This window comes from Pseudorca crassidens, chromosome 17 (assembly GCF_039906515.1).
Source record: "Pseudorca crassidens isolate mPseCra1 chromosome 17, mPseCra1.hap1, whole genome shotgun sequence".
Classification (NCBI taxonomy): Eukaryota; Metazoa; Chordata; class Mammalia; order Artiodactyla; family Delphinidae; genus Pseudorca; species Pseudorca crassidens.
In genome coordinates, this window is record NC_090312.1 from 36468604 (window position 1) to 36540692 (window position 72089).

Genomic DNA, 72089 nt, shown 5'->3' on the forward strand with positions numbered 1-72089 from the left:
TGTTAACTTTCATGAGAGAGGACTTGCTTTGACCCTACCCAGAACCCTGTACAAGCCCACATTCACTGTGCTTCCTGATCTCTCTGTCCCGTTAAAGGCTTGTCCATGAGCTGCTCCTTTTCATACTTCACCCTTCTGATACTAAGGATGGTGAAGATGAGTTAGGATAGGTATACTAGTGGGTGGAGATAAAACGCTTACCAGACTCTCAGGGAGAGCTCCAATTGGTCAAAAACAGAAATAAATTAGCATATTCCCTGCCTTGGGTTTGCTTCTGGGCGCTTCCCCGCTTCCCTCCTCCCTACTCCTGCCAGTTCTCTGAGCCTCATCAGAGTTAGTTTGTTTCTCCCACCATGGCTTTGGATCTGTCTACTAATCCATTCTCTTCTACCTTTTTCTCTTGGTGTTTCTTCCTTGTTTCCTTTCATTGCCTTTTCTTGTCTCCTTTTCTGACACTGGCATTCTTTCTTGACTTCTAATTTCTCATTTCTCGTGTCTTCCATAAAAGGAATAACCTTCATCGTTGCTGACCAAGTCTGTCTATTTTTTGTTCTCTGTGGGCTTATGCTGAAGCTCAGTTCAAAACTGCCAATGTACACTGGGCCCCGATAAAACCATAGAAAGTGGAGAACCCACCCCAAAGATAAACAGTCACTTCCTTCTTGGAAGGGCCATTCGTAGTCCAACCAATACTTCTTTCACCAAAAGCTGCGAAAGGCAAACTATTTCCATACCAAATGAGCTCCATGAAACTGGCCCCTCCCGTATTCAATCAACAAATATTTCTTGAGCCTCACAGGGTCAGGCCGTGTGAAAGGTGAGAACTCAAGACTGGCTTGATTTCTGCCTTTGAGAAGTCACTGGAGTAAACAAATAATAAAAGACCCACCAATGCCATCCCTTCTACCATCACCCCGCCCTCTTCCCTGCGTTATTTTTCTCCGTATCACTTGTCGCCATCTGACATGCCCTGTATTTTACCATTTTACCATCAGTTTACCCCTGACTAGAATGCAAGCTCCGTGAGGGAGGGATTTTGTGTCGGGATGCGTGGCTGAATCCCTAGTACCTGAACATGGCCGAGCATGTGAAGGACTCAAACATATAAGCTGAATGAATGAAACACAACGTTATGTGTGCAATATCAGAAATGTGGACAAAGAGCTGCGGAATTACGGGGATCCCCATGGAACTAAGGGTCAGTGTGTGTGTGTGTGTGTGTGTGTGCATAAAAGTCAGATTCAAAGAGGAATTTGATGCTTTTGGAATGATGTAGGTAAAATACCAAAGCATTCAGAAGAGGCTTGGTCATCTGGTGCTGGGTTGGAGAGCTACAAAGGAGGGAGAAATGTGACATATTCCACCCTTAAAACTTATTGAAGTGTTTGTTGCTTCGTCGAGTTGTATTGGAAATGCTTCTATTTCATTTGGAAGGAGAGGGAACGGAAAGCATTCTCAGTGCCTCCTTAGAACACAAAAAGGAAAGCTAGGTCACAGCGGTCAGGCAGGCAGCAGGGGCTTAAGAACTCAGGTGTGGGAAGTCCTCATTTCTTTCCTGTCTCTGCTGTGTGCCCTTGAGCATGTTACCTGACCTCTCTGAGCCCCACTTCCTCAAAATATGTAATAACACCTTGTACATGTTACCTTGTAGAGGTGTCCCAAGGATTAAGTGAGAAAATGGATATAGGGTGTTTAACATGGCACCTGCCTGTTAAGCCCACAATAAAAAGGTAGCTCTTCTTGTAGTAAGGTCACAGCAGAAAAAAACAGAGCTCTACCCTCGCGCATCCATACTGCTGAGGAGAAGGGACGCCACATCGCTAAGTGTCTCTATGTAGTTTCAAGCAAGGCCTATTTTCCCCAGCTCTTTATTTTTACATAAAGTGGCACCAAACGCAATATAAATTAGGTGCCAATAAAAATTGACACCCCCTCCTATCCCCAACCTTTCCCAAACCTAGTAGAAAAGAGGTTTCTCTCCTGCTACTGAGGAGCAGTGGTGACGTTCTTCCACTCAGACTATGGTTTCCTGGGTGACTAAGTCATTATCCCTCTCCTGCCTCCTCCCCACACTCACCCCTTTCTCACCCCCATTACTTCTGCTGGAAAAAGCTTTTAGAAGACAATTTTACAAGCTGCTCTAGCCATCGATTTAAAACATTTTTTTCTTTCCTGAATGCAATATATTTTCTAAAATATTGAAGAAAACACCTTTTTTTCTAGGGCAGAGGAAGGCAATAAAAAGGTACACAATGAAAGAGAAAAAAGGAAAGCCTAGGAAACAGGAAACCCAGCGGGATCCACTGGGCCTGGCTGGACTTCCTGGGGGGTGAGTTTCTGGGAGTTGAGTGGCTTTGTCTGTGTGGGGATCAACTTCTGAAAAAAATGGGATCTGCTTGGCCAACTATGGCACTGGATAAAATTTTGGACCCATAAGGGAAACCTGAGGACTCTAGATTCTTTGTGACTGTTTCATCTGAGTCAATGTTATCACATATAAAACTGAACTCCTTATTGCTGTTTTTAATAAGAATTATGTATGTGCCTTGCTACTTGGGTTTGGGAATTTTTACACACGGTGGACACAGCCATAGTCAACCCAGATCGAGGTATAGAACATTTCCAATTCTCCAGAAAGTCTCCTCTTGCCCCTCCCAAGTCAAAACACCCCACCCCACAGCAGGAAGCCCTTGTTCTGACCTCTGTCACCATCAATGAGTTTGCCTATCCTTGAACTTCATAGAAATGGAATCATATAGTAGATACTCACCTGTCTGTCTGCTTTCACTCAACATCACGTCTGTGAGATTCATGCAAGTTGGTGCATATAGCAGTAGTTTGTTCTTTTTCATTGCTGTGTAGGACTCCATTGTGTGACTACATCACAATTTATCTCTTCTCAGTTGTTGGCATTTGGGTTGTTTCCAGTTTGGGACGACTATGGATAAAGACGCTGTCCACATTTGTCTACATGTCTTGGGCGGACTTAAGCACTCATTTCTCTTGGGTGTTAGGAGTGGGATTTCTGGCTGATAAACGAGTCAGACATTCAGCTTTCAGTAGATCCTGCTGAACAAGTTTTCAAAGTGTCTGTCCTATTTTATACTCACATCACGACTCTATACTACTTCCTGCCTTAATGGAATAAGGAGTAACTGTTATGAAACAAAATATTCTTTGGTTGCTCTACATTCTCAGCCTCATGTGCAAATCAAGATTCCATCAGTTACTATTAATAATAGTTTTTACCTGTTATACCCTCTGCCTGGAACACTCTGCCACTGGGTATTCCCTGGCAGTTCCTCCTTATATTCAGGTCCTAGCCCAGAGGATGCCTCCCCAGCAAGGTCTTCCCTGACTGCCCCATCCAACTGAGTGCCTCTGCTTCCCTAGCTAGTCATCGCCGTTTCACCCCCTGCTTCATGTCCTTTCCGGCACTTATCTTGTTTGTTCATCAGTTTAATTATTGTCTATCTCCTCTCACTGGGAACGAAAGCTCTGTGAGGGCTGGGTGTTGTCTGTCACAGAGTTCAGTACAACCAACACAACCTGTACAACCAATAAAATATTGCAGAAGTGATCATGTGTGACACCCAAGATTAGGGAATAAATCATATGGCATCTGCCGTGCTTTCTCTTGGATCACCTGCTGTGAGGGAAGCCATATTGTGAGGACATTCAAGCAGCCTGGAAAGGCCTGTGTCTTCTGCCAACAGTCTGCATCATGTGAGAGAAGAACCTTGGAGTCAGTGCTTCCAGCCGCAGTCAGGCCTTCAGATGACTACATCTTGGTTGATCCCATCATGAGTGACCTTGAGCCAGAGCCACCCAGATAAACCACTTCCAAATTCCTGACCCACAGAAACTGTGAACATGGCATGGACTTATATATACTACTAAATGTAAAATAGATACACTTTACATTTGGGAAGCAGTAAATGGGAAGTGAAGCAGCCGCATAGCACTGGGAGATCAGCTTGGTGCTTTGTGACCACCTAGAGGGGTGAGATAGGGAGGGTGGGAGGGAGACGCAAGAAGGAGGGGATATGGGTATATATGTGTACATACAGCTGATTCACTTCGTTATAAAGCAGAAACTAACACAGCATTGTAAGGCAATTCTACTCCAATAAAGATGTTAAAAAAATAATAAAATAAAATAAAAAGTCACAGAACAGTTGTAAAAAAAAAAAGAAACTGTGACCACATTCACATCATTGTGGTTTTAAGCTACTAAGTTTTGAAGTAATTTGAACACAGTAATATTTAACAAATACCAGCACTCAGCAAGTATTTGTTGAACAAATGAGTGAATTAGAGTAAAAGCAACAGAAAACATGGCCTCACACCATCTACTTTGACCTGGTCAGAATGCATGTGCCACAGGCCTCTCCGCTCTCCTTAAGTTTTAGCTTAAGCTTAGGATCCTAGAGCAGGGTTTCTCAACCTTGGCACTCTTGTTATTTGGAGCTAGAAAAGTTTTTGTTTGAGGGGCAATCCTGTTCATTGCTGTCGGATGTTTAGCAGAATCCCTAGTCTCTACCCACCAGATGCCAGTGGAAACTCCTCCCTCCAACGCAACTGTCACAACTAAAAATGCCTCCAGACATGGCCAAATGTGCCCTAGGGTGCAAAGTCATCCCTACTTAAGAACCGTTGCTCTGAAGTAGTCATTGAAGAGAGGTTAGAAGTACAATACTGGTTGGGTTCAGGGCAGGTACAAAATTGTACAATGTCTTTTTAAGATATGTGACTTACAAAAATCCAATCAACACATAACATATTTTTTCCAAAAAAATAAATAAATAAGAGCTTAGTTAAGCCAAGTACATCTATACATAAAACAATCCTTTCTTATAAGTAAATGGCCCAATTAGTACATATTGTGGCTAGGTGTGAAAAAAAAGACAACACCATGACCAAGTCAAGTTCAACCTCTGGCTTTAAATAAAATATTGAAAAGATGATTTGTCCCATAAATCTCCCTTTGGAAGAGGAACAGAAATTACTCTTTTTTCTTTCTTTCTTTCTTTCTTTTTTTTTAAGTATAGTTGATTTTCAATGTTGTATTTATTAGTTTCAGGTGTACAGTAAAGTGATTCAGTTATATATATACATTTTTTCAGATCCTTTTCCCTTATAGGTTATTACAAAATATTGAGTACAGTTCCTAAAAGTTACTCTTAAAGTAGAGCAGTACAGGAAACCAGCCTTCCTCAAGTCCACCTGTTTACTTCCTGTTCCCTCTAGCCTGGAAGCCTTCTCAAGAGAGCCATGCAGCTTGCCCCTTACTTCCTCCAGGTATCTGCTTAAATATCTCCTTATCAGAAAGGCCTTCCAAGACCAATCTTTACCGATAGCAATCTGCTATTCATCCCGTACAGCAATTATCACCATCAGATAGACTGTATATTCTGTTTGTCTTCAGCGTTGGTCTCTGCATTGCTAAAACGTCATTTCCAGAAGGGCAGGGACGTTGTTGATACTCTGCTGTATCCTTACACCTGCAAGTGGTGCCTCACACCAGGTAGGTGCTCAATAAATGTTTGTGGAATGAGTGAATGACTGATGTGGTGGCTCAAAGGCCAAGGAGGGCTCAAAGTGCTCCCCTGGGATGGGACGGGGTGGACGGGGGACTGCTCACGCATGTTGTACTTTTTGCATTTTGAGTCGTGTGAAAATAATAGCTACTTAAAACAATTAAAAAGTGAAAGAAAAACGTGGTCAGTTCCCCTCTTTCACCAAATGGGGCAAATCAAGTCTGCTCCACCATCTCAACATTACTTTACATATGTGTCATATGGAAAAGGTTTGTTCACCATGTCTCATTCACCCTCAGCGCAAAACTGGCTGCGTTGTTGTTATTTTCACAACATAAAATGATGGATTGTTTTGGATCCTCATTCCTCATTTGAGAGCCTCTTTGCCTCTTTTAAGTCAAGTTTCAGTGTTTCTTCAGTTCTTTCAAGTATTTTCAGCCATAGAAAAGAAAAGAAAGGAAAGAAAAAAGCCAATCTATCACTACGTGTCCCCTACAATATTGAAGAACAATTATTTCAAGCATATTATAGCTACTTAACTTGATAGCTACTTTCTGAGAAAAGAGAAGTGTAAATTCAAATTTTGTAAATCAATGAGTTTAAATGCATCGTGGAGACATTCTAAGATGATCCTGTGGTGAATAGTTTTATTGAAAACAATGAAAAAGAACCTGCAAAACATGAAGAACAGAAGAAAGAAAAAAATTCCAATATTGAGCCCAAGCCGGGCGATTTGTACCCATTTTTCATTTTGGTCCCATGTTGGTTATTCAAGTGTTGAGCACGTCTTTTGTGTTTTCCTTTACACGTCTCCTCTCTAAGTAAAAAGTCAACAGTCCTTTCCACCGTTCCCAGGGGGAAATATCGGCATCACTGGGATGGGTGCGGGATCTTGGGAGACTTTTGCAAACTCCACAGCACGTCTAGCAGTGGAATCTGACATACCTCAGGTTAGGGGAAGGGAGCCACCATTGCAGGTTAGGTTCTTCGGGAGGTACATGCTGAGAAAGAGTGAGGGGCACAGAGGTCTACTGGGAGGTAAGACCTATAAAAGGAGATGGGGAGAAAGCAGAACTGGGCAGGCAGAGTGGTCCGAAGGCCATCAGACTGGACAAAGTCTGCCAGCCCCACGAGGAGCTCAGTCACAGGGACTGTCTGGCAGAGAAGTCTTGCGTTGAGGGGACATGGCTAGGCTAGCACCACCATCTTACTCAGCCCCTGGCTGGGGATCCCCCCAGAAGACTGTGACCTTGACTTGAAGAGCTGAAGCAGATCCTGAGGGAGCTGACGGCTGCAGGCTGTTGGACAATCACACACCCTGTGGCTGGGCAGCCAGTCATTCCTTGAAGGGGGCTCTGAGCAACACGTGTCTGTCCACCCCAGGAGGGAAGGAATGGGAGAATCTGACAGACATTTTAGAGAAGTCTTGGCAACGCTCGGTGCTCGGTCAGATCTACAGGAAGAGGTTAAAGAGAACCTGACAGGGCTTCCCTGGTGGCGTAGTGGTTGGGAGTCCGCCTGCCGAGGCAGGGGACATGGGTTCGTGCCCCGGTCCGGGAAGATCCCACATGCAGTGGGAGAGGCCACAGCAGTGAGAGGCCCGCATATCGCAAAAAAAAGAGAGAACCCTGACAATTTGGATAGCACTGCCATCAGTAGTCATCGTTTGGACGAGATGTAACTTCTTCCCATGAGACCCACAGCTGCTTTTTACTGAAAGTAGCCCAATTATTTGCTGCCTAAGTTGCCATGACCTGTGCCCCCTGTGTTGAGTGACCAGCCATGCTCCTTAGCTGCAACTTACAGGGCTCACCAGGGGATTGATCCAAGGCCCAAGAAGGCCACGTGCAGGATGGGGGTGGCTTGATGTGAAACGGTCCCATTTTGAATGAGGACAAACTAACTCAACACTCTTGTTAGTTTCGAGGAGCAGTTGAAGCAGGTGCTCAGGCTGCATCCTAAGGGACACTGAGTGTTGTTCCCACTCTCACCTGCTGCACTGAGCTGACCAGAGAGCCGTGGACATCCACCCTGCTGTTGCCTGAAGAGGCAACATGTCTTTTGCTACCCAGTATCCTTGCAGGAAACTCCTGTCATCACAGGTGATCTGGAGATGCCATTTCCTTAGAGTCTGTCCTTTGAATTTCAAAATGACAATGCTGACGGGTATTTTTTCTTCGTAAAAAGTGGGTGAAAAGATGAGGTTTGACCCTGAGACTCTAAGAACTGTCCTTTCGTTTTTGGTTTCGGCAACCTTCATGAACATTGAGCACATCCAACTTACCTCCTCACCTCTCGCGGTGGTTTTTCCCAGAGCAGGAGCTGTCATGTCTCTAAATTTTGAATGTCAGGCTAATCTGCCTGCCGCATTCTTTACTTGCTGCAGGTGATACAAAGAACTAACTCTCAACAGTTCACAGTCTAATTAGCAGGACCCTATCTCAAGCAGACCTTATTTAAAGTTGTTCTGTATAAATAAAACGGTTTACAGTACTATCTGTGGACTTCCCTGGTGGCTCAGTGGTTAAGAATCTGCCTGCCAATGCAGGGTTCGATCCCTGCTCCAGGAAGATCCCACACGCCATGGAGCAACTAAGCCCATGCACCACAACTACTGAGCCTGTGCTCTAGAGCCCGCGAGCCACAACTACTGAGCCCACGCCACACAACTACTGAAGCCCGCGCTCCTACAGCCCGTGCTCCACAACAAGAGAAGCCACCGCAATGAGAAGCCCAGGCACCGCAACAAAGAGTAGCGCCCGCTCACTGCAACTAGAGAAAGCCCGCACTCAGCAACGAAGACCCAATGCAGCCAAAAAAAATTTTTTTTAATTAAAAATGAATACTACCTGTTAATACCAAATCTCTGTAACCTCCCAGTATGAAAAGCCTTAAAAGCTTTCAAACCAGAATTGAGCTACACACACACACACACACACACACACACACACACACACACACACCTGCGCACACACACGTACAACTTAGAAGCAGGGGAGGGTTCTGTTTCTATAATTCCCTGCCTCTGCTACAGGTTTGGAATTCTTTGACCTTCAGGTCATAGCATAAGGATCGTCTATTCCCAGGCAGAAGCCAGATTAAATGGAAAAGGGGAACTACTAAGAGGTATTGCAGGGAATTTTAATTTTTAAAACGGTGATCAAAATTGTAGTTTGAAAATTAAAATTTTAAAGCGCTTAAAGGTGAAAGAGAAAAGAAGAAATAAACAAAAGTTACAAGGGTACTACTCAAATTCATACATTTCTTTTCAATATGTTAATTAAAAATCAGAGTTATACCAACAAATACAATATTCATTCTCTACACTAGTCCTTGGGAATTTTTGGATATTTTTAACTGAATGGAATAATGAGTTGGAAGAAGTCAGCTTCTAGATCTCAGAGCCTGTCAGGGAGAAAACTCAGAAATGCTAAACAGATAACATATTTTTCAAGTTTATATGTGCTACAATTCCAATAACTTAGATGAATAATATCTGCAGTGATATCTGCAAACATAGCTGAGGGGCTTAAGGTAAGGTGAGGTATAGATTAGGTAAAGCTTAGAATGCAAATAAAAATAAAGATGGGAGGCAAGAGATCGCAGTGGCTAAAATACCAGCGTCAGAATCTGGCTTTGGTTTGAATTCAAGCTCTGCCCCTCGACTAACTGAAGAATCCTGAGCAAATTACTTCCCCTTTGTGGGTCTCTATTTGCTGTAAAATAAGAATAAGGAGATGATCCAAGATGTCAGTCCCCAGGGCTGTTCGCGTGGCTGAATGTTCTCCAGTATGCCTGAACCAGTGTCTATGTCCCTGGGGTGAGTCGCAAGCCCGTCACCAACACCACCCCTCAGCAGAGATTTTGCAGTTGCACCTGTCAACTTTCACATCAGACAACAAGTGGATTACCTGACAGCAAATGGAAAACCAGGCTATTAAAATTTTCCTGGTATCAAAGCATCCTGCTCTGGTCATTTCTTCAGGTCACCATTCTCTAGTGAGGGCTCCCGTGTACATGTAAATATTCAATAAAATTTGTATGCTTTTCTCCTGTTACCAAAAAAAGAAAAGAATAAGGAAATCTACCTCATGTTAGTTTTGTGAGAATTCATGTATAAAGTACTGAGCACACAATTTGGCATGTAGTAGGTGTCCAATTAATGAAAACGATCTATAATAAAAAGTAACCTGAAGTGAAAATCTTATCACAATGATCACTTCTAATTTTTAAGTGATTAACTTGAGTTGTAGACTAGGAAGACTGAAATATGAGAATAAGAACTATTATTTATTGAACCTCTACTATTCGCCCTGCATAGTGGCAGACACTATTTACATATCACTAATTTTCACATTATATGTGATATTATTTTCTCTATTTATAGATGAAGAAACTGAGGATCAGAAAGTCAGAGAGGTTGCAAGTGACTCTATAACCTAATCTCTATTCACTCTGCCATATTGCCTCTAAGAGTTGTGATGCCATCAAATTAATCTGTAAATAAAATTAATTTATTCTAAACAATGTAACCAATTGCTGACGTCCATATCATTCTTGTCAGATGTGCTTAATGGACTCTGGCCTTGAATCTACTACTGGTCTTCAATCTACTGGATTGAAACGAAAAGCAAAATGGAAGCTTCTACTACCCTCCATCCATCTCTAGTGCCACGATCCTACTGGATCGTGGCACTTACTGCCATTCCTAGGAGAGGCATGCCACGAGACACATCTTCTACAACACAGAGAGGCTTCTCAAAGTCAGAGAAAGGAATGATTACCTTTGAGAAGGGTCAGAAAAATTGCTAAGAAGTTATTTGCTAAAATGCTAACATGCTGGCTTGAAGAAGTTAAGTTCTTCACATTTGGTTAGCAATATGACCACCAAAGTATCATGTTCACTTTAATTCAATGAAGGATGAGCAGTAATCACTATGTTTTTTTAGTTATTCTGTTGTATATCTTTCTTTAAATAACTTAGTACTATACATGGAAATCCAAATACACACACTAAATAAATTAGGAAAGTTGTCCTCTCTCTCTCTCTCTCTCTCTCTCTTTTTTTTTTTTTAATGAAGAGTGACTTTTGTTTTCCTAAAAACCTAATACCCTTTGAAGCTGGGAAGAAGCACTTCAGAATTCCTTTAAAGGTAAACTCCCTCAAATACTTATTTGGTGTTTTTTAAACATGTACCTAATAAGTCAAAAAAATTCAAAATGTAGAAAAGATGCTATACAAATGGCAAGTAAGCACATGAAAAAATGCTCAGCATCATTAGTCATTAGGGAAATGCATTTTAAAACCACAATGAGATAGCCCTACACACTCACTAGAGTGGCTGTAATTAAAGAGACTGACGACACTAAGTGTTTCCAAGGATATAGAACAACTGAAACTTTCATACATTTCTTGTGAAAATAGTACAGCCACTTTAGAAAGCAGTTTGGCGGTGTCTTATAAAATTACACATACACCTACCATATGACCCTTCAATTCCACTCCTAGATATTTACCCAAGAGGAATGAAAGCAGATGTCCACACAAAAATGGGTACGTCAGTGTTCACAGCAGCTTTCTCCGTAATAGCCAAAACCAAAAAAGCAACCAGATGTCCAGCAATGGGTGAACAGATGAGGAGACCATGGTCTATTCATGCAATGGAATACTATTCAGTAATAACAGGGAATGAACTAAATAGAGCCACAAAAATTTGCCCAGCTGATTTTTGGCAAAGGTGCAAAAGCAATTCAATGGAGGAAGGATATCTTTCTTAAAAAAAAAAAAAAAAATGGTGCTAGAGCAATTGGACATCTATAGGCAAAAAAGAAAATTGAATCTCAAACTAGAGTCATAGAATCCACAACAAGTATACTGAATAGGTAACAATTTTAGGACTATTTATGCCACTGTTAGCTAGGATTACTTTTTAAAAAAATATAAATTTATTTATTTATTTAGGCTGTGTTAGTTTTGTGAGAATTCATATATAAAGCACTGAGCACACAAGTTGGCACCTATTAGGTATCCAATTAATTTGTTGCTGCGCGCGGGCTTTCTCTAGTTGTGGTGAGCAGGGGCTACTCTTTGTTGTGGTTCACGGGCTTCTCATTGCGGTGGCTTCTCTTGTTGTGGAGCATGGGCTCTAGGCGTGCGGGCTTCAGTAGTTGTGGCACGCGGGCTCAGTAGTTGTGGCTCGTGGGCTCTAGAGCACAAGCTCAGTAGTTGTGACTCACAGGCTTAGTTGCTCCACGGCCTGTGGGATCTTCCCAGACCCACAGAGCTCAAACCCGTGACCCCTGCATTGGCAGGCGGATTCTTAACCACTGCACCACCAGGGAAGTCCCTAGGATTACTTTTTTTTTTTTTTTGAATTTTATTTTATTTATTTTTTTGTACAGCAGGTTCTTATTAGTTACCCATTTTATACATATTAGTGTATATATGTCAATCCCAATCTTTTGACTACAAATGATAGACACTCTGAACTAGCAGGGGCTTAATCTCATTAACAAAAACAACAAAAATGCAGGTTAGGGGTAGTACAGCAGTTCCGAGAAGTTCTGAGAGCCCCACGCTCCTTCTGCTTGTCTGCTCCACTTTTCTTGGTATTCTGCCTCAGTCCAGGTTGGCTTACCTAGCGCTCACTATGTCCACACTCTGGCCAGCAGGAAGGGGAAGGGACAAAGCAGTGAGCATCCTTTCCCTTTCTGGATACTTCCCAGAAGTCTCACATCAAACATCTCCTTACATGTCTTGGCCATTACAAGGCCCACCTGGGTGGGTGGTAAGAAATGTGGTCTTTTTTCCAGGGAACATTGTGCCCAGCAGAATATGAGAAATTCTATTACTGTTTCTAGAAGAAAGCAAGAAGATGTATTGGAGAAAACTTGCAGACTCTTCCACAGGCCACATTTACATTTGTTTCTTCAATGGTTCTCAAGTCTCTCTCTTCTTGAAAAGTATGAACAAAAAATATGACTTTTCTATAAAAATATAAAATACCCAACACTCTAGGAAGGGTGAGAGGGAGGGAGACGCAAGAGGGAAGAGATATGGGAACATACATATATGTATGGCTGATTTACTTTGTTATAAAGCAGAAACTAACACACCATTGTAAAGCAATTATACTCCAATAACGATGTTAAAAAATAACCAAACACTGGAAATGGCCCAGATGTCCTTCAACAGATGAACGGGTCAAACAAATTCTGGTACACCCATACCATGGAATACTACTCAGCAATGAAAAGGAATGAACTATTGATACTTGTAACAGCTTGGATGCATCTCAAGGGGATTATCTCAAGATTATGCTAAGTGAAAAAAAAGCTAATTCCCAACAACTTCATACTATATGATTCCATTTACGTAACACTTTGAAATGACAAAATTTTAGTAATGGAGAACAGATTAGTGGTTGTCAGGGGTGAAAAAGGAGGTGGGGATACAGGAGAGAAATGGATATAGTTATAAAAGGGCAACAGGATCCCTCCTGTGATGGAACTGTTCTGTAACTTAACTTTAGGGGTAGACAGAGGAAACCATGTATGTGATAAATGGTATAGAATTAACACACACACACACAAATGAGTACAAGTAAAGCTGGAAAACCTGAATAAGATCTGCAGATTGTATCAGTGTCAATATGGTAGTCAATATATTATACTATAGTTTTATAAGATGTTATCATTGGGGGAACTGGATAAAGGGTGCAAGGTATCTCTCTGTATTATTTCTTAAAACTGTATGTGAATCTAATATTATCTCAATAAAAATTTCAATTAAAAAAAACACCCAACACTCATTAATTGGCTCATCATCCATTCAATAAACATACTTTCTTTTTTCAAGAAACTGTGCTAGATGCTAAATCATTAAGATAAAAACACACTCAAGGGGAAAAATATCCCTCATGATTAGTAGCAAAAAACAAAACAAAACAAAACAAAAAAACCAAAACCCTTACTATTGATCTGTAGTTTCTTTAAGAATACCTGGTTGTTGTTGTTGTTGTTGTTGTTTTAATGTTTATTTATTTATTTTCTTATTAGTCATCCATTTTATACACATCAGTGTATACATGTCAAACCCAGTCTCCCAATTCATCTCACCACCACCCCCACCCACCACCGCTTCCCCCCCCCGTAGTGTCCATACGTTTGTTCTCTACATCTGTGTCTCAATTTCTGTCCTGCAAACTGGTTCATCTGTACCATTTTTCTAGGTTCCACATATATGCGTTAATATACGATATTTGTTTTTCTCTTTCTGACTTACTTCACTCAGTCTCTAGATGCATCCACATCTCTACAAATGATCCAATTTCATTCCTTTTTATGGCTGAGTAATATTCCATTGTATATATGTACCACATCTTCTTTATTCATTCATCTGTCGATGGGCATTTAGGTTGCTTCCATGACCTGGCTATTGTAAATAGTGCTGCAATGAACATTGAGGTGCATGACTCTTTTTGAATTATGGTTTTCTCTGGATATATGCCCAGTAGTGGGATTGCTGGGTCATATGGTAGTTCTATTTTTAGTTTTATAAGGAACCTCCATACTGTTCTCCAGAGTGGCTGTATCAATTACATTCCCACCAACAGTGCAAGAGGGTTCCCTTTTCTCTACACCCTCTCCAGCATTTGTTGTTTGTAGATTTTCTGATGATGCCCATTCCAACTGGTGTGAGGTGATACCTCACTGTAGTTTTGATTTGTATTTCTCTAATAATTAGTGATGTTGAGCAGGTTTTCATGTGCTTCTTGGCCATCTGTATGTCTTCTATGGAGAAATGTCTATTTAGGTCTTCTGCCCATTTTTGGATTGGGTTGTTTGTTTTTTTAATATTGAGCTGCATGAGCTATTTATATATGTTGGAGATTAATCCTTTGTCTGATGATTCATTTGCAAATATTTTCTCCCATTCTGAGGGCTGTCTTTTCGTCTTGTTTATGGTTTCCTTTGCTGTACAAAAGCTTTTAAGTTTCATTAGGTCCCATTTGTTTATTTTTGTTTTTATTTCCATTACTCTAGGAGGTGGATCAAAAAATATCTTGCTGTGATTTATGTCAAAGAGTGTTCTTCCTATGTTTTCCTCTAAGAGTTTTATAGTGCCCAGTCTTACATTTAGGTCTCTAATCCATTTGGAGTTTATTTTTGTGTATGGTGTTAGGGAGTGTTCTAATTTCCTTCTTTTACATGTAGCTGTCCAGTTTTCCCAGTACCACTTATTGAAGAGACTGTCTTTTCTCCATTGCATATCCTTGCCTCCTTTGTCATAGATTAATTGACCATAGGTGTGTGGGTTTATATCTGGGCTTTCTATCCTGTTCCATCGATCTATGTTTCTGCTTTTGTGCCAGTACCATATTGTTTTGATTACTGTAGCTTTGTAGAATAGTCTGAAGTTAAAAAAAAAAGTTCTATAAAATTGATCTAACCAACAAGGGATTAAATTTTGGCTTTTAAAGAATATTAGGTTTTTTTGTTATAATACAATCCTTTGTTTATGTGTATATTTTTCAAAAATAGACTTGAAGGTGATATTTTAATTCTAATAGCCATTTTTAAGTTTATGTTTTGAGTCTGTCCCCTGAATAAAGTAAATATTTTTAAAATGACAAGGTCCTTTTTATGTTCAATATTTATATGTAACTGGATTATCCAGGACTTGTTTCTCTTCTCCTTTGATTCCCCTACCTCATTTCATCACTAACCAAATCTCTCCTGGGGTCCTCTGCAGAGAAATGGACATAAAGTAAATTTACTCAGTTTTTCTTAATAAAGAAATACTTCCTAGTATTTCTGGGTTTAAATAAATACTGAGAGTGTGTTTATCAGTGAATTTCATTTATTCATGTTATTATTCATATGTAGCAATATCAGTAGTCTCCAAAATGCTATTGTCTTTTAAAAATCCATTTATTTATTCATTATTCCTCCATTCAACCAGTCTTTATCAATTGCCTACAAAGAGGTAGCTAATATATTTGTCTTTCCCACAAAAATATGACTCTATTGTGGTCTAGAAGTTTCCATCTTTCCACTCTCAGCACCTGTTACATGTGGTATTTAAGTAGTTATTCAATAAACATCTGTTCAGAATGAAAGAATAAATGTGGTCTTTCCAGAACCCAGATCCGTTGATGTTGTTCTGTTTTCCTAAAGACAATGAAGAAAATCCATGATGATGTTGAGTGTTTCACTGACATTCCAGAATCCCCTGGTTCTGATATTATTTACTTGCCCTTCCAAAAAGGCCCTTGAGATGTTTCAGCAAAGGAGAACATTAGGGTACCATACGGAAGGCCTGTCCTAGAATGCACTCTCCATTCTCCGTCTCTCTGCAGCAGATGTCGGAGCTTTTCCTGCATTTATATTTCCCTCTATTCTCAGTCAAGTACAGCTCTCGCTTCTCCCTGACCTCTGACTCTCAACTTACTCTAATAAAACAATCAAGTCTTCTTTGTCGGCAGTTCAGGTTTGATTGTTCTTTCTAAAGCTTGACCTTTGTACTGTTTCTAATCCCTACCTTCTCATATATGTAGCCGCTGCCTAGCAGATACGCTTTGATTTATTTATGCCACTTGCATGCATAAGCTATTGCTAGCTGCAAAGCTGTGATAGGAAAGTCACAAAAGGAAGGTGACCTCATCTTATAAATTGCTTAGATAGATCTTTTGGCCAATGGTGGTTTAGAGAAACAGTTCAACACATGTGCCCTTTCCTTCTACTGGTCCCTTACCAATTTAAATGTTCCTGCAGTTGTTACTTATTCAGTTTTTAATTGACCAAGCCTGAAGCCTGCTGACTATACTAACCTGACTGAAAAATCAATGTTTAACAAATAAGTGAGGCGTTAACTGTATGAAAGTTAGTCATGTCAAAAACACACATCTTGACTGCCCAAAATAACCATCTCATGTCCTATAGAGTGAGTTTGGTTTAAATTTCCTATCTAGTCGCTGAAATATTGAAATATTTCAGGGATTCCTGAGGATTTCATGGTTAAGAAAGTGTGTGAACTCCTCCTAAAAATAATTTCAAGTTGAGAGTAATTGCCCCAGAGGAAAGAGCAGGGAAACTAGAATACAGAAATTCTGCTCTTAGGTCCAGAAAAATTTTATATCAGGTCCTGGGAAAACTGCCAGAAATTCACATTGCCCTTGATGCCTTTTCCAGATGCCTAAAGGGGGGAATTTTTATTTTAAGTCTTCTGATATATATGCATTCTTATTGTATTTTCAACCCTTAATGAATTCCACATGTTCCCTTTGCTTATTCTTGGGTACTCAGGACTGAAATACAGGCCAGAAGGGGACAAATTTTTCTTCTGACCTTTCCACTCCATGATTGCTTTTGAATTGTAAATGATACACTTTTGAAACTGTGAGTTCCCAGCTGCTTCCATCTTGCTCAAACCGTTATCAAATGGTGGCAATCTCCAAAAGATGATCAGACATGGTGGTACCTGTACCTTTTTTCATTTTGCTTTGTACATATGAGTACCTCTCATATAAAATGATTCCTGAATTCAGAAGACATTTCTGGTAAATATCATAAGCCAGCACCTTCATTTCTGCACCACTAATCTCAATGGTAAGTTCCAAAAGTTATTTTAATGCTTAACACCAAATTAAGGTTTTTACCTTTGCTTACAAAATATAAAAATATAATATATTAAAAAATATAATTGTTCAAGAGGATGAGAAGACAAGCCACAGACTGGGAGAAAATATTTGCAAATGACTGATAAAGGACTGTTATCCAAAATATACAAATAACTCTTAAAACTCAACAATGAGAAGACAACTGGATTAAAAAACTGACCAAAGACCTTAACAGGCACCTCATCAGAGAAGATATACAGGTGGCAAATAAGCATATGGAAAGATGCTCCACATCATATGTCATTGGGGAAATGCAAATTCAAAGAACAATGAGATAACACTACCCACCTACTAAAATGGCCAAAATCTAGAACACTGACAGCATCAAATGCTGATAAGGATGTAGAGTAACAGGAACTATCATTCATTGCTGGCAGGAATGCAAAATGGTATAGTCGCTTGGAAGACAGTTTAGTGGTTTCTTACAAAACTAAACATACTTTGACCATACAATCCAGCAATGGCACTCCTTGGTGTTTACTCAAAGGAGGTGAAAACTAATGTCTGCACAAAAACCTGCACATGAATGTTTATAGCAGCTTTATTCATAATTATCCAAACCTGGAAGCAACAAAGATGTCCTTTGGTAGGTGAATGGGTGTATCACAGTTTTGTGGTATATCCAGACAATTAAATGTTATTCAGCCCTGAAAAAGAAAAGAAAAGAAAATCCAGGGAACTTCCCTGGTGGGCCAGTGGTTAAGACTCCATGCTTCCATTGCAGGGGGCGAGGGTTCAATCCCTGGTCAGGGAACTAAGATCCCACATGCCGTGGGGCATGGCCAAAAAAAAAAAGAAAAGAAAACCCATGGAGGAAAGCCATGAAAAGACATGGAGGAATCTTAAATGTATATCACTAAGTGAAAGAAGCCAATGTGAAAAGGTGCTACTGTATAATTCCAACTATATGACATTCTGGGAAAAGGAAAACTATGGAGACAGTAAAATGATCAGTGGTTACTGCGGGTGGCAGGGAGAGATGAATAGATGGAGCAGAGAATTTTTAGGTGAAACTACAGTTTTTAGTAGTTTTTAGTGAAACTACCCCATATGACACTTTAATGATGGATATATATCATCATACATTTGCCCAAACCCATCGAATGGACAACACCCAGAGTGAACCCAAAGGTACACCTGAAACTTTGGGTGATAATGATTTGTAAATGTATTTTAACAAAATACCACTCAATTTTAACAAATCAATTTTATCAGTTTTAACAAATATCCCACTCTGGTGGGAGATGTCAAAAATAGGGGAAGCTATGCATAAGGGGGTGCTGGGGCTATATGAAAATGTCTGTACCTTCCTCTCAATTTTGCTGTGAACCTAAAATAAGTTCTACTGGATGGCTTCCCTGGCGGCGCAGTGGTTGAGAGTCCGCCTGCCGATGCAGGGGACACGGGTTCGTGCCCCGGTCTGGGAAGATCCCACATGCCACGGAGCGGCTGGGCCCGTGAGCCATGGCCGCTGAGCCTGCGCGTACGGAGTCTGTGCTCCGCAACGGGAGAGGCCACAACAGTGAGAGGCCCGCGTACCGCAAAAAAAAAAAAAAAAAAAATCTACTGGAGACTGCAACAGGAGACTTAAATGTTAAGATGTTAAAATGGTGCCAAGCTACAATCTTTGCTACAATGGTTCGCATTTTGCCATTAAAATATCATGAAAAAGTTTTTGAAAAATAAGAGTCAGCCATTTGCAAGGGGGCATTTCCACTGACTACAGTGCAGAGGAAACTAAACCAAGAAACTTTGTCATGAATACTTTATCCTCTGAGAAAGAAGAGCAAAATGGGTACGAAGAAGTTAAGCCTTCACACTGTTATTCAGTCAGAATCTCCAAATCCCAGGAGAAGGCACAGTAGAATTACAGAGAACCAGGGAGGCAGGGGTGGCTGGTTACAGAATGTGATGGATAGACCCCTGGCATAAGGGGCTGCAGATAAAGCATCGTGGGGAAGCATGCTGACAGCCTTCAGCATTTAAGATTGTAGTTTTTCCATTTATCACAGCTGATTAAAGAAGAACCCCAGATAGCCTCTGATTCTTGTCAACATAAATTCTCCTCCTTGCAGACAACTGAACAGTGGGTCAGGGGAAGATCCTGTCGTGGCGGTTGCTCAACAGGTGATAAATGTAAATGTCTGCAGGATTCCAGCATTTGGGTAGGTGAGTGTGTTCCTGCACTCTCCCTACCACTTTAGATCTGTTTTCAAGACGATGGTCAAGAGAAGCAGAGGAAATTTCATCTGCCAGTTGGCCAACTCTGAGACTGGAAGGAACTTCCCTTATTGACATGTAATAGGAAAACAATCACCACCCCATCATAGGTTCGAAAAAAACTCTATAGCACAAGGAAACAGAGTGCTATCTGAAGACTCCAAAGAAGAGTATACAACTGAAGATGATTTACTATAGGAAAAGAAAACTTTAGAAAATGTCTCTTTGTGTACTTAATAGGATGTGGGGAGATATGGTATCTATCAGTCACTGGTAAGGTAAAAAATGTAAGGAAGCTAAAAATTTCACTGTGGAATTAAAAATGCCATTGGAGGCAAAAAAGCAAAATTGACTCTGCTGATGAGCAAATCAGTCATGTATAGGATGAATATGAGTTTTTCGGGGAAACTTCCTCACTTCTCCATGGACAGTGCTCACAGCTCTGATTTCTCAAAACACAATCTGCTTACCTTTACAAGCCCTTACTTCACTGTGCTTCACTGTAATTGCATTCGGTGTTTGGCTCTGTCCCTAGACTGTGTGCTCCTTCAGGGAGGGAGCACGATCCATGCATTTTTACCCCTCCAGTGCAGCATCATCTCTGACCAGTGGGCCCTAGTTAAGTGCCTGATGAAGGGATGAAATGAGAGTTCACAGTTGACTTGGCTTTCTTATTGGTTTACATTTTTGTTTTTTTAATCAGCATGCAAAAAACCCAGTCTGTGACCAAAGTATCATAGAACACAGGGCTAGAGTCTGGGATGTGGGGATACAGTTAAAAGGTACGGACTGAAAGTGTTTTTTGGAAAAATAAGGCTAAAGTAGTAGACAACAGAATGAGGATGGCATGAAGTAAATAGTAAATTAAAAAGTAAAGTAGTGAGACTCAGATTAATTTACTTTTAATTTATTTATTATCTTTGGCTGTGTTGGGTCTTCGTTGCTGCGCGCGGGCTTTCTTCTAGTTGCGGCAAGTGGGAGCTACTCTTCGTTGTGGTGTGCATGTGGGATCTATATCTTATATATATTATAGATATATATTATACTTAATTATCCTTATTATAATATATACGATATTATGTATTTTATATACATAGTGTCTAGCAGCATTCCCTGCTAACTTAGCTGTTATTATTCATTTGTAGATGGATTTTTTAAATATATGGTTTCATTTTATATTCACAACCCTTTGAAGAGCAGATACATCAGATATATCCATCTACAAATGAATAATAACAGCTAAGTTAGCAGGGAATGCTGCTAGACACTATGTATATAAAATACATAATATCGTATATATTATAATAAGGATAATTAAGTATAATATATATCTATAATATACATCACTTATACATTATTATATTATACATATGTATATCTTTCACATTTTAAGATACTCATATAATTGCTTATATGATACCTTTATTATACATTTATATATGTATATATATGTATGTGTATACATATATCTTCATTTATTTATTTTAAAAAATATTTATCTATGCATTGGGCTGCACTGGGTCTTAGTTGTGGCATGCGGTATCTTTAGTTGCAGCATGTGGGATCTAGTTCCCTGACCAGGGATCAAACCCCGGCCCCCAGCACTGGGAGCACAGAGTCTTAGCCAGTGGACCACCAGGCAAGTCCCCTATATATGTCTTCATTTAATCCTCAACACCATTTAATGAGTTAAGTGTTTTTATTACCAGTATTTTATTGATGGGGATATCAAGGCACAAAAGGTTAAGCAACTTGACGGAGGCAACAGAGTTGAGCAGTGAAGAAAATAAAAACAGGTTAGGCTACTACTCAAAGTCTCTAGTAATTGTCCTAGAGTTCAAGTTCATAGGTTCTATTTCTTCGTTTTCAATGATCCTTGCCATATATTATTCCTATTCCTCACAATACGTATCAATTGGGGCTTTCATGACATTCCCTATCCTTGCTCCCCTGCAACTCATTACACTTTATTCAATGAGCATGTTGATCTGAGTATGTAAAACCTAATAGCTCCTGTCGTTTCACCAAAAAGCCTTGCTGTTTAAAGCAGGAGGCAAAAACCTAACTTAGCTGTTTCCTAAGGTAAATCCACAACTTATTTATGTAGAGAAATCCCTAAACTTCCTCTAAAACAAACGGCATATATTCTATCTAGACATGTATTTGAGGTATTAAAGAAACATCAGTTTTTTTGGGGGGTGAGGAGCACGTGGTTTACAGGATCTCAGCTCCCTGACCAGGGATTGAACCCAGGTCATGGCAGTGAAAGCCTGGAATCCTAACCACTAGGCCACCAGGAACTCCCATCAATTTCCTTTTAAGAAAGATGTTTTAAACTTAGTATCTTCTGTCAAATTTCTGGTGCCTAGCACAAAACTGGAGACAAAAAAAAATTTTTTTTAAGAAATCTTTTGAAATATTAGTCATTTTAAGTGAGTCACTCCCTAAAAGAATTTGCTTGGGAGTCAAAGAAAGGTGACTTTAATATCCCAGAAACAAAACCCTGATCAATTTGTTCATCCATTCGGCCTACTATGACTCTGTTCCGATAGGGAAAATAAAAAGCACTGAAATTGAACCGGTCACTGGAAAACTCTCTTCCTGGTTTATCTTTTACTATATAAATGCCAGTTGGAACTTCAGGCAAAACGTCATTTGTAGAACAGTCTTGTGGCACAGACACTGTATCCATCATACAGAACAAGACAAGGTGCTCGGAAGAACCAGGTGCTGGACGAAGGAGGAAACATTTTATGTGTCTGCTACCGGTAAGTTCAATCCTCTGCGGAACTTGAGGCTGAACTCCTGTGAGGCTCCACTCCTGTGAGGCTCCTTTGTCAGCTGTGCCTAAAGCAGGGCCCTAGTAAGTGCTCAGTAAAGAGATGTTGGAAAAGTCAATGAGGCCAAGATGGAGTTTACACATGGGTAGTAGGAAGAGCTCTGAGTTCTATAAACTCCAGACGACTTTTGCAACTGGTTTTGCAGGTCAACCAGGCACTAATCTCTTCTAAGCTCTAATACATTTAAAGGAACACGGATCAGGGACATTTCACACTGTGAATTCATCTCTTAGAACTTCCTTAAATTGACTGGGTGGAGGCCCTACCGTTTTAGGTTGGCACGTTAATGCGGCACCTGCAATTTCCGCCCTTCTCTTTCCTCTCTTCCTGGCTCCCGGTCCCTGCTCCTCGCCCTGCCTGCGGCCCACCGCCAGCTGGGTCAATCCGGGCCCCGGGAACCTCCGAGTCCCTAAAACCTTGCTTCAGGAGAAAATACGTAATCATCATTACGTTTTAAACCACTGCAGCATGAGGTCTTTAAGTGAAGGCTTTATTTGGACACAAAAATGTAACCTACGAGAAACGAGGCAATACGGTCAAACCTCCTTCTTTGCCTCCCTTCTTGTTAAGGCCTCCCCGGCCACCTCAAAGCCTCCATCTAAGGAAGCTGTCTTTTCCCCTCGGAGGTTGTAGGCTTTCTGAGAGCCTCCTTCCAGGCCTCAGCTCCGCCCGCCCGCCCCACCTCAGCCCCACTTCGCGCCCACCCATTGTCCCCTCGCAGCTGTCACTGCGCGCTGATCCCCAAATTCCGATTGGAAAACCATCCCGTCGCTCAGCCCACCCTCTGGGACCGGACGCCTCACTCTCTGCCGAGCCTTAAAAGGCCTCCGGCCGCTTTCTCCGAGCCAGCAGGTAAAGCCGCGGCGGCGGAAGGGAGAAAGGGAGGGGCCGCGCGCCCCGGTCGCCCCGCCCGGCATGGGGGAGCGGCGGGCTAGCAGGCTAGCGCGCCACCACGCCCCTACCCGACCCTCTGACCGCGCCCTCCCACTACCCCAAGTCCAGATCAGGATGCTAGCGCCGCGGAGCCGTTCTCGTAATCCCGCCCCTCGGATGGCCCCGGGGGCAGCTACCACCGCGAAACACGGAGGGCGGGGCGGGCCAGGCGGCTGGGAGGTGGTGGTGGGGGAGGATGTGAAAGGTCCCGGATGTTGCTGAACGGGAGCCCCTTCTAGAGGGAGTAACTGGCGCAGGCGCAGAAGGATCGCACGAAAAGCTACGGTGGGGGTGGGGAGAAATTTCCTCCTGTCTGGTTTAGAAGAGTGAGCCGGCGGAGGTAGCAGGGGGATCCGAAGGGAAGGCGAGTAAGGGGTGGGGGTATTGGTGGCCAGGAGAAAAAAAAAAAAAGAGCTTCCTGTTCAGGCGCACTCAGGACAGGAGTAGAAAAGCTGGAAGCCGAGCGGGCTGGGGAGGAGTGTTGGGAACGGAGAGGACGCTCGCTCCTCCGCTCGCCCTCTAGTGCGGGCGGGCAAGACGGCCCCGCGCTGGGGAGCGGCGGTTGCTCTGGGCCCCCTGAGCTGTGGGCACCAATCAACGGTTGCCATAGCAGCGTTTGACGTCATCGTGCGTGTGGCGCCCCTGCTGCCGGGGCTGGTGATTGGAGGAAACCCCGTGTCTGCGGAGCGGCTGTAGCCTGTGAGCAGCGAGATCCAGGGACAGAGTCTCAGCCTCGCCGCTGCCGCCCAGAGACCGCTGAGCCCCGTCCGTCCGTCGCCACCCACTCCGGACACAGGTAAGTGATCCGGCCGCCGCCGCCTCGCCCGGCTCCTTCCTGTCCCCGGCCAGCCTTCCGAAAGCGCGGGGGCCGTCCCCGCTCCGCATCCCTTCAGCCCCACTCGCCCGGCGGGAGCGGCGCTGGGCTGAGGCGGAGTCTCCTCAGGCGGAGACGGGCGGCGGCTTCTCTTCCGCTGGATTCGGGCGGGCGGCTAGCGGCTGCTTCGGGCTACTTGCTTCCGCATCGGCCGCGATGAGCGCCCGGCCCCGGTCCCGGCCCCCTCGGTGGGAAGGGCGCCCACACGCCAGATCCCCGGGACCCGCCCGGTCGCCGGTTCCCGGCCGGCCGAGGCACCGCCGGCTGCGATCCTTTCCCACCCGCGCCCCCGAAGCTCCCTTTTCAGCGCCTCCCCGCTGCTCGCTTCCGCCCGAGATAATGACTCGGCGGCTGCGGGCATTGCAGTGGCGCAGGTGAGGCCGCCCCCTCCCCGCCGCCTCCCCCCTCCCCTGTCTCTCCCGCCCGCTCCTCGGCGCAGCCTCCGCGCCCCGCGCTGCGGTGGCGGCACCCAGCCCTCCCCCACCCGGGTGGCGGCGCGGCGGGAGGCCCGGGCACCGGGCTGCGAGCCGAGGCGGCCCGGAAGCGCCCGCCAGGTAGACCTGGGCGAGGCCGCACTTCGGGCGAGTCGGCTCCGGGGTGGGGCTCGCCCGCGACCCAGAGCCGAATTTCCTGGGTTCCGCGGCGGGGGGACTTGAATATTCCTGGCGGGATGGGGGATGGGCTGGCTTTCTATGTCCGGGTGGAGGGGGGCTGGAAACCCAGGTAGGGATGAGGATGGGGAAGACGGTGGGCCGCGCGTCTCGCTCGTTCCCGCGGGAGCTGGAACTGAAGGGTCCTGGTCTGGGTGTGTAGACGGGGACCCCGCTCTGCGGGGCGGGTGAGCCAGAGCATAACAGCCGGCGGTGGCCCTGCTCGCCTGGGTGTGGCTCGCCCCTCCCCCACCTGCCGCAGCTGTCGGGTCCCCGTAGACTAAGTGAGCACCCGCGGTGGCCGGTGGCGGACGGACGCCGGTGGGAGAGTGGGGTGTGTCCGCGGCCGGCTCGTCTGGTTCCGCTTCTGCGGGCGGCGCTGGCGTCGGTGCCCTCGGCGCGGGCGGCTCCCCTCCCCGGCTCGGGCGGGGGCGTGCGGCTCCTCCCTCCGGCCCCGGTGGGGGAATTAACACTCGGCAGTAGGTTGGGCTCCTTGACACAGATCCGCCATGACAAAGAGGGAGACTCGGGGACCGAGCGGAGGCACCAGCTTGGGCGGAGCCAAGGAGGGGGGTTGCGGATGGCGCGGACGGAAGGGTTTGCACTTTAAAGTCGCAGTCGGCCCGTTTTCGTTTCACCCACCTCGACGTCTTAAGCCGGCTAAGGGTTAAATGGGTGCGGCCAGTCCTTGGAGCGCTGGTTATTCTGAGAAACCTAATCCATTTCCCGCTTGCATCCGAGGAGTTGGGGAGAGAAACCTTTGTACTGGTCTTAGATAATTTTCATTAGAAGCAGCGTTAGTCCGAGAGCATTTTTGAGTTCCTAGGGGAGAAATTAGTAATTTCAAGAAGAGGGGAGAAATTAGTAATTTCAAGAAGAGGGGGGTGGGGAGGTTATGCGATCACAAATTTTAGTTTTCGCATTGAAACAGTCTAGTTCCCATTCAAGCTCGCTAATTGCTTGTTCAAACACAGAGGACCTGTGCCGATTTGGTTTTTTGAAACAAAAAGTATTGTGGGATTTCCCTGGGAAGGTAAAGAAAGGGAGTCATTTCCTGTAGTGAATGACAGTGACTCTTCTGTTCATCATAAATCCTGTACCCTGTGGGACCACTGTATGGGTTAGTATCTTTCTGTGCTGCTTTAGGACCTTTCAAAAGGATATATTAAGGAATAGTAAAACGGGGGAAATTGAAAAGTCGAAGGAGCTTTAAAATGAGAAAGAATTAGGAAGTTACGATATAAGGGCAGCTCGGGTGATAATGTATTAAATTAAATTTTGACTACTAGGAACAATGCAGTAATTCTGCATTTAAACTGAACAGTGACATCAGAAACACTGGTGACACCGGGAAGCACTTAATAGATACATTTTAGTGCTCGCAGATAGTAAGAATCGAAGTTCCAGGATTCATGGGTGTTATTTTTTAAGCCTGTGTGCATATAACAAGGTACAGATAAATGAAGCCTTAGGGTCAGTTATGTATTGATCCTTGGTGGTGGTTTTACATTCACAATATATTAAAACAAGCAGTTTGGTCATTTCTCCCAGAAAATTGGCATGCTACGATCAGCTGTTGCAAAGATCAGTGGACTTGGGGTGGGGGGGATACCAACTAAAATTTAAACCCTCCTGACAAGAGTAGCTATTACCAAAGTAAAAGGACATGAATTACATTCAACTGACAGGTATCGTGATTCTGGGAGTGTGATAGTGTAATGTTCTTCATAGGTGGTGTTTTCACTAAAAGCTGCTTAATTTTGGATTATTTAGTGATATTTGAAACTGGAGTTGAGATTTTGACCAAGTAAGATAACGGTTGGTTTTTAAGGCCGCCTCTTGGTGAATGTGCTTTAACCTTATGTGAAATAAGGATCCTGAACAAAGATGAGGTAATGTAATTTTAGTTTTGCTAAACCAGTGTTAATGGCTTTAAGTGTACCCTCTGCATGCTGAGCATGCCAGTATTTTTTTTCTTAGCATTCTTTTGTGAGGCTGCATTAAATTTTTTGTGTAAAGAATCTTCCATAGGTAATTAGGTTTGAGGTGTTAACATAGCTTGTTTACAAAAGGTATAATTTTCAGTCTGTTTGTTTTAATGGAAAAAAAAATATCTAAATGCTACTTTTTTTTTTTTCCCGGCAGAACATCCAGTCATGGATAAAAATGAGCTGGTGCAGAAGGCCAAACTGGCCGAGCAGGCTGAGCGGTATGACGACATGGCGGCCTGCATGAAGTCTGTAACTGAGCAAGGAGCTGAATTATCCAATGAGGAGAGGAATCTTCTCTCAGTTGCTTATAAAAATGTTGTAGGAGCCCGTAGGTCATCTTGGAGGGTCGTCTCAAGTATTGAGCAAAAGACGGAAGGTGCTGAGAAAAAACAGCAGATGGCTCGAGAATACAGAGAGAAAATTGAGACCGAGCTAAGAGATATCTGCAATGATGTACTGGTGAGAATCAAACCATTCAGTTTAGCGTCGCTATGATATAGAGTTCCTGTAATGCATATCAGTTAGGTTACTCTCAACTTTTTCTTTCTTTGGTTTTTCCTTTCCTTTTGCAAATGGGTTGTTCTAGATTTCCAAGTCTTTCAGGGTGTCATTACAAAAAGATGTTAAAACAGTTGTATAAGGTAAATGCAAAGATGATTATCAATCAGTTCAAATAGATTAGTAGTGTGTTTTGTTCTAATTGAAAAGGTAAAGTAATTGTATATCGCTTCAGTTATGGTTAGAATATTTGTAGTAGTTCTAGAGCTGATTTTCTTTAAAGTACGTATATGGATGCAGGAATTTTACATACCCTGTTTTAGGTGCGATGTAATAGGAGACTCACTGTAGACTTAGTGGCCTTCCCTGGATTAGCCACTATAATGTTAATGTAATGAGTCAGCCATGCGGAAAACTGGCTTCACAGTTGCTTTTGCCTCTTCCTGCGTTTAAGTGTTGGAGGTCTCAACTTTGAACACTGACAACCACAATAAAAGATTATGAAAAACTCAAGCTTGATTTTTCCAGGTTCATTCAAGAAGTATTTTAAGTATTCAGTATCTGCTTGTTGAAGCACTGCTTCTCTAAATAGCTTAAAAGAATTGAACATTACATTTTGGTTAATTTTAAAATTTTCTTACAAATGATTTTCTGTGGCAGAAAAGTTTAAATCTGAGGATAAATTGGTAGACGATCCAACCATTTAGCATGTAACAACTTATATACACTAATACTTTCCCCTTTTAATGAACCGTGGTTTTTGGAATAATATTTGAAGTGGGTTTTACTAAATGATTTCTCTTGTATTTCAGGACTTCAGGTTACACATTGGGTCTCAGTATGGCAGGGCTCTGGTATATAGAGGGATGCAATATCCCAATTCCTCTGAAAATCCAGCTGCACTACTTAATTATTTGAACCTTGTTTACGGAAGAACTACTATAATGAGCGATATAGGATTATTTCTCATGTTGTGGGGTTTGGAGTTTTTGTTAAAGTTATAATGGTATTATGATTCCTTTATACTAGTCTGAGACTAATGGAATATCTTCAGTTCCTAAATTATGAGTATTTTTCTTAAATGATGATTTTCTTTAGGCTATCTTTTTAAAGAACAATAATATTTTTTATCTTAACGTGGGCGCCAGTCTTCTTGTGTGGTATCTGTCTTGTGTGTGGTTTGTTTTTGATTGCTTACTTGAAATCTTTACATTGATAGCTATCATTCATTTCTAAGATGAGAAGGGAGTTCTGGCTTTTATTGATACTAAATGACAAATGCTCATCTTGTGGTTTGCTAAGGTAATAAGAATATTTAAAATTTGAAAATATGATGTTTTCCTATAATAAAAAACATGTTGGGCTTTTCCCACCTTGCTCTGTTTACTGATTAGCACCTGTGTACGTTACTGAGTTTTGTTCGCTCTGATATTTTTCCTCCGATTATTACACCTAATAGATCAAATAATTTTTATTTTGGTTTCAAAGAGTTTGCTACAAGTTATAATTTCCCTTAAGACAAAAGTCAATTTTAGGAATAAGTGGGGGACGCAGTAACATTTACCCTCTACTTACAGCTTATTTGAGATTCCAGGTAGGTATCTGCATGTTTTCCACACAAGAAGTATAAAAGGTCCTGTCATTGTGAGGATTTTCCTAGGAAAAGACTATAGCAGTTTTAACTTTACTTCCCTTTGGTTTCCTTATCAAGGAAAAAAAATAGGATCCGTGGGTGAGAATAACTGGATTAATCTCTAAATAGCTTCTCCTTGTTATGATTATTAAGGGGGTTTCATACTGGTCACTACCCATGTTCTCCTTCAGAATAGCACTGGCTTCTTACCGAGTCTAAACGAAATTTCCACTTCGAAAGTATAGATAAATGAAAGTTTAATTCCTTTATTATACAGAAGACTCAGAATCCTAAACAAGCTTTTGCTTCCAGCCTTAGTCTTTTCTAAAGTAAAGCTCCAGTAGTGATCTTTGCATGGCTCATGCCTCTTAACATATAGTAGATACTCAAGTATTTGTTAAGTAAATGAGCAAAAAGCCTTCTTTTGGAAAAGAGGATAATAGAACTAGGTCAGCAGCACTGCTAATTTTCCAAGGCCTTTTCTGTTTCAACTTGGGAAAATTCGATATTTACAGATACTGTGATTCGTTACAGGCAGGCTTCTTTCTTTCCCTGTCATCTTTTTTTCAGGCAGGTCATGTTGACTCTGGAAACATCTTGCATAAAATTCCTTTTCCCCTTTTTAGTAAAATGGAAGAGTAAAATATAGCAGAACTGTTATTTCTCCTAGAGAAAATAATTGTTTGAACTGATTTACTTGATGATTAATGAAAGTGTGCTTAATTATATCTCAATATCTTACTTATAAAAATATAACCAGTTATAATTTTTATTACTCTAGTTTTTTTCTGAACTTTGACTTTTAATTTGAGGAAAACAAGCAGGTAATTCCTTTTCAGAATTAACATTATTGGCTGGTGGCATCAGTGATGAACCAGACTTCATTGTTCTATTGAGTACCTGTATCATACTGGCTAAGAAAATATTCTCTTTCTTCCTACTAGGGGGAGCTAACCTCCACGGTTCAAAGTTCTTCTGAAGAGCTCTTTAGTCCATTATTAGGTTACCGCCATTCTGGTTATGGGCACTTTATCAAGTGTTTGCTTAATTTATATCATTTACTTAAGCAGAGAAAGAGCAGTTTGCTTAATTTATATCATTTACTTAAGCAGAGAAAGAGCAGGGAACATGTTACTTTGGACAAAAGTTTTAGAGCATTACTGTGGAAAATGGTCACTGGCTTTATTCTTCACAGCATGGACTTCTCTTTATGCCAAAAAAATTGCAGTTTTCTTCCTTGTGTCGTTAAATTGTGAACTAATGTAGTCTGCCTTTTCTACCAGATCTTAGACCAAAAGCTCTCGTGTTCGTGGGGGAGGGGATCAACACCTCTTCTGTCTAAACTCAAAAGAAGCCAAAAAATTGGGTACTTTATCTGAACATGATGAAATGGAAAATGAAATGAGGATATGCATACTAGATTGAACCTAATTCAAACTCAAAGAAGAATGTAGTGTTGTAAAAAGAGCTCCAGGTTTTGAGTCAAACCAACTTTTTACCATTGAATAGCCGAGTGGCCTAAAGAAATCTTCCATCCCTCAGAGAAAACTGAGCTCAATTAAATGGGAATAATATCTACCCCATAGGGTTGTTGTGGAGAAAGAAAATCAGGTACTCTTAGTGCCCCAATTTATCTCAGTTTTGGGCTTCTGTTTAAAGCAGTGACAATAGTACAAACCTGCCTCTAATAATATAGAGGTCTCGTAACTCAGGAGTCCAAGAATTGGAATTAAAAGATCCAAGAAGCCTTAAAAATTGTGTATTTTTCTAGGGCAGAGGGCCCGTACTGGCCAGCAAATTTTCAAAGGTTTCATTTAAAAATTGAAAGCCACTGGTATAAGGTAAAGAATGGCTTCCTTTCACAAATCAGTAAAATCATGAGTCTGCCATTTGTAACAGTTGGCAACAGTAGTTGTGTGATTCAGTTAACTTGACTGCGTTCCATTTTATTATGCTTCTCTACATTTTTAAGGTGTGGTTTTCAAGGTGTGGTTGCTGGGCACTGGGTTTTATCTCTAGCTCATGGAAATGCCATTAAGCAGGAGCAAGCTAGGAAACCAGGCAGCTTTGGGGTCCTTCCTAGTCTGAATATGTTAACACATTTTTGACCAGAGACAGATTTTGGCCACAGGCGTTAGTTTCTGCAGAAATCCCCTGGTCAATAATGTGTTAATATGTGTCTTAGGCTTTAAAAACTGCTATATAGAGTTTTAAGTTGAAAATCACTAGGCAGTTCACTTATTGGAATAAGGGCTTCTCAGAAGACTTCTGCAGTGTTATATTCATTTTCACTACTATATATATTTACATGTTTTTGTCAATAACTGTTTTTGGTATGTTTCAGAGTACAAAGACCTTATGTGACATAGCAGATAGCAACAGTCCCTTCCAGGAAGGAGTACATTTGATAGTCTTTTTGGGAATAAAATTCAGTAGTCTTTTTAAAAGAGTTTTCATGATAACCATTAAACATTGACCCTGGTGAGGTATTTTGTATATTTGGGAAGTCTGAGGTGTGTGAAGTGTAAATGAAAGAAAATAAAGGAACAAAGAAAGGTAGATGTTAGCCATTTGGTGGGAAGGGGAAGAATAACAGCTTGATCAAGAGCAACAGGTTACCTGTCCTTTTTTGGCATAGCAATACTTAGATAAGAATGAAGTCTTTCCTGCCTGTTCTAAGAGGAGATATAGATGACCTGGAGATGTTTAGTGATTAGATGAGCTGTGAAGATAGTTAAAAGTGAACTAAGAGGAAAAGATGAAAGGATTCAAAATTGGACTTAAAGCAAAAAACCTGAGTAATGGGCTTCCCTGGTGGTGCAGTGGTTGAGAGTCCGCCTGCCGATGCAGGGGACGCGGGTTCGTGCCCCGGTCCAGGAAGATCCCACATGCCGTGGAGCGGCTGGGCCCGTGAGCCATGGCCGCTGAGCCTGCGCGTCCGGAGCCTGTGCTCCGCAACGGGAGAGGCCACAACAGTGAGAGGCCTGCGTACCGGGGGGAAAAAAAAAAACCTGAGTAAAATCTTAAAGTAGAGGAGGAACATGCACACTTATGCATCTAATCTGCCCAAGAAAGAGGAAGAAATTGTATTCAGCCCTAGCAGAGGCTTTTGAATTAGAAAGGAGGGAAAATAAAGCTACCTTAGAGTTGTAATAGCGTATGGAGAATAATTCTGATTTTCATTTTTTCTTCTAAAAACCCAACTTTATCAGTAAAGAAATCTTACTGGTAACACCTCAATAGTGGTACAGTAGGAAGACCCAAGTTAGTTGTTTAATTGGAAAGTGGTTCAAGTATGTGTTCATACTTGGTCTAAACATTTATTTTCAATTAAAACAGATGTGTATGTTCATTTGCCCATTGCTAATGTGGAGCTAAGACCTTTTCTTTGAATATGCATAGATCCACAGTTTGGAAATAATTTACTAGACACCCCTAAAATAGATGCATCCTTTACAAAATGCTGTTTGAGTTTGCATAGCAAAGTGAGAACTTGAAAGCTAGAAGAATAATCAGTTCATAATCCTAGAAATATTTTTCTAATCTTTTAGTTTGAATAACCCAAGTGGTGTGCGTGTGTGTGTGACTCTCCTTTAAAAACTAGTCGTTTCGCGCATTCAGCTTAGTTTTCATAGGAACACTTCTTTTCATACTTATATTTCATAACACTTAAGTAACATACCATTTTAAGTAATTATAGCCAAGTATAATGGCATAGTTCGGGAAACAAATATGGGACTCTTAATAAGGCTATAACTGCTGATAGAAGCTGAAGGGAGTTCCAGAGAGTAGCCGAAAAACTTATCTGAAGTATTTAGCCCAAAGTCATGGGCATGATTGATGTTTACTTAGGAATGAAAGGCCTAATGTAAAGCCAGTCTATTAGGTAAGTAGGATTTGGTTAATCCAGCAAATTAAGTGATGGTTCATTCTATCAGAACAGTAGGTGGGAACATTGCTTTATTTAAAAGCCTTTTCCAATAATTTTGCAAGAGATTAGGAGAGAGAGGGGTACTGGTTAGATCATGAAGGGTCTACTATGTTATAAATTAAGGAATGTGGGACTTAATGGCCGTATGAAACAGGCAAAGGAAGTGACACCAGATTTTGCCAACAACAAGGTGTGTTGATAGACATGCAAAAATAATTCTGCTCTTATAAAGAAAATCAGAGCTTTTGATTTGACCATTTTTTTGGATTTCTGATCATCCAGTTCTGTTCTTTGGACTAACTTTCTCCTTTTACTAATGTCAGAAATAGATTCTCAGTGCCCTCCATCATAGTTTATCACATTCATATATTAACCTTGGGGTTTTTTTTTGGAATTGGGGCTTTAACCTGTGAAAGACAGGGTTTTTTTTTTCCCCCATGAATATATTACCTATTTTCATATCTGATGACTGGTTCTACCACGTAGAGGGAGCCCAGTATGTGAAATAGTTCTTCATTTATAATATTAAATGTTATTGGACCATTTAGATTAATTTGACCACAAGTTTTTTATTCCAAAATAGGTGATCTTTGACACATTTATATTGAAGAACATTTGTGTGTATGAGAAATTTTTTAAAAGTCAAAATTATGGGTGTTCTGATGTCAGCTAAGTTAAAAATTAATGTAGTCCATTGCAATTCTAATAAGCATTAGAATTTTTTTTCTAGAATTCCTGAGATATTCCTCTTGTGATTTCATCCTGGTTTCCATAGCTCTTTTCTTTATTATGGTTTTACATTGAGAATAAACACTGCTCTTTAGAGGATTTAGAATTGCTGTCAATTTCAGCGTGCTACAGGCAAGAGTTCATCTTCCTTTTGAAACTACCTGTCCTTTCTAGCCTCTTAATTTTTAGCACATTTTCTAGACTTAATCAAAATGACATCTTGGACTCAACTTTGACTTCATTTTCTGATTGCAAGTTATTGCTGTGTTGCCTACATCATAGGTTCTCAACCGTTTACATTGTTGATACTCATTTGTATGATGCACTCCCGTGGGTAGTACCCAGGATTATTTGTCATTGCCATTGTACTAGTTGTAGTTCTGCCCCTTACTCTCCCACTCAGAAGCATATTGGCAAGAAAGTGATGGTGTGAGGAAGGGTAAACTTGACCTAATTTTAATGGACAGAAGCTAAATTGTAAACCTTTTACAGCTAGTGGTGGTCATTCACTCGGACTTGCTATCTTTACTGTTCTTTTCCCGGTTCTATGCTATATACAGACAGCTCTTACTCTTCTTACCGTTTTATAAAACAGTGCTTTCCTTCTGTTCATTTGCTCCATCTTTGCCAGAATACCCTCTATAACGCCTTCAGCTCTAGTTTGGTCTTACTTTCCCTGACACAAGCCATTGCTGATTCCCATCTTTATGGCCCGAGGGTTTCCTGAGGGTTTCATTACTCTGATTTGTAACTTATTTATTTATTTATTTTGCGCTCACGGGCCCAGCTGCTCCGCAGCATGTGGGATCTTCCCGGACCGGGGCACGAACCCGTGTCCCCTGCATCGGCAGGCGGACTCTCAACCACTGTGGCACCAGGGAAGCCCTGTAACTTATTTTAATTTTGATATCCATGTTGTTTTTGAACTTAAGAAGATTGGCTCTATTTCTTTATTCCCCTTAAAAACAGGACCATTGACATTTGTGGTATTTAATATGTAAAGTATGCTGAAGGAATGATACGCTTAATATTTAGGTGGCACAAATTTGAATTTGGCTTGGGAGAAATGGCATGCTTAGCCACCACATTCTTATCAGTTCCCATTGTACTAAGTACATTTCTTTGCAACAGGTCATTCTCCTTTATTCTCTAGTGAGCATTTCCCTATAATGATGAAAACTTGTATCTGTAAAAATTGCTATGCAGTAGCAGTTGTCGTTTGTCACTGATATAATTTTGCATTTTCTGGTAAGGTATAATGTGACATAAGTAGTGATGTAGTATTAAATAGTCTTATATCTTGGCAGATTTCACTAATGTTTTTCTGGTGACGTTAGTTTGCTATAGTGTGGATCTTGGGGGCAACAAAGCATGGTTGAATATCTCTGACTTCTACCAGTATGGTCCTGTTGTATGGCACATTCATGTTTGTTTGTATTGGAATAGATAACTAAAAGGTTTCAGCATATAAGCTTTTTCTTTCTTTCAACAGAATTTGTGAGTTTTCTTCCCTTCTCCCCCAAATAAAAATACGGTTACGATGGTATTAACTACAGGTAGGATGGCAAAGTAAGAATGTAATGACAGTCAGTCAAATGTTAATCTATAGAGTTAAGTAAGTCAAACTAAGATTTGTCCAATTGGTTGACTTGTATGCATGTTCATTCTTTTAAGACCTAGAAAAGGTGCAGTTTTTGTAGTATTGGAATTTCATTTATTTGAATTGCTTAATGAGTTGGACATCATTAGAGAAGTTAGAAATGTTTTAGTGGAGGTTAACTTCCATCTCGCAAACAAATTCCAGGATCTACGAGTTTTTTTAAATTAGCGGTATTACCAGGGAACCCAGTGGTGAGTTGAATGTTTCTCATCTAAGTGATTAAATACAAATGCTTTTCTGAGACAGACCTACTTCTCTTGTTGATCCAAGACTCATGAATTGTCAACTCATAATTATTTTTGCCCCTTAAAACAACATACATTAAACACCATTGCCCAGAATTTCAAAGGAATACTTGGACCACATTCAACCAAGGGAAACGTGATGAAAATCCTACTCAAAACACGTTGCCTTTAAAATGTGATTCTGGGAAATTGACAGTTGAGGACAGTGTATAGGTAGGCAGTAGTATTCTTAGAACAAGCAAATTCTCAAGTCAGTAATTTGATGAGTATTTTACTACGGTGTTTAGAAGATGTTTGGAAATGACATCAAATGGATCATAACACTTTGTTAACAGTAATGACTTTTCCCTTCAGTTTACCATTTGATAGTTTCCATCTGATAAGAGAGGATTATCATCAGACTTAAATTTAATTGGGTCATAGGGATAAGACTTGAAGAATAATCTTATGAATATTTCTAAAAAATAAACTATAATGTGTGCTGCTTTACTTTAAAGGGGTGATACAACCTAGCACAGACTATGCAGATTTTTGGTGTTTGAATTTTTAAAATTCATTTTATGACTCTGGGCAGGTATTACATCTCTGTGACTCTTATTTCCACATCTGCAAAATGGAAATAATAATAGCATCTACCTCTAGGATATTTTATATATAGTTAATGCATCCCCGTGGTAATAGTAGATAGCAAATATACTGCTTACCTTCTTTTGTGCTTCTTTGATATCACTTCATTGTGGCTTGATTTATTAATTTTGGATTAAATTTAAGAGAATTTTAATAAACTGCTTAAACTTTAAATTTAATATTTATTGATTACTTGCTACTTTATAAGCCCTGTGCATAAAGAAAAACATAATAAGTATAAAAAGCCTCTGCTCATAAAAAGAATCTCAACAGCCTAGAGGGGAAAGTACTGTGTGCTGGTCAAATTCAGAAGAGCTGGTCTTCAACCTTCTTTTTTAAAAGTGGCTGATAATCTGGTCCCACTAAGGAATTATACACAACACACAATGTGCATGTGCAAGTTTTAAAAAACACTATAAAAAATGAGGTTTTTAAAACAAAAAGTGCTTTGTGATGGAAATATTGGGAAGTGGGGCCTTGATTGGTGAGAAACTTCAACCCAAGTAGGTCAACGTTAATGCTAGCTCTGAGAAAGGCTCTGGGGAAGGGGACCCTAGTGTCAGACAGTTTTAGCAGTTATCACTCAATGCTCAATAATTTCTTTTTGGTACTTTTCACCATCTTTTAATCTTTAGGAGGTACATTTCGAATATGACTAAAATACTAATTTAAAAAAAAAACATTTTAGAACACACCAGGCTTTCTATCAGCATTGAGTTTTTATGTGGTTGTCTTTTGTTTCGTTTTTGGTAAGAATCAGGGAGCCAAACTACTCTGGCTTTTTAACAGGAATTAAAATGAAATTTTAGGCTGGTTTCAACATTCCTTAAACACCATAGAATAATATATCTTGGCTTTATCAAATTCCTTCTTGCTATTTTAAAAGTTAGATGGTGCAGATTTGCCATCTATTTCTTATTAGTGGAAAATGCATTCAGTTAAGTGACTGGTCAGAGTCCTCTATGGTTCCATCCTTGAAGTTAAGAAGCTCTGTCCCTTCATATCTATATGACTTTATCATTTATAGAATACCTAAAATTTTACTGTGTGCCAACATTACACAGAAAGTCTTCAAATACGTACCAAATTAGTTCTTGACACCATCTAATTCATTAGCAGTTTTGGTGGAGCAACTGGTGGAGTTGCAATTGAAAGAAAGGAGAGCAATGCAGCCACAAGAGGGAGTAAGAGAATAATTTCTAAATTGATGGGCCTTCGTTGCAATGAAAATAGCTGCTTGCCTTTTAGAATTTTGAGACTTTAGGAATGATAAAAGTCTCAGGGGCTCTACAGAATAAAGTGAAAGTTCTGGGAAAATTCTCTGTGCACAAGGGAATTGTGCAGGACCAGAATTGTGAACTTCTCCGTTGTGCTATAGAATTTGAATTAAACTTCATATTGGGGATATTATTTAAAATGACATTTGTGGGGCTTTTGAGTTTTTTAATTGAATAACAAATTGGGAGGTGAATATTATAGAATCATTGGATTTGGGGCTTGAAGGAGCATCTACCCTAGCTTTTTCATTTTCACAGATCAAGAAGCTGAAGCAAAACAAGACTTTGTCCAGTTGCATGACCTGTATGCTTGTTTGTTAATCTAGGAGAGATCCTGTTGCATTTAATTTACGAGGAGTGCCCAATTTTTGTTGCATTGGAATTTCATGTATTTGAATTGTTTAATGAGTTGGACATTAGAGAAGTTAGAAGTGTTTTTTAGAGAAGGTTAAATCCCATCTTATAACTGGAAAAATTACCACTTTGTTTAAGTGATGGCTTTAGTTTTAGACTATATTTTAGGGTTCTGTACTTAAAATGAAAATAGCAAGAATCACACTTGAGGGCCTTGTGCCTCAAGTTCTTGGCACCTTTTCCCTTTTAGCCATCGGCATTTTTTGTGCCTGATTGGTATGAAAGCGCACTATCTATATCCTGGCCTCTTTTCCTTTGTGTTCAGGGAAGAGGGCCATGATAGTACAGTCTAAAACAGAGCAATGGGTTGTAGAGGCTTGGTCTTCCCTGTGCACACATCTGGTGAAATCAAGTCGAAGGAGACACTTGCCCAGCTATGTTTTCAAATTGCAGTCCGTAAATGTCTCATTAGAGGTTGATTCTTTTGCTTTATTATTCTGGGACTATTTACTGTTTGCTTAGTGACTTTTTAATGTATATTAATTAATGGAAATTGAATTTAACAGTATAACCAATTGTTGGAATACTCTCCAAGACAAAGTGGGAACCTCCTCTCCACCCCTCATTTTAATTTGCAAACACATCACTTATTTTTGTGACATTTTTTTCTCCTAAATACAAGTTGTACCAGGCCAATAAGGAAATTTGAAAAACATAGATGAGCACATAAAGGGTATAAGAGTGGAGAACAGAACTCACTGATAATGTCGTCTTCCAGAAATAGTCATTTTTTTTTTAATCACTTTAAAAAAATTATTTATTTATTTTTGGCTGCACTGCATCTTCGTTGTTGACGGGCTTTGTCTAGTTACGGCGAGCGGGGGCTACTCTTCGTTGTAGTGCACGGGCTTCTTATTGCGGTGGCTTCTCTTGTTGTGGAGGACGGACTCTAGGCGTGCAGGCTCAGTAGTTGTGGCTCAGTAGGCTCTAGAGCGCAGGCTCAGTAGTTACAGGGCTTAGTTGCTCTGCCACATGTGGGGATCTTCCCGGACCAGTGCTTGAACCCATGTCCCCTGCACTGGCAGGCGGGTTCTTAACCACTGCCCCACCAGGGAAGTCCCCTAGAAATAGTCACTATTAAGAAGGTTTTTCTTTAAAACTTACTTTTATGTAAGTGTAGTATTAAGTAACCAAAAGTGAAAATAGCCTCTTCTACATATGGTAATTAAACTGCCTTTCTAACCATTTATTTTTTAACTTTTTATTTTGAAATAAGTTCAAATTTTCCCGTATATCCTTTACCTGATTCCCCAAATGTTAACATGTGTAACTACAGTATAATGATCAAAATCAATAAATTAATAAAATAATGGATAAAATAAACTATTATATAACCTATAGCAGTTACAAATTATACCACTATAATTGCCTAATTCTGGTCCAGAATTCAATCCAGGATCACAGTTTGCATTTCATTGTCATGTCTCCTTACTCTTCTTTAATCTGGATCAGTTTTTCAGTCCTTGCCTTTTGCCACTTTTTTCAAGAGTACTGGCCAGTTGTTTTGTAGAATATCCCTCAGTTTGGATTTGTCTGGTGATCCCTCATGAGTAAACTCAGATTGTGCATTTTGGGGAAGAATTCCTGGAAATGATATTGTGCCCTCCTTGGTGCATCATATTAGGAGACACATGTTGTTCTGTTACCAAACCATTATCTTTAGGTAGGACATTATATTTTCTAATTTAAACAGCAGGGAGGACTTCTAAAAACACCCTGTGGTGCAAAAGTATCAATTTTTTTTTTAAGATAGATGCCCCATAAGTATGATTACTTTATCAAAGGTTAGAACTAAGTATAGTTTGCCAAAGTCCTTTTTAAATGGGTTATGCAATTTTATAATGAATGGATTACTCTTTTGAAAGGGGGAAAAATCCCAGCTCTATAACTTGTGATTTTCCTTTGAAATACATTTTCATTACTTGGCTTCATGCATTCTAATTGACAAGCTAAATCACAGCCACTAGCCCAGTGATTTAATTTGCATAGTGGCAGGTGGTCATTCTTTAGGGCTGAAATAAATATATAAATGGTTTACAATGAGTTCTTGTTAATTTTTTAAAGTTTAGTCTAAGGACCCTTACTCTCTACATTGTCTGATTCCCATTTAAGAAAAAAAGGAAAGGACAAGTGAGGAATGGTGGGGGGCGGGACGTGTTCAGTGCGTTAGAGAAGCTTTCCTGGGGTGAAATTTAGAAGGAAGGTTTTGAAATGAATGCTACTGTGAAACACAAGAAAATCGAATGAGGAGGTGTCATGATTTTTGTTTGAAACTCCCATCACTCCTCTTGGTGGCAGAGTTGTAGTACCAAGATCTAGGTGTCCTGACTTGCAAAGAAATTTACTCTACCTTGCTGCTTCGAACTGTCCTCCCACCCTATCTCTGGTGAAGCTTTGTAGTTGTTTGTCTCCCTTAGTTGCCCCCTCCAGAGGCATTACATAGTACCTGGCGCTTATCCAAGGGTCCTGAAAGCATATTAGGGTATGCTTTGGCTGCCCTTTGGCTGCTGTTTCTGAATATATGTGCTTAGTACAGCACCCAAACACCTGTCATTTTTGAGCAATTTCTAGGTCTTTAAAGAATCAGAACATTGTTCCTTTTTGAGCAAAATATTCATTATGTAACCTACAATATCAACCTCAATTTTTACTACATTTTATCTTAACTATATATTTAGAAGTTTGGTAAGATGATGAACTTTTGATAGTCTTGATGTTAGGCTTTTCTCCTTTAAGATTGTTCTAAGTTTCCTCTGCTATATTTAAATGAAGCAGTTCAAATTAGTCTACAAATTCGGCCTGGGGATTTGATGTTTGAGTGCCTAATATGTGCAAAACGTTTGTCTTTAAGGAGCCTATAAGTAGATTAAGAATACGTATGTGAAAAGTCAAAGGTGCAAAATCATAATTATTTTAAATTACACTTGCTCTGGATAACATGTTGCAGAGCATAGGATATAAAGTTCAAAAAACAAAACTCTTCTGATGTCATCCCACTTCCTCAGAGGTAATGTCTAATCTTTTTTGTATCCTCCTGGGAACTTGCAGTGCCCACTCAAACAGTTCTGTCCTTGAAGAATATACACAGGTAGGATCATATACAAACTGTTCTGTAAGTTGAACCCACACACTTTGTTGTATATCTTATGCTTCATTCCATACTGGCACTTACCGCATTCTTTTTAACGTCGGTATAGTGTTTGATGAGTGTAGCAATTTATTTAGCTAGTCCATTGTTGATATTGACAGAAATTGGGATATTTCCTTTTGTTTTTCCTTCAGTTGAAAGCTCTTCAGACCTGAGAGGTACAGAAAATGTAGACTAAACTGAATATTTTTGAGAATTGGCTTGAGGGAGAACATAGTGTTAGAGCTGGGTATATTGAAAGGTGAATGGTACAGATTACTTTAAGTCAGTCAACAGTTCTTAGAGTGATCTGTGGACCCCTGGGAGTCCTGCTGGGGGGAGATTCATGAGGTCACACCTATTTTCTGTCTCTTTTACAGATGAGAAACCTGAGGCCCAGAGAAATTTCAGAACTTCATCAAGTTGACATAGCTAGTAAGCAGTGAACTGGGATTTGAACATAGGTAGTAAGCAGTGTAAGCTTGTGCCTTTTACAAGTCTGCCGTAAGAAGAACAAGTACTAACAGAAAATGTTTCCTTTATCTTATGTACTTTGATATAATTTAATCCTGTAGGTTTGTTTTTGTTTTTGTTTTGCTGTAATTACTTCAGTGTATTCCTTCATCAGAACCTTCAGGAGGCACCACAAAACCAGGTGGGAAAGCCCAGAGCTCAGCATGTCCCCGCCCTCTTTAATCTTGTGTTTTTAAATGAAAGTTTTTTGTGCATTATTTCACCGCTCTTATTAGATACACAAATTTTTGATTACGGAACCTGAACTGAAGTACTAAAGTTGAGAGTACAAGTGCACTAAAGCAGATTTTTTGGTTGTCAAGATCCCCATGTCTTATATTTACATCTAACTGAGTAGGAGCTGTGATTGGTGCTTTCCTGTGTATATAAACTATACTCTCATTTAGACCTCGTAGCGGCCTTTTGAAGTAGATTTTCATTTTAATCATTTGTAAATATATTTTTTATTTAAAAAATCATTTTATAAAATTAAATTTATTTCTTTAATAGATGAGAAAACTAAGACTCTGAGAGATTAACTTGCCTGAGATCTCAAAATTGATGAGAGTGGGATTTAAGGTCTTCCTGATTTTAGTTTATACTGTTTCTATTATACCAATCTGTTGCTCCAAGAAGTGCTTGGATGCCCAGAGGTTAGGGCCTTGCCACCAGCTCAGGCTGCAGTTTTGGTGTTTTAGATAGTTTGTAGTCTTGATTGTTCCTACAGATTTGATATTTTACTCTTCTTAATTTCCAGCTGTAATCATATTAAAGGACAGTGAGAGAGGTATATCACGAGAATAGAGATGGATTTTCAGTTTACAAACTTTTTATTAGAAATATTTGACCACAGTTAGAATTGAATGTTTATTGAAATTCCTAGTGGGGGCAGGTTGAGCCTAGCTCAAGAAGGGCAGTCAGAACTAGATAACCTGTCAGTTTGTGTGGTTCCTTAATGTTAATCCACTCCAGAGTCAAAGCATTGATGTTATGTAGACCATCTGTGGATCGAGCACGAGCTAGAAACTATTGTTAATATATTCTGCCCTGGGTAAATTGACTGGCTTGGGGGAAAAAATCATTACTTGACCCCATATCTTAAGTGTTCTTACAACCTAAGAGGTTAATTGTACATGGTGCTGTAGAGGAAAAAAAAATCTTTTAACTCTAAAATCTCAAGCTCCACATAATTTATCCATTGATTAGATTAAGGTTCAGCGCCCTCTCCAGAACTATAGCATGTATTTAGCTCTGGATTATAAACCATTTACAGAGACATTTCAGATGTGGGCTTCATGCTTTCAATCCCACATAATGTTAAATGGGGATGGCTACTGTATAAAGTCAGAATATGCATTAACTCTAATTCAGCAGATTAATTTTAGGTATTTTTAAATGGCCATGGTTATCTTTAAAAGACAGTAGCTGTCATCAAAAACATTTTTTTAAACTGCTTGAGGGGAACTACTGTGAATCTCTAAAACAAATTCTATTTCGGCAAGATCCGTATTGACACTATATACAGTACAACTGCTCTTCAGACAAGTAACTACTCCCTCCCTGTTGTGTGATAACATTTTAACGTTCATATTTAGCATATAATGCTGATGTGAAAATTTTTAAAAAATCATATAGGTAGTGATTATAAAAAGATTTAGCTTTTTAATTTTTTCTACAAAATATCCATTCCATTTTCACTAGTTCTTTTCAATTTCATATTAATAATTCATAATCAATACCAGTAACTAAGAAAAAATGCTTCCATCAATTGTGTGACAGAAACTGCTATCTGTTTAATAAAACTGAGGCTCCCCTCTAATTCCTGTGCACACAGCTAGACCAAATTTCCCAGTGTCCCTCTTAAATGCAGGCAAGTGACTGTTTTTACCAATGGAATGTACATGCGGGCCGTGGGTACTGACTCCAGGCTACATGCTCCTTCATGTTATTTTTTTCTCTGACTGGCTAAAATGGAGATCAGCTCAATATTAACATTGTAGTCTCAGTTAAGTGCTTGCGTGTAAGATGTTATTAAAGTTTGTGTTTGACCTGAAAATCCTTTTCTGTTATAAATTACATTTAGATTAGAAAGTCAGTGTTATATGGAGAATTTTACAAGTGGAAGGTTCATCAGTAGTCAGCCTAACCATTATTTTATAAGTAGAAATTGTGACACCTCATTTGCTTCTTTCCTTATATTAATGCTATGTCTCCTTTTAAATTTAGATTCTCACAATGTCCCACAGTTGTCATCACCTCCACTTTACTACTACAACATGAATGAACTATAGGAAGTTGTATACTTAGCACAGGGTATTTTCTGAAGTTTTTGTATGTTGAAAATAGCTATTAGTTCTTTCCTCTCTTCATTTTCTCTTCTCCAGTTTTTCTTGTCACTGCTGCTTTCTGATAAGTGCTGCTTCCTTTTTTCCCCCTGTTTTTATTTCCATCATGGTCTTCTCCCTACATTTGCCTTTCTCCTCTGGCTTTTAAATCCGGAAAATTGAACTTTTATTTCTCTTTGGTTAGTTTGATAAATTAACATACTTAATCACCTCTGTAGTGTTACAATTAACTTAATTCAGTGAACTCTATATCTTCCATATCTTAGAGTTGAATGAGACCACATCTTATTTGTGAATCTCCTCTAAAAAATAGTGATTTTTCTCATTTCTCCTGAAAATCTCTGTAAGAAGAGTAGAACTTGCTATCTGACGAGATGGCCTATTCTGAATTTGTTTCGTAAGCTTTCTCATACTGAGCAGAAATCTGCCTCTGCCCAGATTTAACTAGTCTTGTCTTCTGGAGCCATTCATGTCATATTCTTTCAGTTTTCATGACTGTTTCCAGTTTTCATCAACACTCTTGCTTGCTTTCCTGGATACTCTCCAGTTTGTCAAATCCTGACTTGATACTTTTGGCGGGGGCTGGGGGGGTGGTGAGCCATGCAGCATGTGGGATCTTAGTTCCCTGGCCAAGGAATCGAACCCATGCCCCCCCTGTGGTAGAAGCCTGGAGTCTTAACCACTGGACTGCCAGGGAAGTCCCTATTTTTAAAGGAACAATATACTCTAGGTTTGGTTTCCTCAGCACAGCGTAGAACTGAATCATCATCCTTCATTTTGATTTCTAATTGGTATCTTGGAATCATATTCTCCTTCTTAGTAGGCATATCATCCTGCTGAGGCAGAGAAAACGTAGAATAATGTTGTAGAACAGGTCAGATTGCCTGGTTGGAGTTGTACTGTCACAACTTAGCTGTGGTTTTTGAGCTTGGCGCCATTTGTTGTCTTCTATGAGATGGCGATAATTGTAGTTTGTACCTCATAGGTAAGGTTATGGAAGGATCAAATTAATCCATGTAAAGTGATTAAGTATCAAGAATGGCATGTTTATTATTGAAAATGATGTTTTTATTATTTTTCTCAGTTGTCTATTGCTGCATAACAAACCGATCGAAACTAAAACAGTGATTTATTCTGTTTTGTAACTCTGTGGCTTGTCTGGATTCTTTTGGACAGTTTTTCACATGGTGTTGGCTGTGGTCACTCATTGCTGTTTTCAGCTGGGGCTTAAATATCCAAATGGCTTCACTAAACATGTTTCATGACTGGGGCTGACTTGACCTTTCTCTCCAGCAAGATAGATTTTTTTTTTTTTGGTTTCCGTGGTGGTGCAGTGGTTGAGAATCTGCCTGCTAATGCAGGGGACATGGGTTTGAGCCCTGATCTGGGAGGATCCCACATGGCGCCGAGCAACTAGGCCCGTGAGCTACAACTACTGAGCCTGCGCGTCTGGAGCCTGTGCTCCGCAACAAGAGAGGCCTGCGCACCGCGATGAAGAGTGGCCCCCACTTGCCACAACTAGAGAAAGCCCTCGCACAGAAACGAAGACCCAACACAGCAAAAATAAAATAAATTAACTTAAGAAAAAAAGAAAGAAAAAAAACCTTAAAAAAATTTTTAAAAAGATAGGTTTTTTTTGTTTTTTTTTAATGCTGGCTTAGGGTTCCAAGAGGGCAAAAGGGGAAGTTGCTAGTCCTCTTAAGGATTAGGCCTAGAACTGGAACAGGAGTCATTTTCACCGCATTCTGTTGGTTAAAGCAAGACAACAAAGTTAACTCGGACTCAGGAGAAAGGAAATGAATTCCACCTCTTGACAGGAGGAGTGGCATACATGAACAGGGATGGTAGGGGAACTGGTGGAGGACATTCTGTTCTTTCATAGTTAGCTTTTTGAACCAAATTTAATCTTTAATCCAGTCTATCTTGCTTTTTGTTTTTTAAATTTTAATGGTTCTTACCTTTATGTCATCAGAAGATTTTAAAAGTTTGTCATTTATCCCTTTCTCAACTCTTTTATTTAAAAAATTTCTCATCCCTTTCTCAACTTCTTTTATTTTTAACAGCTTTATTGAGGTATAATTGACATACAAAGAACTGCACGTATTCATTTAATGGGTACAATGTGATGAGTTTGCTTTTTCAACTTCTTGTAGTCAGCATTTTACCAGAAACATTCGCCACTGTTGATCCTTCGTCCTTTTAGTCTATCATTAGGCCAATAAACAGCCTGACTACTGGTATCTTGCCTTCTTGTTACTTGTAGGTTCTGGTTAATAGCTTTAAAGTAGTTTTTGCCGTTGTTATTGTTTAAATCAGATGTTATGGCTAAATTCAGTGTTCAGCTTGAGGGAAGAGGTGCTTAATTGCTAATTTAAAAATTCTCAGTGTGGGTTACCCAAATGTAAAACAACAGTTTTTAGAGATATAGAAGTTATTACTCATAAAAGATGAGTTACAATTTCTTATGACATTTATTGACACCTTGCCTAAATAACTTCTGCAAGTTTTCGGACGTATACTTTAAAGTTTTACATTTTAAGTGATTCACCCTTAACTAACTGCACATGTTTGTGGCCCTCATCTTTACATATGTACAGTGGGTTAGATAAAAGTCATTGAAAAGTGAAGGACATGATGAGGCAGTGTTATTCTGTTTCTGTTGTCTTCCCTGCTAGACATTTTATCCTCAGACTTAGAGACTGTCTTGCTCACTATTCTCAGTGCCTAGCCCAGTCCTTTTAAGTATTGAAGAATAAATGAATGTAAAAAATATGTTGAAGCAGTAAAATACGAAATAGAAATGCCTAGGTAGAGAATTGATTTCATGGTTAGGCTTTTACTTGTTGTCACTTCTTTCGTTTGAAAATATTCTTTGTCAATCTTAAATATATATAAATGAGCCAGAGAGCAGTTCACAATCGAATTGTACATGGAACCTTCTTTAGATTTATATATATTTTTCCCGCTATTTAATTTGAAGTGATTTGTGAATTCTGGTTAATCTCAATACACTTTTTCCTTAGTTGGACTTCATAGTCTAACTTTTAGCCTAGCCAGTCAAAAGTGGAATTTGTCCTTCCAAGTGTGGAGTGCCACAGGTTAAACCTAGACTTCTGAATCCAAAGCCATTATGCTATACCGTCTCCCATAGTGGAATGAATAATGCATTTTGTATTAAGATATAAAACTTGAAAAAGCCTGGTCATTTGTTTCTTAAGTTAAAAAAAAACACTTACTATACTAAATGGAACTATCTTTTGCTGTTTAGGCAGATCCGCAGATCCCCAAAGAGCAGCTATAGTGTTCACAGAGTGTTCATGCCTCAAAGAGGATGATGGTGTTTAAAGGACAAAATGACGGGAAGTTTGAATTTTGCCAAGTCTTAGGTTATAGGCATTCCTTCTTCGGAGGAAGCAGTGGTCTTCCAAGCCCAGAGGGTTCCTTTATTTCTAGTTTGGTTGAGATTTCACACTAGAAGCTGCCTCACAGTTTAAATGAATCAATGAATGAATGAATTCCAAAACACTTTTGCAGCTGAGAGATCTTTGAATATGAAAGTCTGGGTGTGGTGTAGTAAGAATTTTGTTATCCTAACCAAAGTGGTCTTCTGATTTCAGGCCAACGGTTTCAAATATCAGTTAATAATCACAGGAAACATTATTTCAGGTTGAATTCTCATCTCCAACCCTTTCCTGTAATGCATTGCAACCTGCTCCTACTGCCAACTTGGAACTACCCACTTCATCTGAGTATCTGTTGCTTAAGTTGCAGAAAGGGGGAGAAGCCGGGTTAAAGCTTACTCTCCCACTCACCATTTGGAACATAATGAGGTAGACATACAAAGTTAGAGTTACTATTTAAAAGCATTTTTCAGCCTGTTTGGCATATAAGTAGGTGCTATATAAACTACTGGGTTACTACCAGAAGAATAGAAACCAAGAATTAGATACCCTTTTTCCTTGTAAAAATTGAGAATTGTTTGGGGCTAAGCCCAGTTGAAAACTGACTTTCACCTTGATTCCTAGAGTGTATTTAGTAGGAAGAAGTGGAGTGTTTAAAAAAAAATTTTTTGCCTAATTCTACTACTGGAATTATCTTTCTCCCCCTTAAAAAAAAAAATACTAGTTTATTGTGCCTTATCCCCCTAATACAGTGAAATCAAGTTTTTCTTTAAATCCGTTGTAGAATATAATTATTAGCATGTTAGGATTTACTTAGCTTAGATTGTTATAGTTTTGAACAGAATTACGTAGAATGAAGTTTAACCCATTTGGGGTGATCGGTAAATATGTATCTTATTAGCTGAAAATCACTTTAATGAAACTAAAGGTTTACTCTTCAGATCTTTAATTCTCATACTCCTACCAGTGTCTTAATTTAGTTAGGAAAAATAAAACTTTGAACAGCTTTTTACCTGTTGTGCGGTATTACTTTAATTGTAGTCTTATAAATGACGTTTTGTTCTTTTGTTCTGTTTCCTCTGTCATGGACTCTGGTAGTGTCTATTATACTATCGGTTTCTGCTTAAGTCATATATTCCTCCAGAGTACCAAAAAGTTAATCTCTTATGTTCTTTGCATTCTAGTGTCATGACTACCTTGAAAATGAAAAGTTTGCCATTTTGTTAAATAATATAATAATAAAGCATAATAACAAATATAATATTATGAGCTATCATGCTTTCACATTCATTGAAACATGCAGTCTTTATCAGCATGTAAATTGATAGCACTGTGGGGGAGATGCCAATATTCAAATTATCATCCTTAAATAATAAGCTGAACACTAATTTCAAATTTTAAGTATTACTGTCCAAAGCATTCTGCTCTTAAACCACAAATTTACGAGTCTACAGCATTCAAAAATTGTATTATTGGCAATGACTGGGTATTAAAGTTTTATAACTTAGGCTATAGTATGCTCTTAAAAAATGCAGATTCTTTCAGTTTTGTAAATATTTTAGTCCTATTATGACTGTTTCTTTTCTTCCCAAGTCTCTTTTGGAAAAGTTCTTGATCCCCAATGCTTCACAAGCAGAGAGCAAAGTCTTCTACTTGAAAATGAAAGGAGACTACTACCGCTACTTGGCCGAGGTTGCTGCTGGTGACGACAAGAAAGGTATGCTGCCTCAGCCTGCGCTGGGCGCCTAGAAAATGACACGGCACGGAAGGAGTCCCTTCTGGAGTTAGAGAATTGTTCTGTTGTTTTTTAATTGTTCAGAGCACTAAATGAAGAGTAATAATGGACTTTGCGCTCTCTCTCTCTCTCTCTCTCTCTTTTCTTCCTTCCCTCCCCTCCCCTCCTTCTTCCCTCCCCCCCCTTCTTCCCTCCCCCCGTCCTTCCTTCAACTAAACAGTTGACCCTTGAGGAACACAGATTTAAGCTGCACAGGTCCATTTACACAGAGATTTTTTCTGTAAATACTACAGTACTACATGATCCAAGGTTGGACATGAAGGGCCGCCTACAAAATTATACTCAGATTTTCGACTGCATGAAGAGTTGTCATCCCTAAACCCCTTGTTGTTCAAGGGTCAACTATATATCTACTGCTGAATAATTGGTATTCTGAAATGTATGCTTGTTAACAAGCCAATTTTATGTATAGGAATGTTTCCTCACAATTTTAATAGTGGTTATAGTATAACTGTAGAGCAGTACAAACTAATTATTAAAAATAATACTGAGATGGTTAGAGTTATTTTGTCTTGACATTGATCAATGGCTAGTGTAGTTTTCCAAACGAAGCTTTTCTTTTTTTTTTCTTTTAAATTGAGGAGCCTTAATCAGTTAAGGTTGCTACAGCTTAATATTTCAGAGTTTATAATTGGATAGTAAAGGTTTGGTTTGAGGGGTGAAGGTGAAGTGCAAACTTTTATCGATACATTTTGGTGCATTTTATTATCCAGGGATTGTGGATCAATCACAGCAGGCATACCAAGAAGCTTTTGAAATCAGCAAAAAGGAAATGCAGCCAACACATCCTATCAGATTGGGTCTGGCCCTTAACTTCTCTGTGTTCTATTATGAGATTCTGAACTCCCCTGAGAAAGCCTGCTCTCTTGCAAAAACGGTATGTATTTTTTACCTGTTATGTGGAAATTTAGTAATCATTATTATTGGAGCATTGAAATGTATTTTTTTTTATCACAGGCATTTGATGAAGCCATTGCTGAACTTGATACATTAAGTGAAGAGTCATACAAAGACAGCACACTAATAATGCAGTTACTGAGAGACAACTTGACAGTAAGTACCTACCAGCATCATGAGCGGTTAACATGGCGAAGAGATTATAGGCATACCTCTGTTTTATTGTGCTTCGCAGATACTACGAGTTTTACACATTGAAGGTTTGTTACAACCCTGTGTTGAGCAAGTCTATGGGTGCTGTTTTTCTCAAAAGCGTTTGCTCATTTTATGTCTCTTGAGTTCACATTTTGGTAATTTTCAGTGTTTCGAACCCTACACCAGCAAAAATTTCAACTGCTGAAGGCTCAGTTGATGATTAGCATTTTTTAGCAATAAAGTATTTTTTTAACAAGGTATGTACATTGGTTTTTTTTAAAGACATAATGCTGTTGCATACTTAATAGACTACAGTATGGTGTAAACATAACTTATATGCACTGGAAACAAAAAATTCGTGTGACTCAGTTTATTTTTATATTCGCTTTTTTTATTCTTTTTTTTTTAATGTAAGATCCTATCTGCTTTTAAAACTCTGAAGAAAACCATCTTACAGAAACTGAAATATTAGACTAAGGACTAAAAATGTATCTTTTCATTAGTTACATATACCCATTGTTAAAATTCTGGTTTTTAAAATGACTTTGTAATTCATGGTTTTGAACTTTCAATTACATAAGCCGTTTTATTTTTCATTTCAATATAGTTGATTCTTTTCTTTCCATTTTAGTCACAGAAGAGTTTTGCTTTTAGTATCAAAAGCATACTTAAGTTCTCTTTTTTTTTTAATAATTTTTATTTATTTATTTGGTTGTTCTGGATCTTAGTTGCAGCAGGCGGGCTCCTTAGTTGTGCCTCTCAAACTCTTAGTTGTGGCATGCATGTGGGATCTAGTTCCTTGACTAGGGATCGAACCTGGGTGCCCTGCATTGGGAGCATGGAGTCTTAACCACTGCGTCACCAGGGAAGTCCCTTAAATTCTCTTATTTATTTATTTATTTTTGGCTGCGTTGGGTCTTCGTTGCTGCGTGCGAGCTTTCTCTAGTTGCAGCAAGTCGGGCTACTCTTAGTTGCGGTGCGCAGGTTTCTCATTGCGGTGGCTTCTCTTGTTGCGGAGCATGGGCTCTAGGTACTCGGGTTTCAGTACTTGCAGCACGTGGGCTCAGTAGTTGTGGCTCGCGGGCTCTAGAGCGCAGGCTCAGTAGTTGTGGTGCACGGGCTTAGTTGCTCCGAGGCATATGGGATGTTCCCGGACCAGGGATTGAACCCGTGTCCCCTCCATTGGCAGGAGGATTCTTAACCACTGCGCCACCAGGGAAGCCCTCTCTTCATATTTAAATTCCATTAAAAACAGTGACCATAAAGTTGCTTCTCTATTTTTGTAGCTATGGTAGGGCATTAATAACTTTAGTTACAAAATTTCAGATACTCTACAGAGTCCAAGTGGACATCTATTTTGCCTAGTCTCTTAGTAAAAAAAAAAAAAAATGACTTACTGTGGCAGGTCATGATTGTCCTTGGTATACTGCAGACTAAAAAAAAAAACCACAATGCCAGTACCACACTGAAAAAATATATAGTTAATACCTTAATAATATTAAATTTCTAGCATTCAATTTCCAGTTGTCTTTTTGTGTTTCTTTGTATTGTCTTTTTTTTTTTTCTTCCAACAGTTTTTTATTTACATTGGGATCCAAATAGTCTATATATTGCAGTTGGTTGATATGTCTCTTTGGTCCCATAGGTTTTCACATTCTTCTCCTTCACATGAATATTAAATTTGAAGTTTTGAGGCTTGGGTGAAAAAAGTAGCAAGTATCTTCTGTGTGCCAGATAAAGAGCTAGGAATGAAGATTATAGTTTAGTGCTACTGGTTTTTATTAGCTTTGGGGGATTTGTTTTGGGGACTGTACATCATCATTGTATACATTTAACTTTTCTCAGCTTTATTTTATCTAGCCCATTGCCAATTTTCTGAACCAGTTATATTCTCAGCAGTTTTTTGAATGTCATTATGTACTTGTTTATTATTAAACACTGAAAATTATTTTAGAAAGTATAATTGGAGGCTCCCTACACACTCTGGAGATTATTTCAGCAAGAGGATAAGGTATAGAGTTCCTTAAAGAATGAATCTTTTTATGTATATCAAATGAAAGAAGCACTTCAGTTTGTTAGCTAATTTTAATATTAAGAATTTTTCAAATTTTTCTGGTTTGAAATGATGAGATAGTTCTGAAAGGTAGAACTTGAGACCTAGTCACTACTGAGTTGTGTTATCACTTTTTGAGAAGGTCTGATCTGAAATATATACTTCTAGCTGAATCTTGGTATCAGTATAGCATGAAGAGCGTATTACAACAGCTGAGTAAGAAGAAAACCAAGGTTCTGATTCTGATTCTGTCACTATTTACTATGTGCCTTCTCTGAGCTCTTGTCGTATTGCCTGTTATCGTTATAGGTTGATTGGATCACTTATCTGTCAAGTAAAGAAATTTTGTCAAACTTTCTAGTATCTGAGTCTGGATCTGGTTGACCAGTATTGTTAACACATAACCCTAGGAAGAGAAATATAAATATCCTTCATCAAAGTTTTAATGTTTATATGGAAAAAACAGGATCCATGAAAGAACTGGAAAGAGATGATAAAAAAAAAATTCCATCTTGTCTTACAAGACCACCAGTTTAATAGAAGCTTACAGACTTCTAGGTCATTCAGATAACTGTATGATGTTCAAAGAAGTCTCCTTTCCAGGCCAGTAACATATTTGGTTAATAAATAAATAAAACTAATGGGTGATTTGGGGGATAGAAAAATATTGAGCTTTCCCCCCCTTCATTCTGCAGTGTATAAGCAATATAAAATTTAAGGTATCTTGAAACAATCCTTTTATAATTTCCTCTAAAAATCATTATAGAGTGCTAAGACTTGTAAAAAAAATATTTGAAACAGCTGAGATAATTTTGAAATCATCTTTTTAAACTGCTGAAAAACTGTAACAATCTAAAAATTAGTAGACACCATAGGCCTACTACTATGGGACAATTCAGTTTTTACCTCTTCGAAGATTTGGTTCTGACCATACTGTTTTGTGTTCATCTATTTATTTTGAATCAGACAAATTCACAAAGGTAGTTTTTGTGTTTTTTTTGTAAACTAAAAATGTTAGTTAAATTTGTATTTTAGTTCTGACTTGATCCTGACTCTTGAGTTTCATAGAGTGTGGTATTCTCTTTAGAGTGGCAGTCTAAAGTCTACCAGGGGAAAGTAGTCAGCCTGAGCTCCTTGAGCATGGGGACTGAATTTGATGATTCTGGTTTAGTTGCACTAAACTTACACATCCGTCTCTCACTGGGGCTATTTGGGACAATCTACTATTCTGATAGCTATTGATATTTAGAACTGTAGTGTTTCTATGATTTCTTCTACTTTTTCTTCACCTATGAATAACCAAGAATTTCCTGTATCTGACTTTGTTATTTGAAGACAACTCTGTTGTGTACTTACTATGCTTACAGAATGATTAGGGAGGAAATAAATGTATTATGTTGATGTCTTTTATATCTTTTTTTAAAATTTATTGTATTGAAGTATAGTTGATTTCCAATGTTGTGTTAATTTCTGCTATAGAGCAAAGGGATTCAGTTATACACATATACATTCTTTTTCATATTATTTTCCATTGTGGTTTATCACAGGATATTGAATATAATTCCCTGGAGGCGTTTTACATCTTGAAGCTATCTTAAATGCTGCAATTTTTTAAAGAAAGCCTTCCAACAAAAACTGCTTAGATTCTGGTACTTTGGCATATATATTAAGGTTTTTTTAAACTGAAATATACTAAAATTTCTCTCTCTCCCTCCCTCCCTCCCCCCCCCCTTCCTCTTTTAACTAGTTGTGGACATCGGATACCCAAGGAGACGAAGCTGAAGCAGGAGAAGGAGGGGAAAATTAAAAGGCCTTCCAACTTTTGTCTGCCTCATTCTAAAATTTACACAGTAGACCATTTGTCATCCATGCTGTCCCACAAATAGTTTTTTGTTTACGATTTATGACAGGTTTATGTTACTTCTATTTGAATTTCTATATTTCCCATGTGGTTTTTATGTTTAATATTAGGGGAGTAGAGCCAGTTAACATTTAGGGAGTTATCTGTTTTCATCTTGAGGTGGCCAATATGGGAATGTGGAATTTTTATACAAGTTATAAATGTTTGGCATAGTACTTTTGGTACATTGTGGCTTCACAAGGGCCAGTGTTAAAACTGCTTCCATGTCTAAGCAAAGAAAACTGCCTCGTATTGGTTTGTCCTGGTGGGGAATAAAAGGGATAATTGGTTCCAGTCACAGGTGTAGCTGTGGGTACTTTAAGGTTTGGAGCACTTATAAGGCTATAGTAGAAATAGATACCCCATGGATATTACATGTTAAACCATGTGTTATCTGTGGAATACTCAAGTCTCAATGTGCACACCATTGACTACAGCTACAGAAGCGTTCCTTTAGTTGTGACTCAATTTACTCTGGATAAGGGCAGAAACGGTTCACATTCCATTATTTGTAAAGTTAACTGCTGTTTGCTTTCATTATTTTTGCTACACTCATTTTATTTGTATTTAAATGTTTTAGGCAACCTAAGAACAAATGTACAAGTAAAGATGCAGTAAAAATGAATTGCTTGATATTCATTACTTCATGTGTATCAAGCGCAGCAGTAAAACAAAAAACCCATGTATTTAACATTTTTTAGGGTTTTTTTTGCTTTTGTGGGTTTTGTTTTGTTTTGTTTTTGTTTTGTTTTTTGGGTTTTTTTTTTTTTTTTTTGATACTTGCCTAACATGCATGTGCTGTAAAAATAGTTAACAGGGAAATAACTTGAGATGATGGCTAGCTTTGTTTAATGTCTTATGAGATTTTCATGAACAATCCAAGCATAATTGTTAAGAACATGTGTATTAAGTTCATGTAAGTGGAATAAAAGTTTTATGAATGGACTTTTCAACTACTTTCTCTACAGCTTTTCATGTAAATTAGTCTTTTGGTTCTGAAACTTCTCTAAAGAAAATTGTACATTTTTGGAAATTTATTCCTTATTCCCTCTTGGCAGCTAAATGGGCTTTTACTAAGTTTGAATACAAAGTTTATCATAACAGCAAAATACTACTAAGATAGCTACTACTGTTCCCAACCATGTCCCTACTTCCCCATCCCCCTGAAAAATTTTTTTTTTTTTTTTCCAGAGACAGGGGGATTGAATGAAAAAAAAAGTAATGTGTTCCATTTAAAATTTTGGTATATGGCATTTTCTAACTTAGGAAGCTGCAATGTTCTTGGCCCATCATGACATTGGGTAGCATTAACTGTAAGTTTCGTGCTTCCAAATCACTTTTGTTTTTAAGAATTTCTTGATACTCTTATAGCCTGCCTTCAATTTTGATCTTTTATTCTTTCTATTTGTCAGGTGCACAGGATTACCTTTTTTAAGCCTTGTGTCTTGTCACCAACCATTCCTACTTGGTGGCCATGTTCTTGGGGAAAAGGCCGCATGATCTTTCTGGCTCCACTCAATGCCTAAGGATACCCTGCTTCCTTTGCTTGCATCCCACAAACTATTTCCCTCATCCTATACACTGCAGCAAATCTCTCCCTAGTTGATGAGATTGTGTTTATCTCCCTGTAAACCCTACCTATCCTGAATGGTCTGTCATTGTCTTTGCCTTTAAAATCCTTCCTCTTCCTCTCTGAATAATGATGGGGCTAAGTTATACCCAAAGCTCACCCTACAAGCTATTTCCTCAGTACCTTGCAGAAAACACCAAACAAAAATACCATTTTAAAAGAGGTGTATTTTTTTTTCTTTTAGAATGTAAGCTCCTTGAGAGCAGGGACAATGTTTTCTGTATGTTCTATTGTGCCTAGTACACTGTAAATGCTCAATAAATACTGATGATGGGAGGCAGTGAGTCTTGATGATAAGGGTGAGAACTGAAATCCCGAATACTGTTTTGTTGCTTGTTTTATTATGACCTCAGATTAAATTGGGAAATATCAGCCCTTTGGGACAATTGTCCCAAATGTTACATTCAAATAAAAGTGCAATGGAGGCCTTGGGGTCTTTCTTTCAAGGAGAAAAAGATCTCTTATGCATTTGGGACAACATCATAATGCATCTTCACACACAGCTCTTTTCTTTTTCTATTGATTTTTCCTGACCCCCAGGCCAAGGACATGAAATAATCATTTTATAGCTATGGAGAATGAAGTAAGACTGAGGAGATGGGTTTTATTCAAGTAAATTATAAATAAAATCTAAAGCTTGTCTCATTTGCCTATTTATGTGCCTCAGTCTTATCTACTACTTTGATTCTGAAATAAATTGTGATAATACTTCATTAATATTAGGTGTTAATAGGTTTCTACATAGTAGTGCCCAGTAGATAAAGGAAGATTTCAACCTGAGATTTTTTTGCCTTGAGATTTGAACAATAAATTTTTTATAACATTTCTTAAATTGCCCCAAATTCAGGCTTCATGTCTGTTTCTGTCAACAGTTTCAGGAATTTGGAGACTCCAGCAATGTAATGTATTTGGTGTGTGTGTGTAGTATTGGAGTTGTTAAATGTATTATGTCCACTTCAGAGTTGTGCCTTGAGAGTGGGCAGGAGTGTGATCAGTTAAAAGGATGGATTTTGCTGCCACTTTGGCCTATGGTCTTGGCTTTTCCAGTTAATAGCTGTTAGTTTTTTGTGTGATGAAGATAGAAATTGGTGTGGGGGAGCAAAAGAATTAAAAGAATGTAATGTCAAGTGGCTTAGTAACTATAGGAGCTCAGTCCTTTTCCTGTCTTCCCTAAAAATAGTCACCAATCCTGCCATGGCCCAGTACATATGTTAAAACTAGTTAAAGCCAATTTGTAATCTGCAATCTTAGATTATTTGAGGTCAGGTCTCAACTTGATTGAATAATTTGGGAACTCTAAAAATGGTGAGATGTTTAAATATCTTCAGGAGGCTCTGAATGTAGATCTAAGAATGTGACCCTTTTCAGCGGTGGTGGCATCATTTAAATGGTTTCTCTCCATTAGGAGAGAATGGCAGTGTGTTTGGATTCAAGTACATCATAGTCACTGCACGAGAGCCTGCAGTGTGTGAGGAACTTTAACTGGTGCTGAGAGATACACACCTTCCTGTGGGAAAAGGTGAAGGAATCATTAAATAAATTGTTTTATTATACTTCGTTATACACCATATAGGAAATTACAGTGGTGGAATTGAAATATCTACAGTCTTAAGGTGGTGGCTTAGACGGGGCCCTTGGAAAATGGCTGGACTTGGATACTTTTCTGAAAATTGCATCTGTAAAGTACTTTTCTGTTATTTTTAGTGTGACCTATAGCAGTCACAATCTCGATTAATTCTAGTTCCTTTTAATAGACTGGAGACCTAAACATAAGATACTGCTGGGTCTTTGTAGGATTTTTGTTTTTTGTTTTTTTAGAAACTTTACAACAGGCCTCTAAGGAAACTGATACTCTTGGATAACAACATGGTATTCAAGAACCCAACACAGTGGTAGATCTGCTTTAAAAGTCTGAAAACTAACCTTAAAAATGTTGCTTGTATACATCCAAGTCTGGTTATGCTACTCACCTGGGTCCTTTGATATGTATGACTGTCAACCCCCAAGTATTTCAAAACTTGATGGTAGACCAACTATTTGGAAGACATATGCTTCTGACCTGTGTACCATAATTACTCAGTTTGTAAGAATATCCAACCATCCTGCTGGTCAAGCAAGCATATGTGTCTTTTGGATGCAGAAACCAAGAATATATTGAATGCATATATTTAGGCACAGCTATTATCAATCCTAGGTGATGCCAGGGACTCCGTTGGTGATGAGTACTTTTTTTCTTATAAGTCCATTTCATAAAATGTCTGAAAGACCAAACTTAACTAATGTTAGTCGAAGACTTGTCCGTAGTAAATTTATTTCCAATTCAAGAACTTCTAAAACCTATCAGTATTTCAGTAGGGGCTTACATTTTTTTTTTTTATTATCGGAGGTTGGTTAGGGCCAGTCGCTGTTCTGAGTGATTAAGAAGGACTTTTCAGAGAAGATTTATGTTTGAGTCAGACTTGCAGAATGGATGGTATCCGACGGCGTATGAACAAAGGCATCAAGATAGGAGAATTTAAAGACGACTTCCGTGCACTCACAGGTGAGGAACTCTGTGAGAGAGTGTAGGAAGAAGAAATAGGCTCTGCTTTCTAAGTAACAGGCAAGTGGCTTTCACTTTTAATGCTTTTGATCAAATCAGGGTTAAAGTGCTTATTCCCAGCACCCAGTCTCTGGGATTCTAATTTCTAAAGCCCAGGGATATGCATTTACTTCATGAGCTGTAATAACTTAGTGTCCACATTGCTGAAATCTATAGGAGGAGAGGGAATGTGTAACGTTTGGGAAAACAAGGGCGTGTAAAACCATGGCGGCCCCCAGCCCCCAAAAATAAAAGCTGTTTCTAAACTTGAGAACTTCAGTCTGCAAAACAAAAGTTTGTGGATCTGCTCAGCAGATCATGTTTCCCAAGCAGAGATTAATGATAAAGTTTACCTGTCACAAAAGGTTTTTCACATTAATGATCCTGGTTTAGTTTGGAAACAGGTAGGTACTTTAGAACTTCTAGTGTGTCAAGAGAAGAAAGGTAACACATGATTTTATGGGGGTTTTTGTTTGTTTGTATTTTTAATGAATGCCGTTTCTACTGTTTTCCTTAACTCCTGCCATGCATAAAAATCAAATCCAGGGAATTCCCTGTCAGTCAAGTGGTTAGGACTCACTGCCGAGGGCACGGATTCAATCCTTGGTTGGGGAACTAAGATCCCGCAAGCCACGAGGCGTGGCAAAAGTCAAATTAAAAATGAAAGATTTAAAAGCAAACTTTGGAATGTTCATAAGATGTAAATGAATAACTTGCTGACCTTGAAGTTTGTGAGGAAGAATCTCTTAAGGTGGACATAGAAAACCTAACTAGAAAAATTATATGTAAATTCAGGATCTTTATATATGAACGTTAATATAAATTCAATTGCATAGAAATTTTTATATCTGGAAGTGGAAAGAAGCACCTGAGAAAAAACCTAGTGGACAAAAAGTTGGTATAAATATATAAAGAATTACAAGAAAATAGAAAAATGGACAAAGATTTTAAAAGTGCATTTTTATAGAAGAGATATCTGATCGATAAATACATGAAAAGAGGCTTAACCAGGAAAATGCAAACCAAGACCACAATCTTGATTAGCATAGTTTGAAAGTCTGGCCATACCAGACGTTAGAGAAGTTGTGGATGGAGATCTCATACATTGCTGATGGGAGTTTAAATTAGTACATCCCTTTGGAAAACAATTTGGTATTGTGAAGTTGAACATTCCACATCTCTACAACTGAGCAATTCTCTGTTGAGCATATCTTTTTTAAGTATTTAAAATACTTGCATGTGTGCTTTCAGGAAATTGAAAAAGATTATTCAGAGCTGCACAATTTGAATTCGAATAAATTGGAGACGATCCAAATGTTCATTGAAAGGAAATGGATATTTTCCTGATGACATCGTCTTCATTTGTGAAAATAAGTCAACTATAGTCCAGTCGGGAACATGGTTGAATTTTAATAACAATATTGAGGGGAAAATAGCCCCAGTAAACTACATAAAACAGTACAATATCTTTATAAAGTTCAAAAATGAGCAGATCTTATGCTTAGGCGTACATATATGTGACAAAACTTTCCTTTGCCAAGGGTATGAATGACAAGTACAAAATTTAGAGGTTAACTGGAGAAGAAGCAGGGGGACAGGCTAGGTCAGGAAGACAAGGTAAGTGTAAGTTATCAGCTTGGGAGCAGGGCGGTGGGTTCACAAATACTCATTAGAAAGATCCATTCAAGAACGGGTGAAACAAGGACTATGATTAATCCAGTTCTGGGCATGAGAAGTCACAGAAAGGAAAGGAACTAAATGAGACAGTACAGTAGGCCAATAAATTCATTAGTCAAAGGCTTGCTTGAATGGTAAAGAGATTGGCACAGTTTTAAAATATGAAAAATAGCAAGTTTGATGAAACAGCATGTGAAACTGTCAATAGAGACTTAAAAATTGCTGCCCCATACATTACACCCTAAAACTGTCCTACGATCCTTTCCATTTAACTCCGCAGCAGCGTGAAGCAAGAACCAGAGATCTGGGCAGAAGAATGACTGAGCTGGGAAGGCTGTATTAGGAAATACGGAAGCAAGTGAAAAGTGAAGGGTTTCGAAAGAGGAAAGTCTTCAAGAACTTCTGGTAGCACGTTCTGAGTCTGTCCTTGTGAGGCCTGAGGAATTTTGTCATACCAGCCAAGCCAGCAGATTCAGCCTAAGTTTCCTCACTTCTTAACCTTTAGAGGAAACATACTGCATTCAGTCCTGAATCACTGAGGCATCTCCTATCGTACCCTATGTATAGCCAAGTCTTAAATTTTTCAATATTTTTTCCTCATCTTCTCTTGGATTGAAGAGTTCTTAATTGGCTTCTGTAGGGAAAGTCTACTGACTTGAGTTTAAAGTACAAAATCTACTTATATGATCCATAAACAGTACTAGGTCAAATAGACATATGGTTGTTGGTCCTTTATTTTCTTTCCCAGGATTTGCAAGAGAGGTGTCCAGAAAGTCATTTTTGGTGACTTTAGTCCATACTTGGAGGGTCTTATGAAGGATCAAGGTAGAAGAGCCAGAAAAATTGGAAATGAGACAATTTCTTTGGAGAATGCTTCAGAGTGCTGGGCATGTCCCTCCAGCATCACCTGCCTGCTCAGTGGAGGAGAGGAGGGGGGCACTTCACAAACTATTCTGGAATCTAATATACGACACAGAGTGAAGCTAGGCTCATTGGAAATTCTCAAGTCGAGATAGTGTCTAGCTGGCAATGCTGATGGCAGAGCCGTGAGAAGTAACTGCATTAAGAAATCGTCCGCTCTCTCAGGGTTTGTGGAGGCGAAGAATGTAGACGTGTTTCCAGGAAGCCAGGATCAAGACAAGGAACTTGGCCTAAAAGGGCTGCCTGGATAGGATCCCTGTACCATAGTCTGAGGGGCAGAGCAGCAGCAGCTGATGGTGAGAGTGCTCAAGATCTAACCTGTGACTTGTCTCCAAAGAATCAGCGAGTGACTAAGAAAGCTGGCTGTAACAACTGTCATGGTCAGAGGAGAGCAGTGCCTAGTTTCCTTCAGGTTCCATCCTGTGAGACCTTTTCCGCCCTCCACCCAAGGCAACCGCGGTGGAGCGAGTGCAGCCAGTGGCTGAGGGAGGAGTGGGCCAGGTGAGGACATGGAGAATGAAGCTGCCCACAAGTCCCTCCAGTAGTGGACCACAAAGGAAAGGAGCTTTAACAGGAAGTGCAATTAGATCTTCATCCCCACTTATAAAACAATCTCAGCTCAGTGAAAAATGACAAGGGTGAGTCTGCAAAAGACAAAGGATTAGCTCACCAAGAGCTTGAGTGAAAGAGCCATCTGAAAGAAGTTATAAAATGTGTTTGATATATTAAGAAGGTGAAAGAAAGAATAGAAACAAAAATGAAAAAAATTAAAAAGACACTGAAAAAAATGAATTGAACAGGTAGTTGAGTAATCTGGCCAGTAATCTAATTTAGAACTAAAACCCAGCTCAACAAACTAAGAAAACATGTTCCTATTTCCTACTTGATTTTTTTGTTTCATTTTTTTTTCTTTCTTTCAAGGAACTTTAAAGCAAAACACTAACAATGAGGAATTTTACTTTTCCCAGGAAATAAAATCTTTTCTGCCTAATGACACAAAACAGCAACTATTTTTTCCTGAGAATAAAGTCTTGTCTTTTATTAAGAAAAAAACATTTATTATATATTGTATCTTATTTTTTAAATCTTGATTGTATCATTTAGCAAAACTTGAGAGTGGCCTCTCATCAAAGAAATAGACTCAACATTGTGGAACTTCAGGTAATTTGGAGTTAAAGGCCTTTTTTGGTTGCATATTCTTAACTAGAGTAGCAAACGTGAAATAGTCTTCTTAAAATTTTAGACTTACAAAAAAGTTGCAAAAATAGTACAAAGAATTTTTATGTACCTTTCACCTAGATTTTCCAAATGTCAATATATTACCACATTTTTCTCCTTAAATATTTTTTTCTGAATCATTTGAGAGTAAATTTGAGAGGTATGATGCCTCTTTACCTCTATATGGTTGAGTGTTTATTTCTTTAAAAAAAGATAGTCTCAGGAATTCCCCAGCAGCCCAGTGGTTAAGGACTCAGCGCTTTCACTGCCGGGTCCCTGGTCCGGGAACTAAGATACCGCAAGGTGCGCAGCACAGCCAAAAAAAAAAAAAAAAAAAGTCTCATATGAAACTATATAATTATCAAAACCAGAAAATTTACACTGATGTGATACTAATATCTAATCTGCAGACTTTATTCAAATCTACCAGTTATCCTACAAATGACCTTTGTGGCAGAAGAAAAAAACTTTTTGTCTGGGTCTCAGATCCAATCCAGGATCTTCAGTTGTATGTATTTAGTTGTTATGTCTCTTTAGTTTCCTTTAATCTGGAACAATTTCTTGGTTTTTGTCTTCATGGCATTTTGAAGAGTACAGACCAATTAATTTATAGAATGTTTCTTTTTTTATTGTTTATTTTTCCCTGATGTTTTCTCATTAGTTTCAGGTTGTGCCCTTTTTCAGGAGTCCCACTGAAGTGATGTGAGCACTGGGACACACTTTCAGGTACAGCCCTGCTCCGCCCAGGCCTCTGGTTGTCTTTATAGAGACAACTGCCTTCCAGCTCACACATGGACCCCAGATGTCTCAAGCTGCCTTTATTTGTTGGTCATATTCTTTACTTCAAAGGATAAAGTCAAAATCCGCACTGTCCAGTGCAGGAGTCACTCGCCACAGGTGACTGTGAAGAACTTGAAATGTGTCTGGTCCAGACTGAGCTGTGCCGGATTTCTGAGGCTTAGTAAGAAAAAAGAATGTAAAATATCTCATTGATAACGTTTTTATCAATCAAGATGTTTTTATCTTGATTATAGGTAGAAATGATAATGTTTGGTGCATATAGAATTAAAAGGCATATATTTTAAAAATTAATTTTCCCTTTTTGTTTTTGCGGTACGCGGGCCTCTCACTGTTGTGGCCTCTCCCGTTGCAGAGCACAGGCTCCGGACACGCAGGCTCAGCGGCCATGGCTCACGGGCCCAGCCGCTCCGCGGCATGTGGCATCTTCGCGGACCGGGGCACGAACCCGTGTCTCCTGCATCGACAGGCGCACTCTCAACCACTGCGCCACCAGGGAAGTCCTAATTTTACTTTTTAATGTGACTACTAGAAAATTTAAAATTACATATGTGGCTTGCATTCTATTTCTATTAGACAGTGCTTGTCTCAGAAGTAAAAATCACAACTCTCAAATGTGTCATGAACGTGTCAAGGATTCTTTGAAACTCATTAATTAATGAGGGAACCAATATGTGAGAAGCCAAGATGTTAGGATTTAACAACGAAATTTAATAACAAAATGTTAGGACACAATGGCTGGGTTAGATATAAAACCAGTTAATCCTTAAGGGTTATTTGTTCCACTCAACAGAAATTATCTGCCTCTTTACTGGACAAAATTTATAATTCATTTATTTATTTATATTTGGCTGCGTTGGGTCTTCGTTGCTGCGCGCGGGCTTTCTCTAGTTGCGGCCAGCGGGGGCTACTCTTTGTTGCGGTGCACGGGCTTCTCATCGCGGTGGCTTCTCTTGCTGTGGAGCACGGGCTCTAGGCGCAGGCTTCAGTAGTAGTGGCACGCAGGCTCAGTAGTCGTGGCTCGCGGGCTCTAGAGCGGAGGCTCAGTAGTTGTGGCGCACGGGCTTAGTTGCTCCGCGGCATGTGGGATCTTCCCAGACCAGGGCTCGAACCCATGTCCCCTGCGTTGGTATGTGGGTTCTTAATCACTGCCCCAGCAACCACTGTACCACCAGGGAAGTCCCTGGACAAAATTTATAAATTAACAAGTAACATCACTAAGTGTGGGACTTTTAATCAATAGGAAACAATGAGATGTACTAAGTACATTCCACTGGACCAGTGCTTACAATAGAAATAAAATACAAACCACATACGTAATTTTAAATTTTTGAGTTGCCGTATTAAAAAAGCAGGTGAAATTAATTTTAGTAATAAATTTTATTTAACCCAATATATCTGAAATATTATCACTTCAACATGTAATCAACATGAAAATTATTAATAAGCTATGTTACAGTTTTTTTCCATGCTGAGTCTATGAAATCCAGTGTAGATTTTCCGCTTACAGCGTGTCTCAATTCAGAGGCAACCACTCAGAAGCCCAGTAGCCGCAATGGCTAGTGGCTATTGCATTGGGCAGGGTAATTCCAGACACTCTTGGGTGGTCTTTTCCTGCTATGATATGGAAAGGATGTGCCGTCCACCTTATCTGCCTTATTTCCAAATGTTGGTTGTTTTTTCTGACAGTACCCAGAGCTTCATATGAAATAGGTGGGCTCTAAGGATGTTTGGGATGCAAAAGTTCATGCAGTGAATCTGAGTGTGGGCTGTGGAGACAGTCTGGGATCGAATCCTTGCAAGGATTGAATGAGATGATACACATCACATCTAGCTCAATGTCTGGCACATAGGAGGTGCTCCATAAGTACCAGTGGCCCCTCTGGCAAGGGAGAGAGTCACTCAGATGAGTCATTCGTCTACACAGAATGGCAGTGACTCGCCCCAGCCAGGGCTAAAGTACTGCTGGCTGAGAAACCCTTTTCAGAAACTTCCCCTGTTTTTAGTACTCACTCTTCCAGAATTCTCTGCAGCCTCCAATGGGGCTCGAACACTTAGCTCCCTCCTTCTCCTTCTCCTCAGAAAGGCTGAGAAAGGGAAAATCAGCTCCTAAACTCCCTCACGCAGATCAAGTCCCCTAAGACCCTAGCAGCAGGCAGAAGGCACAACCGTGCCATCCACTCCACAGGCGGTGTGGAAGTGAAGCCCAGCCCGGACCCAGCCCACAGAGCCGACTCTTCTCCCCGGTCTGAGAACTGTCCATTTGATAAAAGAGAAAGTGAGGTCAGGGGAGTCTGATAAGAGAGGGCCACACCCTTTAGTGAAAATGCAGGTGCATGAAAAGCTTTCATAATACGTAAAGGCAGGCCTGATATTCAGCCATTAATGCCATTCCGGCTGTTGACAGCCGCTGCCTGTTCTGATGCGCTGGTGCCCAGTTCTCTCCAGTTAAGATGTTGTTATTCAAATAGTACCTCTGGATGGAGGTGTCCTTTACGGAGCCTCTCAAGATGCCTCATTATGCCAAGATGGACCTACGGTCCTTCACACGTGCTACTACCTTGCCCTTTCCATCTCTCTTCCTACCTCTTCTCCACGAGATTCAACATCAACAAACAAGCCAGCTACTCCTCCGTAGCTTGCCTGGCCCTTGGAAGAGAGAGTTCCCGATAGTACGCGCTCTGTTGATTGGACCAGAGATGGTCAGCTGAGCCCCAAACAGCTGACCATTGGCTGGCTAGTGAGTTGGGTGTCCTGGATTGGAGAATTGAGCTGGATCCATCAGCTTCTATACACTGTGGCCAGGTAGTGATAAATACACAAAAACAAAGCAAATCAAAAATGGTGCTAGGGCTTCCCTGGTGGCGCAGTGGTTGAGAGTCCGCCTGCCGATGCAGCGGACACGGGTTCGTGCCCCGGTCCGGGAAGAGCCCACATGCCGCGGAGCGGCTGGGCCCGTGAGCCATGGCCGCTGAGCCTGCGCGTCCGGAGCCTGTGCTCTGCAACGGGAGAGGCCACAACAGTGAGAGGCCCGCGTACCGCGAAAAAAAAAAAAAAAAAAATGGTAGTAGAAGTTTATTTGGATTCTGGGCTTGGAGCCTATGACAGCCATTTGGGGATCACTTATAAACTGATGAGCCAGCAGAGAAGCTGATCTACAGAGGAGAAGGAAGAGACACACAGAGGGAGTCAGAAATGAGAAGGAGGCAGGGAGGGAGGGAGGGAAGGAGTGAGAGAGAGAGGGGGAATGAAAGAGAGAGAGAGAGAGAGGAAGGGAGGGGCAGGGAGCCTCTGTGTCTCCTCTACACTTTCCACTGTCCTGTTCCAGATTAACGACCCTGGGCTACATAACTCATTTCCTGGCTTAGGTTCCAGGAGATCTCTCAATTCCTAATTTGAAGAGATTTCTATTCCTTGAAGACAAATGCACCTTGGCTACAATATTATTCTTTGAGACTCGGATTGAATGCCTCCTTGTGCAAGGACTCCCCTGTCTCAACAGTCACTGCCCTTGGCTGTCTCCTCTCTTGACTCTAGGCATCTCCAGGTCAGGGGCTTGTTCTACATTTCTTTGATATTCTCAGCACCCAGCACAGAGCTCGCTAAGTATCTGTTGCCCTATGTATGATTGTTGATTGAGAGAATTAAATATACCTTAGTGTTTTCAGCCTCCGGAATAAAATTCCTTACCTTCGCATGGCTTTTATAGTTTATAAAACATATTCATCCCCAGGCTTCTAGCTTAGAGATGAGCTGGTCAGTGTAACTATATGTTTGTGTTCTTCTAGAATGATACCTACTTAGAACCGACTGCTGGGGAGGGCTTCTGGGGCTGCCTCTCACTTGACAGAAGTGGGCAATAGAGAAGTTCAGTGACCTGCCTGACGTCATGCAGTTGGTGACATGACTGAGACCGTAAGTCGGGTCTCCTGACCCCGAATCGGGGTATTTCCTGTGCTCGTAATCTGAATCCTTGTATTTATCTCCACCTTAATGAAATAGGTTGTGATGACCCCCCCAAATGCTAAGTCGATCCTTGAAGAAGGCTTTTTAAGGGCCACCTCTGAAAACCCTCACCTTGCTCCAAGGACTGACTGCTCAGCGAATCTAGGGCAAGGTTTTAAAGAACATCGGCTCCCTAGGAACTAGGGCGGCACTGCCGCTCAAAGCAGCACTTGTCTCCCTGGTTGATCTCCCGGACTGTAACCCCACACAAAACCATAATAGTCAGGCCTCTGAGCTCCACGCTGTCCCCATTCCCCAGAATTCGTCCTCAACTCATCCATCGTATTGCCAAAGCATTCCCAGTGATTCCCACCCGACTCACCATTTCTTGGTACCACCAGGAATGCTAAAGGAAACACTCAAGCCCCAGAAGCAAGCGTCGTATTTCCCTGCTTCTGTTAGCCGCTCCTTCCCACCCCCCCAGCATTAACATGTGGGATGTCTAGTCCTCAAACTGTTACCCTTTAATCAATACGCTCCTGATAAGAGAACAATTCTCTACAGAATTTTAAGTGGAGTCTACAAATTCTAAGTGCTCACATTAGTGGATTTTTTCCTACATATAGGATATTACACTACTAGGAATATACATATTAAACCAGTAGTCTGGGTATATTCCAATTACTAATGTGATTAAAACCATTTTATCATTTTGGAAATGCTGCCAAGTTTGTCTAAGAAAATGGCTTATCCTCGGGGCTTCCCTGGTGGTCCAGTGGCTAAGACTCCACGCTCCCAATGCAGGGGGCGTGGGTTGATCCCTGGTCAGGGAACTAGATCCCACATGCCATAATGAAAGATCCCGCACGCGGCAATGAAGATCCCGCACGGTGCAACTAAGAGCCGGCACAGCCAATAAATAAATAAATAAATGGCCCCCCCTCCCCCGCAAGAAAAAGGCTAATTCTCTTATTCTGCACTCAGTCCTCCATGGCAGGCCAGTATGTGTGATTTTTGACAAATGCAAAATGTCCTTTGAAGCTCTCTACAACGGGGGAAAAAAGTCCCCAAATTATGAGAAATACTTTTTTATGCTCCACAAAGGCAACTACCTTTATTTTTGTATTTATGTGAAATTCATGTAACACAATGTTAATCATTTTATAGTGAACAATTCAGTGGCATTTAGTACATTCACAATGTTGTGCAAATACCACCTCTGTTTAGTTCTAAACAATTTTCATCACCCCCAAAAGGTAATAGCATGTCCATTAAGCAGCTGCTCCCTGTTTCCTTCTCCCTCTAGCCCCTGGCAACCACCAATCTGCTTTTTTGTCTCTGTGGATTTACCTGACCTGGACATTTCATATTCATGTAATCATAGCATATGTGGCTTTTTCTGTCTAGCTTCTTTCACTTAGCATGATGTTTTCAAGGTTCATCCACATTGCAGCAGATATCAGTACTTCACTTTTTATAGCTGGATAAGTTTCCATTGTATTCATGTACGGAGCCTGTCTGAACTCGAGGGGACAAGACACAGACCTCAGCTATCTATGGGAGGAGTGTCAAAGAATTTGTGGCCATCTTTAAAGCACCACAATAAGTAAAATGAAATCCTTTTTTTCTCTTGCACTTTTGGGGGGGGGGGCTGGAGGGCGTTGCTGAGCGTAGCTAGTTGAATTTGCACAGTCTTAGTGTGACTAAGTGGGCCTCCACTGTACTTCGAATCATGGCTTCTCCGCACTGAGGGCCTCCTATAGGCCAGGCACCTGCTTTATTTCTCATAATCACAATGCCTTCAAGTGTAGATGCTGTGCTATTTCACAGGAGAGACCCTGACAGGTTAAGGAACTGTCCGACGGCCAGATAGTATCAACCGCCAAGCCCCTGACCGCCACCTTGCCATGCTGCGTCTAGAGCTCATTCCCCTCTTGGCTTCTGCCTTTGCCCATTCAGGCTACTATAAGAAAATACCAGAGGCCGGGTAGTTATAAACAACAGGAATTTATTTCTCACGGTTCTGGAGGCTGAAAGACTGACAGCAGGTGCAGACATGGCCTGGTGAGGGCCCTCTTCTGGGCGGTAGACTCCTCCCTGCATCCTCACGTGGTGGGAGGGTCCAGGGAGCCCTCTGGGGTCTTTTATGCAGTCCCTTTCACCAGGGTTCCACCCTTATACCCTAAGCACCTCTCAAAGGCCCACCTCCTGATACCATTATACTGAGGGTTAGGAATTTAGGGGCACACAAACATTCAGTCCATAGCAACTGCTCTTTCTGGTCGCCTGACCTTGAATCCTACCCTGTCTAGGTCACAAATCTCACCCTGTCCCTTTCCCGTATCCTCCTTCAGCACATCAAGCAACAGTCACACCTCTCAGCCTGACCTCACCTTCTTTTCCTTCTCACCTCGAGCTGTGCCATCCAGCCCTACTTAATTGCTTCTGGTTGACAGACTATTCCAGCTCCCATTACAGCTCTGTGCCTTTGCACATGCTGTTCCCTTGACTGGAACGCCCTCGTTGTTTTTCTCCTTGGCAAACACCTACTTATCCCCCAAGTCTCAGCTCCTCTGTGAAGGCTCCCTGGTGCCCCCATGTAGAATCAAGAACTCGTTCCCGTGGGTCCCCGTGGGTCCCCGTGGTGCCTGCGGGGCCTCTCCTGTAGCCTTTGCCTTCCCATCTAGGCATCTCCAGGACTCAGCATCGCGCCTGGCCCTGGGCCTGCAACACCTGCTCCTGAAGCGGCTGCCCCCTTGCCCAGCCCCTCGGGCCAGCCCCCTGGACGGTGCTCCAGATCTGCTGCAGGTCATGGGGCCCCGGGCCAGATGAGGCAATTCTGAAAGGCACACAGTGTCTGGGGCAGTTGTGCAAGGATTTGGTGGAGGAGGGGTTAGAGTTCTCCAGTTCTCTTTTGCTGAGATGCCGGATGTACATAATCTTTTCCTTTTTCTGGTAAAAAAAAAAGGACAAAAGTCTCTCCAGAACTTCGGACATCCCTTGTTTGGTCCATTTCTTTTCCTTTACCTCTGTTTCTCCTGCAATTATTTTATCTTCTTCTCCTTTTCTGAGCCCTGGGTGGGGGAAGAGGCCCAGGTTGGAGAGAAGGACAGTGAGGGGAAGAAGCAGAGGGAGGAAAAAAATTGTACATTTTTTTATCCTGAGAGAATTTTTTTGTCTTCTGGGATTCCCCTCTACAAACAAGTGCACGGAAGCCAACATTTTTGTTTTACTCAAGGGCTTTCCCTTTTCTTGAGAATTTTCCTGGGGAGGGACAATAGTTAAATGCCAGAGTTTCAGGTGGCCTGGCGATTGAGTCAACACCAAGTTAAGAGAGTGGGAGCTGAGAAAAGGGTGTCTGAGAAACTTGCAGATAAAATTTGTTTCAGAAAAGCCATTCAGCTCTGGTCTCCTTCCTGGGGTCCCTGCCCCCTTTTAGGGGCATACTCAGCCCCTCTAATGCCAGAGTTGCTCCGATCTAGTTAAGGAACACAGTGTGACTGTAAGGAATCTTATTCCTAGAGCTTGTCTCAGGCAGGGTGAGAGGGTCAGAATTTATGAAAATCATTGCATTTCTGTGACATTCCTTCATTCGTGGATTCTTGTATTTATTCAGCAAATATCAATTGAGCACCTTACATACCCCAGGTAGTGTGCTGGGCCCTAAATTTTCACCAGTGAACAACAGAGACTTTATTTGCCCTGTAGCTTCCAGGAAGAATAGATATCACCATATATCACACATACTTCCTGCCTGATTTCTGCCTGTTCTCCTTGAATTGTAGAGCCAAAGAACTTAGAAATGCCTAGTTCAAGGCATGTGTGTTCCAGGTGAGAGAAGAAAGTGCCAGAGAGTTCGATGATCTGCTCAAAGCCACTCCAATTGGTAAGTGGGAGCTGGGACTCCTACACAGATCCTTTGAGAACTAGTTCTGTGCTCTGGCGATGACCCCAGAGACTGAGAAAACACAGGGTTTTTTTCCCTTAACCTTTGAGATACATGAACATTGTAGCAAGTCCACTTTCCTGATGTTGATTATCACCCTAACAGATGCTCTGCGGGCTTAGCATCTGTCAGGATGGTGCTTGCACACATCTTAGCAGGGCTGGTGCTTGAGCACACTAGGTGAACAGAAGTGGTCCGGACCCTGTAGAAGCTGATGAGACTAATGGCGGTGACACAGGGCACTATTGTCCAAAAGCCCTGGGCCTTCAGGGCCAGCGGTGCCTACCTGAGAGCGCTCTGGAGCCAGCTGGGCGCAGACAAGGCATGGAGCTCCAGGACTGAGCCGGGATGCCCCTGGGGCCGGGCCCAGGAGACAAGCAGAATGCAGAGTCTTCTATATGAAGAGGGCCAGGAGTCATTGCAAAGAAGAGAAAGCCAGGTCTGGTGTAAACCGCTCTGTTATAGGTTGAACTGTCTCCCTCAAAAACGTGTTGAAGGGCTTCCCTGGTGGCGCAGTGGTTGAGAGTCCGCCTGCCGATGCAGGGGACACGGGTTCGTGCCCTGGTATGGGAAGATCCCACGTGCCGTGGAGCGGCTGGGCCTATGAGCCATGGCCACTGAGCCTGCGCATCCAGAGCCTGTGCTCTGCAATGGGAGAGAAAGGTGTTGAAGTCCTAAGCTCCCGTACCTGTGAATGTGGCCTTATTTGGTAATAGAGTTTGTTTGTTTTCTGCTTCTTTTTTTCCTAGCTTTATTGAGATATAATTAACATATAACATTGTGTACATTTATTTATTTGATTTGATACACTTATATATTGCAAACTGTGGTAATAGGACCCTTTGGACCCTTATTTCTTAATTATTTGGAAACAGAATCATCAAATGGATAATCAAGATGAGGTCAGTAGAGTGGGTCCTAACCCAATGTGACTGGTGTCCTTATAAAAAGGGGAAATTTGGATGTGGGGACAGACCCACTCACAGGGAGAGTGCCGTGTGAAGATAAAGACAGATATTGGGATGATGTGTCTATAAGCCAAGCAACACCAAGGATTGCTAGCAAACCACCAGCAGCAAGGAAAGAGACCTGGAACAGAGCCTTCTTCAGAAACCTCAGAAGGAACCACCCTTCTGACACCTTGATCACGGACTACTAACCTCCAGAACTGAGACAATAGATAGATCTCTGTCATTTTTAAGCCACCCAGATTGTGGTATAGTTGACCCTTGAACAACACAGGTTTGAATGGTGTGGGTCCACTTACAGGTGGATTTTTTTCAGCAGTAAATACAGTATGACATGATCCCTAGTTGGGTGAGCCGTGGATACAGAATGGCAGGTACAGAAATCTGACTATGGGATTTTGGTCTTGGAACCAGTCTCCGTGGATACTGAGGGTCG

The 72089-nt window shown here is 40.4% G+C and overlaps 1 protein-coding gene across 1 annotated transcript; it reads left to right on the plus strand.

Annotated features, from left to right (window-relative positions):
• Nucleotides 1-23819: 23819 nt before the first annotated feature.
• On the plus strand, nt 23820-56024 carry YWHAZ (tyrosine 3-monooxygenase/tryptophan 5-monooxygenase activation protein zeta). The gene is made up of 6 exons (XM_067711613.1): nt 23820-24010; nt 26884-27188; nt 48723-48846; nt 49638-49801; nt 49882-49977; nt 53817-56024. The coding sequence occupies exons 2-6, from the start codon at nt 26895-26897 to the stop codon at nt 53874-53876; spliced, it is 738 nt and encodes a 245-aa protein (XP_067567714.1). The 5' UTR covers nt 23820-24010; nt 26884-26894; the 3' UTR covers nt 53877-56024.
• Nucleotides 56025-72089: the final 16065 nt, after the last annotated feature.

Coding starts and splice junctions, on each gene's coding strand:
- YWHAZ (XM_067711613.1), top strand. CDS start 26,895: ATGGATAAAAATGAGCTGGTGCAGAAGGCCAAACTGGCCGAGCAGGCT. Junction 48,847..49,637: donor TGCTGGTGACGACAAGAAAG/GTATGCTGCCTC, acceptor TTTATTATCCAG/GGATTGTGGATCAATCACAG. Junction 49,802..49,881: donor CCTGCTCTCTTGCAAAAACG/GTATGTATTTTT, acceptor TTTTTATCACAG/GCATTTGATGAAGCCATTGC.